At 33.8% G+C, this 72089-nt stretch overlaps 2 protein-coding genes, 1 long non-coding RNA gene and 1 pseudogene across 3 annotated transcripts; 2 read left to right on the top strand and 2 right to left on the bottom strand.

The window, feature by feature from the left end:
• Nucleotides 1-14124: 14124 nt before the first annotated feature.
• LOC120193174 lies at nt 14125-16305 on the top strand. Its single transcript, XM_039195750.1, has 3 exons — nt 14125-14268; nt 14527-14625; nt 15587-16305. The coding sequence occupies exons 1-3, from the start codon at nt 14142-14144 to the stop codon at nt 16264-16266; spliced, it is 906 nt and encodes a 301-aa protein (XP_039051681.1). The 5' UTR covers nt 14125-14141; the 3' UTR covers nt 16267-16305.
• Nucleotides 16306-47051: 30746 nt separating this feature from the next.
• On the bottom strand, nt 47052-48570 carry LOC120193181. The gene is made up of 3 exons (XR_005522843.1): nt 48399-48570; nt 48122-48204; nt 47052-47254 (listed from the first exon to the last, which is right to left on the bottom strand). It is a non-coding gene; the product is annotated as an uncharacterized LOC120193181 (long non-coding RNA).
• A 1092-nt stretch (nt 48571-49662) lies between these two features.
• LOC120193106 (long chain base biosynthesis protein 1-like) lies at nt 49663-70314 on the bottom strand. The gene is made up of 14 exons (XM_039195709.1): nt 70242-70314; nt 69399-69521; nt 69207-69301; nt 68215-68306; nt 67663-67756; nt 67275-67347; nt 67037-67169; nt 64416-64590; nt 62403-62543; nt 62233-62328; nt 61998-62139; nt 61071-61198; nt 60753-60965; nt 49663-49689 (listed from the first exon to the last, which is right to left on the bottom strand). Exons 2-13 carry the CDS (start codon nt 69502-69504, stop codon nt 60783-60785), a joined length of 1458 nt encoding a protein of 485 aa, XP_039051640.1. The 5' UTR covers nt 69505-69521; nt 70242-70314; the 3' UTR covers nt 49663-49689; nt 60753-60782.
• On the top strand, nt 54610-58641 carry LOC120193105 (annotated as a pseudogene).
• Nucleotides 70315-72089: the final 1775 nt, after the last annotated feature.

The raw sequence follows: 72089 nt of genomic DNA, 5'->3' as shown, positions 1-72089 counted from the left end.
GATTGAATATGTTTTTGAAAAGGTTCAACTAAGTTAGAAAACATTCAAAACATATTTTCAAGTTAATTTGGACTTTGAATTATTTTTGATAAATTTTTGACAAAATTGATTAAGTCCAAAATCAATTTTACACATTATTGTTATATCAAGATCATAATTCAACAAAGTTGGAAGTGAAAATCAAATAATCATTTAGTGAAAGGATAAGATATTAAGTAAAAAATCAAGAAGCTGGAGGAGAATCAAATAGTCAAAATAAAAACTACAAGAATCAATGAAATGATCAAGAAAAGTTTAGAGACAAGTGAGAGTTGTGAGAATATAAAGAAGCTTTTCCAATGTTTGAATAAGAACTAAAGAAATGAATTTTTTGTTAAAATATTAGTTAATTGAGAAATTTTCTGCTTTATTTTTTTTTCAAATTTCATTTACATTGAAATTTGAATCTGTGTTTTGTAAATGTGAAAGTTTCTTGAAACAAGAAAGAACTTTAAGATAAGCTAACGGATGGTGGAAGTGGACTAAAATGAAAGAAGATATTGAGGGCAAATTAGGCATGAAAAGATTGTTGAAGGACATAATTAGTGTTTTACCAATAATTTAGGGGGTAAACAATATATGAACCTTTTTATTAACGTGGAACGCCATCAATTTAACACTAACTAACGGTAGAGTGATCATTTTGTTATAAATAGATAATGTTAGTAACCAATTTGTTGGTTTTCAAACTTCAGGAGGAAAAATAGGAACTTACTCAAACATTAGTGACTATTGGTGTAGTTTACCCTAAAAAAATAACACATGTGATTTAAGGTATATTACCAAAAAAAACCAGCTAGTTAATTTTAAAACTAATTAAAATAATTAAAAGTAAGTTAATTTACATCACATATACACCCTGCAAAAGCAATTATTTAATCCCAGTTCCTTTAAATATACAGATTAATATATAATTGTTAATCGATATAATTGCTATATTTTATAAGTTAATTAATCAAACTATTAAGGTTAAATGATTCGGTTAAATCGGTGATGAATTATTATTTAATCATAAATATATTTTTTAAAAGAAAAATATAGGTATATTAGTTGTTTTATGTTTATTAAAGTATCTCTGAAACTTTAATGATATATCGGACTATTGTTATGCTGAAATTTGAGGTATAAGGAAAAATAACATTACATAGATACACCAATTACTATGTAGTATCAATATATATATATATATATATATATATTGAACTTAGTAAGGAGATTTTGTTTAGAATCTCTCTATTTAAATATTTATATGAATTTTAATATAATATTTATTGAAGTGGTAGTTTTATTTACTCATAAGAAATATTCAAAACATGAAAAAGAAATTTATAATAGGTTAAAATAACTTATAATTGATTCGTTAATAATGATTAACCATTAACATGTAATAGTAAAGTTGCAATTAACAGAATTTAGTAATCATTACAACAGTTAACTAAACTATTTACGATCAACAGTACGACTACAAACACTCTTATATCTTAAGTTTCTTTTAAGAAAATAACATTTTCTTTTATCACTTAGATAATTTAATAAATTCTAAAAAGGAGATTTTATAATGTGCTTTGTTGAACCTATATTTTAATATAACAAATTAGGGTATAATAACCATTTTTTAATATATTATTATTATATTAAAAATAAATAAAATAGAAAAATATTATTAAAAAATAAATGAGGCCCATGTTATAATTTCATACCTATCACAATATGGGCCCAACAACCAAAGAAACCCTAATGTCTCCTAACCCTAGTTGCTTCAGTCGGCGCATGCAGACACTTAGATATCAACAACCAAAGAAACCCCAATGTCTTGTAACCCTAGTTGCTTCAGTCGGCGCATGCAGACCCTTGGATCTGGACCCTATCAATGATCTAGATTAAGACTCCAAATCAGGGTTTAACTCTAATATCATTAGCCTCGCTACATCTATAGCCTGTCCACATATATCCGTGAGATTCACGCGCCAGAACCTGTGACTCTCTATCTCCCTAAGCTGCTGATGTCACCATCGCCACATTCTCCGTCAGTCACCACATATAAGGTACAAAAGGTCTTAGGGTAAAAGTATTTACCTCGTCTTTTTGATGAAATCATCGCCGCCTGCCCAAAATGTTGTCCCAAGCTTTGTCCCCTCCTCGATCATACCACAAAGTTGAAAAAAGAAAATAGAAAAAACCAAAAAAAAAGTCGGCTATTTGACATAACTGACACCTTTTTTTTTTAATTTTTCTTTTCTGACATCGTTTGACTAATATTTTTAGAAGTAGCACCCTTTCTGCTGAGTTGACAAAGACGCGTCCCCGGGGACGCGCTTTACCCGTGTTTTCGCTGAGTTGGATGCCACGTGTGGAAGGCGCATCCCCGGGGACGCGCCTTTGCCAACTCAGCAGACACATGTGGAAAGCGCATCCCCGGGGACGCGCCTTCCATTAAATGTCATAAATGCCCCAATCCGTTTTTCCTAACTACCCCTCCTCCACCCCTATATAAACCCCCTCAACCCTCCCTCATTCTTCACACCAAAATCATCTTCTCCTCTCTTATATAACTCAAATTCTCTAACTATTTGAGTTTTAAATTTGTTATTAGTGGTAAGAAATTTATTTTTATGTTAGTATTTTTTTAAATAGTTATTATTTTTATATTAATATATTTATGTAAATATTATATTTTTATTAAAATAATATTTATATAATTATTATTTATTTAGAATTATTAATTATTTTTTGCTAATTATATTGCTTTGTCTACAGTTATAATGGAAAACGAAATGCTGTTGCGATTGGATATTGATCATATCTCCAGACATTTTAGCGATATGGTAATATTTTTTATAATTAATGTTAATATTTAAATTTTTTTTATTTTAAAGTTATTATGAATTTATATTAATTTTATTTTTTATAATGTATTATTTAGGATGCTGATCGTATTTTAGAGACTTTTATTAAAAATCCACGTATACCGACACCGGAACGTATTTTGCCATATTTGGCTTCTGCCGGGTTCGGGTATATTGCAACAATTATAGGCAGTTGCAAACTCGAAACTGTCCTTATTTTTGCACTGATTGAGAGGTGGAGGCCCGAGACACACACTTTTCACCTTCCATGTGGAGAGGCGACAATTACATTGGAGGATGTCTCTATGCATCTGGGGCTTCCCGTCGACGGAAATATGATGTGTAGTATGGCGGATGGTGATTGGCAATCAATGTGCATTGATTATCTTGGAGCTGCTCCGCCAGAGTTTAATGGAGGTAGAATAGCTTTATCTTAGTTGAAAGCTAATTTTGAGGTTTTAAATGAAAATGCTTCAGAGGATCAAGCAAAGGCATGTGCTCGGGCATATATTCTACGAATAATTGGAGGAATATTGATGCCCGACAAATCTCGTAACCAGGTGCATTGTATGTGGTTGCGGCATCTGATCGATTTTGATGAAGCTGGAAGATATAGTTGGGGTGCTGCAGTTTTGGCATTTCTCTTTAGAGAAATGTGTCGGGCGACGAATTATAAAAAAACTGCTATCGGTGGATGTCTTCTGCTTCTACAATCATGGGCGTGGTTCCGCATGCCTTTCTTATGCCCGATCGTGAATGAACCATACGTATTCCCCTTATTGTTGAGGTAATTTTCGAACTAAATTTTGATTTAAATATTTTCAATTAAATAGGGTGATATTTAGTTTATATTATATTTCATAGGTGGTCGATGAAAAGAAAGGCGCGCCCCCGGGAACGCACCTTCATGTGAATAGTGAAATAATAGGTACTTATACATCAATATTTTCGTTAAATATTGATATGATATGACTAGATTGATTACATTTAAATAATTAACTGATAAAATTAATAGATCGATAATCAAAATCAAAAATAATAATATAACCATATGTGTAATATTATAATTTCATACATTTTTCCTATAACACACATTAACAAAATACATTTGATAATTCTTACATTATAATCGAAACATTTTACATAATATATTATTAATTTATAATAATAAAAATAAACTTTATTATTAAACAATACACGTGTCTGCTGAGTTGGCAAAGGCGCGTCCCCGGGGATGCGCCTTCCACACGTGGCATCCAACTCATCGAAAACACGGGTAAAGCGCGTCCCCGGGGACGCGCCTTTGCCAACTCAGCAGAAAGGTGCTACTTCTGGAAATATTGGTCAAACGGTGTCAGAAAGGGAAAATTAAAAAAAAAAGATGTCAGTTATGTCAAATAGCCGAAAAAGTCAGGGCCTTTTTTCTGTAACATGCGACCAAAAGTATAAAAAGAAGAGAGATGATCTTTAATATAAAATGAAGGAAGGAACCTTTTCGAAAAGGAGAAAAAAAACGAGAACTGATTTTAACTCAACATGGAGGAAAAAAAAGGAGGAGAGAGAAGAAGCTTACCTTCCCTCGTCTTTTAACTTAAAGCCCAAGCGTCACCGGAATGTTGTGTTTTCTAAAGATAAATCTCTAGGTCTTGAGCGATTTGCTCATTTTTAGAAAAAAGGAGACTTAGATCTTAGTTTAGGAAGGGGAAAGGGTCTTTTTTTAGTGTTATTTTGAGTGTCAACCACCGTAGATGATCATTGGCGATGTCAGTACACGGTGGCCAAAGATGGATGGTCCATCTCCCACAGCAAAAATAAGGAGAAGAGGGAAGAGATTTGAGAGAAAAAAACCTTTTTTTAGCAAAAAATAAGAGTAGGAACAAATAAGGGTTTTGGGCCATTTTTTCTTTGATTTTGGGTTTATACACACGTGTCAAACGATGTCGTTTAAAGGAGGGGAACTGTACATTTTGGGTGGATGGGTTAATATCAGTTTAGGTCCTCATACATTTGTAAACGTCTTGATTTGGTCCTTAATCGAAGTCCCATTGCTTTTATATGCTTTGGTCAATGTTTGATATGATAATTAAATTTTAGGTTCCATACTTTTTAATCCTCAGTTCGTTATATGTTAGAAAATGCTTTAGACCCTTCTAGGTTTATTGTGTATTTATTTTGATCATTATTTCAGCTTGGTTATATGAATAAAATAAAGTTTTTTTCTTATAGGTCCTCATAGTTTCACCTTTATTCTAATTTAGTCTATGGATTTGTTCACTTTGTATTAATATATTCTCTAGTTATTTTTAATCATATAAATATTAACTTATGACCCCATGTGTTTTAAACATTTTATTAAAATGGTAAAATACCCTTTAACTTCGATAAAAATGACCACTAAGTTTATTTCAAACTCGTATCAACTTTCAAGAACGTCTTTTGTAGAATGAACGTAAAAAGTGTGGCTTGTAACTTGTTAGAAGTAGAACGATTCAATACGACATTCAAACGAAAAACGAACTTGAAAATAATCGAGTATACTTTTAAAGTAATAAATAAATTATCATTTGGCTTTAATAATAACAATCTATTGGTTCTTGGTATGCTGCTAATTTTTCTTTTTTATATATTCATTACATGTTTAATTTGAGGTTATAAATAAATAATAAGAGATTATTCTCGTATAGGGAAGAGATAGATGAGATAGCCTTTCCATCGGAGGATGTGTGAATCTCGTGATCTCTTCTCAAAATGGGGAATATTCTTTTATAGTTCAAAACGAATTAATTGATGAGCAATAAAATAGGTCGAAAGATAATTTTTAATTTAAGCATTCTTTTAATTTCCATTTTCTACATAATGTATAAGTGATTAGGAAGCAATTTAGGGTGTTGTGGAGGGTGGGTACTTCTCTTTTCCCATGCGTAATCGACTCTCGGACCCTTAAAATGGATCTTTGGTAAAATCAATTTACCTAACCCAATGGTCGATGGCGACTTCAAATAAAATCGATTTCAAAAATTAATTTTTTTTGATAAAATAAAAAAAATTGTTTTAGAAAAAATGTTACAACATAGGGAAAAATGTTTTTTGGACTTGATTGAATTTATTCAAAAATTTTAAAAATAAATCAAAGTCCATAAACTAGAATTTTAACACAAAATGTTTTTCTAGGTATGTAGTATCGACATTGTTCTTACAATATCAATACTACATGAAGAATACCGAAAATATTCTTGCAATGTGATGCCAAAGATAAGAGAAGTATCGATACCTCCATGGTACTATCGATTTCAAAGTAGTTCAAGTTCTAGAATACAAAATTGGTATTAATACTCTATGAGTCACTAAACCCTAGTATCGATATTGGTAATTTCAACGTTCATTAACTGCTAGTTTATTTAAATATTATAAAGGAAGTACCAATACTCCAAAAGTAATTATCAATGCTCCATTTTCTGGGCAGTTTTATTTTGGAAAAAATGTCTCCATTGACTACAAATGGTCACAAACACATTCTAACTTATAAAAAAAGTCAAAGACACTTGAAGAAGGTTACAACACCTATCCAAACAATCAAGATCAAGAGAAATACTCTTTCACTCTTTATTTGTCTTTTTCTCTTGTACATAAATGTTTAAACTTATTGAATATCTTTTAATTTTTTTCTTATGAGCTTAAATCTTGTAAACAACTACGTTGTGAGGTTTTCTTGTTTACATCTTTTATTCATTTGTAAAAGGGGAGTGGTTTTATCTTATCCATTGAAAAGATAGGGTTTTGATGTAAGGTAAGGTTGTGCTCGCCTTGAATGTTGAAGATGGTAGCAGCCTTGATTGTTGGATATAGGAAGAAAGTAAGACCCTGTAAGCAATAGACTCAAATAGAAGGTTTTGGGCTGATAGATTTAAGGTGATTAAGGTGGGATAGAATAAGAATGAAATAAAGAAAATAATGAATGATGGATGGCTAGGAAGATGACGTGCATGGTGATGGGTGAAGAAAGAAAGATGGAAGGTGATAATAGTATTATCAAAACAAAAAATAACCTAGGCTATAGAAAGCCTAACCCCATACCTTATACGTTTTGATAGGGTAGTAGCAAAGGACTTGGACTCACTAACTATAAAGAGTTAGGAACCACAAGTATCAATGGAATAAAAGGGGTGACGTCACTAGAAAAGCTTGATAAGTCGATAAAGTTCAATTAAGAACTTGAAGAGAGAGACCTCACAAAGGTATTATATAAATATATGAAATGAGGTATAATATTCCTTACAAAGCCAAGGCATTGTCTATTTATAGAAATCAGAGGGTCTTGATCGAATAAACATGTAATGGTTTTACTATGGTAAGAATCCCTTTGAAATACATGATTTTAATGAATTTACATGCTCTTAGCCGAATGATAAGGTGTTGGTTCGATCTAAATGATGAATGCACATGTCCTTGTATGAATAATGAGGTGTTTGTTCTATTTTGGAGCCTTTTAAATACTTATGTCCTTCCTTGAATGCATACGACCCTCCTAGGCTGAATAGACTTATAATGGTTTAGCTTGGATAATGAATACTCATGTTTCCTTGTTTTGGCGCCATATTTGAATGTACATGACCCTTGGATGTGAATGCCCATGAATCTCATTATTTTGGTTCCATCCTTGAAAGCATATGATGCATGGTGAAAACACATGATGCTTAAAAGCAAGGTAAGTGCCTTAGGTAGCTAGCTAGGTGATTAGTAACTAGGTAGGTTCAAGCTAGGTACCTAGAGTCACTCTAGCTATTAGCTACCATTCTAGCTACCCTCCAGTTAGCTTTAGTCCACTGGTCAGCTACTTAGTCCTCAGCTCCTTCCCAACTAGGTTCAGCTTCCATTCAGCTAGCTCAACTACCCTTTTAGCTAGTTCAGTTGTCTTATCTTGATGTTGAGCTCTTTTAGTGTATAATGAGATTCCATTGAGCTTCCATAGCTTCTATCCTTTGCTTTTGAGCTTTCTTAGCTTCCTTAATCAAGCCTTGCACCTATGTAAACCATGAAAATAACTAAGTTATGAATAAGATAAGAACCCTAATTTAACATGATACATGCCTAAAATAAGGATGCTAATGATATGATAACATAAGTAAAAGATGTGTAATATGTCATATTCATGATTTAGCTAAGTATAAGCATAATATAAAGATGTGGACATAGGTTATGCATCAATATCATATAATATGAAAGTGGATGATAACATATGATAATTCAAGCATATCGCACTATGCAAAAGCATGATTATAACAACATATAATGTATAAATAAGTAAATGAAGATGAAGTCATGTAGAACTCCCTTAAAATTAGCCTTGATGAATGCCTATGTTGTGATCAAGTCATGGAGAAAATTGGTGTTGATTAGGATCACATCAGATTTGTAAAGGTTACTCTTGAGCCTAGAAAAAAAAAGAACAAATGAGTGATTTTGTTCTAAATCCTTAGTGTGGAGCTAAGGTAATGGATGTAGACTTTATTGAGGAAGTTAAACCACTCTAATCATTGTGACAATTTGTCTATCTTTTTACTTCCACATAAAAAATTTGAAAAATACCATTTTACCCCCTCTTGGCATATTTTTGGTTGATCATTAGAGCCTCGAAAGTTCCAATAATTGGTATCAAAGTGGGTCACAATCGATATTTTAACAACCTTGTAGAGATCCTAGAAGCGTTGTTTTCTCATGCTCTTACTATATCGAAGATTCTCAATTGATCAATAAGTCGTCATATTTCAATAGAGCAAATTATGCCTATTGGAAGAATATAATGATGCTCTTCATTCAAACAAACAATCTAGGTGCATGAAACTCTATCATGAAGGGTCACTATACTCCAACCAATGAGATGAAACATTGGAGTGAAGAATAAAAGAAGAAACTCCTACATAATGTGAAACCCATGCATATTTTATTTTTTGCACTAGGCTCGAATGATTATGAAAGTGTCTCTTCTTGTCCAAACACTAAGAAGATTTGAGATAAGCTCCAAGTCACTCATGAAGGAATCGACGAAGTGATGGAAACAAAAATTAGTCTTCTCAACCATAGCTATTAAATTTCAAGATAAAACTGGATGAATACATCAAATCTATGACAGATGGATTTTCCATGATTATCAATGGTCTCAAGGGATATGGAGAAATCATCTCTAATGAGAAGCTTGTTAGGAAGATGGTCTACTTTCTTCTAAAATCTTGGCACTCATCAAGGAGATTTGAGATAAGCTCTAAGTCACTCATGAAGGAATCGATGAAGTGATGGAAACAAAAATCGGTCTTTTCAACCATAACTATTAAAATTTCAAGATAAAAAAGGATGAAGACATCAAAGCTATGATAAATAGATTTTCCATGATTATCAATGGTCTCAAGCGATATGAAGAAATCATCTTTAATAAGAAGTTTATAAGGAAGAGGGTATACTTTCCTACAAATTCTTGGCAACCGAAGAAGATAATGATACTTAAAAAAAACCTAAAATCTCTCACCCTAATGAGCTTATTGATTCCATTCTCACTCATGAGTTGATGGTGAAGGAGAAAGAACAAGAAGAAGTTAAGAAATAGGAAAAGAAATAAAAATGTGTCAAATCCTCTAGTCAAAGTGAGAACACCTTAAGTGAATAAGAGAAAAAAGAAGAATACGAGATAGTCAAGTTCTTTAAAAGATTCAAACGATTCATGACATCAAAAGAGAAAGATGTGAATCATGAATCGAATAAAAAAAAGGTCCCCTAGTGTACTTCGAATGCCAAAGAACGGGACATGTCAAGTATGATAGCCCTCTTATAAAAAAAGGAATCAAGCAAAAAAAGAGCACTTTTGTGGCTACTTGAAGTGATGAAGATAACTCTAATGATGATGATGAAGTAGTCAACCTATATCTCACAGCCATCGAAGAAGATTCAATGGTAACTTCTAACTCTAGTGAATTAAATTGTTATTCTTTTAAAAAGTTACAAGATTTTTATGATGAATTGTATTTGGAATTTGAGACCATGAATTTCAAATATAATAAAATGATTTTTAAATTCAAAAATGAAAAAGAATTTTATTTTGAAAGCAAAATTGAATTTTGAAAAACAAAATGAAGTTTTAAGAAAAGATTTTTAGCTTTCAAAAATCAAATTTGGAAATTTGGAAAAAAATATTGATTTAAAGGTTTAGCTTGAATGTTTAACAAAAGAAAAAAAAATCATTTCAAGCAATTCATATGGTTTAATAATGACAAAATGCTCACATTGTCATTATCATGGTCATATTCTACATACTTGTCCTATTAAAAATATAAAACCTTTTAAAAATAGACAAATATGATTTTCAACGGAGCTAGAGATATTGGTGCTAACCCTCAAGGACCCAGAGCAATTTGGGTACCAAAATCCAAATAAATGTCTCTTGGAGGCAGTGATGGACTCATGATTTTATGTTAGGGATGACGAACTTGAACTTTTAAAGTTCTAGGGGCGAACTTGAACTTATAAAATTCCAGGGGCAAAATAAAAAATTTAAACAAAAAATACATAGAAAAAATCTAAAAAATATGGTAATTTTAAATTTTCAAGGGGCGACTGCCCTACCCGTCCCTCGTCGGTCCATCCTTGCTTGTATGTGTGTTGGAACAATGGTGATTAAAGTAAAGAAATTCAAATGCTCTAGTCACACAAAAAGAAAAGAAATTCAAATAACGATAAACACAACACGATCGAAGACATAAATGTAAACTGTAACTTAAAGCCCTGAGTAGGGGCCATTTTTTTTTGTTTGCCCGGGGCCCAAAAAATCTCATAAACGAACCTATTTATTGAATATCATGTGTTACTACCATGTTTGTTCATCTTTGTTGAAATTTAATATCATTTAAGTGTTAAAGTGTTTGTGTAAACTTTTTTCACATAATGCTTTTATGGTGGGGGATCTATGATTTTTGAAATTATTTTATGCTAAAAATTTTAACTTACTCTCCTTTTATTTTGAACCATAAAGTGAATTATTTTTATATAATAAAAAGGGGAGAATTTTAGATTTGAAAAATTCAAATTAAAAAATAAAACTTGAAATATTTTCTGTTTTTCAACAAATGTTTTTATTAAGGGAAGCTTAACGAAAAACCATTTTTCAAAGGTTTTTTATATCAAAAAGGGGAGATTGATGAACCTATATTTTGATATAATAAATTAGAGAAAAATGATTTTAGAATTGATTGAATTTGTTCAAAGTTTTCAAAAATATTTCAAAGTCAATAAAACTAGAATTTGAACAAAAAATGTTTTCCTGGGTACATAGTACGATATTGTTCTTACAGTATCGATACTACACGAATAGTACCAATATTGTTCTTGTAGTACCGATGCGAATGGTAAGAGAAGTATCGATACTCTCATAGTAGTATCCATATTATCTATTGATTTCAAAGTGTTTCAAATTCCAGATTGCAAAATTGAAAATGATATTATAGGGGTATCGATACTGGTCAAATCCAATGTTCATTAACACCTAGTTTATTTAAATATTATAAAGGAGTACCGATACTTCGAAAGGTAATATATATTCCCTATTCTATAAGTCCCCAACAGCTCCAAAATATCCTCAACGGCTAGAAAAATCCAAAAACATATTCCAACTTATAAAAACAAGTTAATGACACCTATCCAAACAATCAAAATCAAGAGAAAAGTCTTTCTCTCTTTATTTTCCTTTTTCTCTTGTACATTAGTGTTTGAGTTAATTGCATATCTTTTAATTGTTTTTCTTGTGAACTTAAATCTTATAACCTTGTGAGATTTTCTTGTTTATATATGTTATCGTTTTGTAAAAGGAGAATGATTTTATCTTAATCTTTGAAAAGATAAGGGTTTGTAAAGGTTATTTTTTAGCTTAGAAAAAAAGAATAAATTAGTGAATTTATTAGAAAAACGAAGAACAAAATTGAATGTGTGTATTTTTTTTATTTGCTTTTATATGATCACAAGGGTCATTATGTACAATACTTATGAGATTTAAGATAATTTTTGCACTCCAATTTTTATAATTATTTGATTTATTTATTAAATAATTGGGATTTTTTTGTAACTCACACACAAGAATAAATACTGTCATAAACATACATATCACGACATGGATTTAGTGATGAACGCCTATAGCTAATAAATCAAAAATTAATATTTGTTTAAATTATTGTGAATATTATTTTTTTAGATAGATTACAATAGTTAAAAATTAATATTATAATAGTATAACATCTTCCAAAACATCGTAAAACGCCTTTTAGAAAAAGTAATATATATAATAGTTAAAAAGTAATATATAATAGTAATATATATAATAGTTAAAAAGTAATATATATAATATTAATATATATAAAACTTAATATTATTATTTAAAAAAATAATATTAAGTTTTATGATAAATTATATTATTTATTGTATTTAATATGTGTAATAAATAATTTTTAAAAAATCTATCAACTAGTAAAAAAATGGTTTAAATAACATATTCCAAACATCATAAAACGTCTTTCGAAAAATATTTTTCAAAAAATGTAATTCATTTTACGAAAAATATTTTTCGAAAAACATTTTCAGTAAAACAATAGGACCCTTAATGAATTCTAGTTGAGGTTTATATATATATATATATATATATAAAAGTTTTTGAACAAGGCTTGCTATGCAGTGATTTGTGTGTAATTTCGTGATGTCCCGTAAACACCCTATGTACCTACCCACTAAGGATGGATAAAATGTGCGGTCGCATCATTTAAAAATTTTAAGTTATTTTATATTTTAGATATTTTTTTAATTTTTATGTAAATTATTTATTTTTGCACTTAAATTTTATAACCTTACACTCCTAAAATTTTAATATAATTTTTTTTTATATTTGTACATATGACATAAATTTCTACGTCTGTTCATGCTACAAGTATGGTTTTTAATATTCTCATTTAAATAATAGAACTTTGCCTAGATTTTTTTTTACAGTAGGATAAATATATTACGACCTTAACACGTTGGTACATGAGAAACAACGATGGAAGCGATCAGCTCTTAATTTAACCTTGATGAAATTCTCACTTTGTTGATTTCATTATTCTTTTGCTAATTTAATCACTAAACTCTCGTTTTATTTATCGTCGTAGTCTTTAACATTCTGAGTTAAAATTTCTTATAATGCGCGTCTGTCACACGGGCTACAAATCCATTATGCCATTTTATTTGAAAAGACATGACCATTGTTTTGAAACCAAACAAGATAATCTGGTTTGAATGGGTATTGGAACGGGATCTTTGCTTATAAATTTCATGTGATGGTGCAGATGGAACAAAATCTATAAACGGACTGAACGAACATTAACTCGAATATATTCATGTTTATAAATTCGTTTAATTTTAATTAAATAAACAAATGAATATAAATAACTAAACAAACACAAATTTTTATTCGTGTTCGTTAAAAAATATATTTTTTTCTTATTCATAATCAACTAAATAATGAAAAGTGGCAGCATGCTACATATTTATAAGTTTCAGCGCTTTGTAGACTCTCATCATGAGGGTGCTTAATGAATTGAGTAGTTCGTGAGTAGTTTGAACTCTGTTCGGTTAAAACTCGATAAAAATTTGATTTTGGTTGATTTGATCTTAGCTTGAGTTTGACTCAAGATCTTAACGAGACTCGATAAGTTCGTGAGCAGCTCGTTAAATTTTTTTTATCTATATTTTTTAATAATTATCATTAAAAAACTATTTTACACACTCAAAAATCAAACCTTATTTAATATTTTAATATATTTGTGAATTATTACTTTGATGTTTAGTTTTTAAAATTACTTCATATACTCTTTTGATAATTTTTTTATTAAATTTATTAATTTATGTTTATATTAAGTTTTTATAATATTAATAAATCTTATCTATAATTAATAAAATAAGATAAAAATTTTGATAAACTTAGCAAATAATGAGGTGAGCATGAGTTTAACGAGCACGATTGGATGTAGGATTGAACAAAGTTAAACTCGTGGATGTTTTACAAATAATGGGAGAGAAACAAGGGGCAACGTTAAAAGCGACTGCGTTTCCCTGAAATTCCTAACAGAATAACTAACATCCATTTTTCTTAGAAAGAAACAATCAGGATGTGAGAGAGAGGGAGAGGGAGAGAGAGAGAGGGAGAGGGAGAGGGAGAGGGAGAGGGAGAGGGAGAGGGAGAGGGAGAGAGAAATGGAAACGAGCAGTGAGAAAGAGGAGAGGAAAAGGAAAAATGCCGAGAAAGGGTTGAACCGGATGTCTCAGATCCGGTCGGCACGTCCACAATCCCAAGAACATCATCCCACTCCATCATCTACAGGTAACCTCTTTTGTTTGCTTAATGGCTTCTCATCTTTGGTGGATTTTCATTGGTACTTAGATCGATATTTGAGGTTTCTGTGAGTTTTGTAGTCTGGGTTCTTGTTTCTGATTCTTAGTTTTAGATTAATTGCATTGGAATCTTCACGTCAAAATTGTTCATGTATTATCTTAAATGCTAATCACTGAATCCTCAAGAACATGACATGAATACAGTGGGGGACCCTGCTTATAGGATTGGTAACATGTTTTCTGACAGATGTAAAGAAAGGAAGCTTCGATGCTCGAGATCGTAAGGTATTCTTCACAGACGATGATCATCAGTCACCGGAAACCAATCAATCTCATGATATTAGTGGTACGCAGTTTGTGCAATGCTTAATTCCTTCATGATGAAATTGACACCTTTGGTTTGGTCTAATATGTTTTGATGTTGCAAACGCCATATATATATATATAAGAGGTTGTTCTTGACTCTCTATACACCTACTTGTATATATTCTTCTTTGTTCAGATTCTGGTGATTGTTTCTCATTTTGATTCAAGTGTTGAACTGATGTGTTGAGTTATAGCTGTTTGTCGTTTCCTGTCCCTGGTCGTGTAGCTTTCCAAGAGCATAGCATTACTTTAACATGAACCGACTCATCGCTTGGTATCGATTACCACTGCAGGATTTGGTTTTATTATAACAGGTTTTTATTGCCAGTTTTAACTATTTCTGAAGACCTGTTTGAATTTTTTTTTTGGTTGCCAAGACTTGTTTGAAATTTTACAATTTTGAATGCTTCTGGTACAGTTTATGCCATGGTATATCTGTTGAAATTTTACAACTTAATACCAATTCCAATCATCTTTGGTTAGTTCATGGACTGAGGTTGAAACTTTTAATACATTTTCTTAGGTACACAACATTTTCATCAACCTTTCCCTAGTGAATCTTGTAGACCCTGGAATGACAACTCTGAAACGTTTTGCTTTGGAAAAAAAATCCATGAAAGTGACGAATTTCGAATTCGAAATATCAGTAGCATAATGGAACATTGATACCAATCCCAATCATCTTTAGTTAGTTCATGGACTGAGGTAGAAACTTTTAGTACATTCTCTTAGGTACAACATTGTCATCAACCTTTCCCCAATGAATCTTGAAGACCCTGGAATGACAACTCTGAAAAGTCCTGCTTTGGGGAAAAAGTTCCATGAAAGTGACGAATTTCAAATTCGAAATATCAATAGCATAAAAGGAATCTGTGATTTTTTTATGTTAACTGGAAGATGAATAACATCACACTTTCATTACTTTGATTTGAATTTTGCAGCTGCACCTGTGGGGCTGAGTGAAGCCTCTACTTCTAGTACACTTAAACAAGGTGGCATGCCTGAAATATCAAGTGCAAACACCCGAGATATTGGGAGCCAAGCTGAAATACTGAGCAAGGGGACCGACAAACACAAGACATCTGCACGTGCTGTAGGAGAATCACAGCCCGAGACATCATCGAAACGAAAAGCATCAACCAACACTGAATCAATCCAAAAAACAAGCAGGAATCAAGCTAACTTGTACTCTTCAAAACTACTGAATTCCTGCATTATAGCCTCTGTAACAACACGCGGTTTATGTGCCCTATTGATAGCATTTTGTGTACTTCTTTCTCATATTAATTTCCCCTTGCTTGGACTTAGTATAGGCACGGTCGATAGCAACGTATCCTCAAAGCCCTTTTACATAATCTTACTGACCGATTTCACCATTGTGCTCAGCCGACTGTTTCTCGGCAGGAAAGGAGTCTCTTTGGAGGTTGAGGAAGAGAAACCTGCAGCGTGTCAAGATGATAAAAAAAACTGGGATGCAACAGTTATGCTTTTGGAGAGAGGGTTGGTGGCCTATCGGACAATCCAAGCACTTTTCACAGATTTCAGCATTTATGCAGTGGTGGTCATTTGTGGCACTTCTCTACTGTTAACTTTTTCTTTTTTTTTTTGTTGTTGTTGCTAGAAGATACATTTTATTTCTTCTTCATTTTCAGCAAATGATGCTGAGAAAACAAATTTATTTATCGGAATTCAATGTTTTTTTTACAGCATTCAACTCAAGTTCATATTCTTCTTTCTGCTAATATCTTTGTCTCTCATTTGGCAGTCCTTGCATGGTACATTATAGAATCAGAAGGCTTCATTTTCACATCAGAGAACATCATTTAAGCTTTCTTCTCTTGAATCAAACGATCTCAGTGATTAAAGGAACAATTGTTATCCCTAGAAGGCTCAAGTTCGAGCACGACGCTTGTAGGAGTGTTTAAGCATTAATTGTCAAATGATTAAGAACCTTTCGAACAAATATTACACCTCGTAATCACTCCAGATTGAAAAAAAGCTTTCTTCTCTTTGTTTCAAAGTGTTTCGGAGAAAGAAAAGTTTCTGTGGCTGACCGTGAAAATGTATAAGATATCCTCTTTCTTCTCGTTGTAGCATATGATTGATTAAATTTTGTAGGTGGAATTTGTCAAAGACTATCATATAGGTTGGTTACAAGGTGACAATCCTGCAACCTACTGTGGCCAGTAATTAAGGATCAAGCCACTGCTCCGGTACTTGACAATTGAGTGTGCATTAAATGGAAGAAGGGGACCAAATGCAAGGATTTCTTCTGGACCACCTATTTATGGTATGATTGCTTTAAAGCTTTACAATTAGAAGGCAATGACTTAACATTTATTAGAATTGTGTGAATTTTGTGTTAATAAAGGGAAGGCAGAAAATTTTACACCAAGAGTGTGAAATTAAGAAGTTATTTTAAGAGGTGCGATGTTAAAATTGTGTGATGTAATATTAGAATATTGATAAAAAAAATATGAAGAAAATACTTAACTGTATAAAAATTTTAAAATTTTAAGAGGGTGAAACCTAATCTCATTCTCCAGTCAGCTGACATACATACACAACTGATGTAGTTAAAAGCTATGTTTCCAAATAAAATCTGTATTAGAAATTGAGGCTTTCAAGACAGTTTATTCACCTTTTGGTCAAGGGGGGTATCATGGTTTCAAGAATTCATAAATGCAGCCCTCAGATTTTGGTTGGATGAATTATGAACCTTAGAATCATGCATGTGTATATTTTCTTAGTGGATGTTTAGGCTCCACCGACAATTGTTCCATATATTATTGCATCAATTAATTTGACAAAAACCTGTTGCTCATATATCTAGGAATTCAGATTTCTGGTATGCACAGTAATTGCAGTAGACAATGATCTTATCTCTAAAACGGAAACCTGTTCCGGTGCTTTTTCCAAGATAGAAGGTGCATCACTGGGATTTGAATGTAAGTTTTACATAGTATAAGTATATATCCAACAAAATTCTGTTCAACTTTTTAAACATTTCTTTAAAAAAAAAAATAAACATTTTTATTGAAGCATCATATCCCATACAAAACAATTGGTATAATATAAAAAATACTCTTAATTTTCGATTAGATAGCATTTTGGTCCTTAATATTTTATTTTAGGGTAAAAGATCCCTAATGCTTAGTTAACTAGTAAATTTGACCCTTATTCTTTTTTAGCATGTTGCCCCCCTAATATTTCATTTGAAGAAAAAAAACCTTATTTGGGAGTGTTGACAGTTTATTAACTAATATTTTCATCTAAATAAGAGTCTTTTATGTAAAAAAAAAAAAACAGTTGGTCTAGAATGAGACACTAGATCCATTAAGCAAGGTCAGGGATTCGGATACCAATGGTTATACCAAAAAAATAATCTAAAAAAGAATAAATATAAAAAATAATTGTTTAATCAAATATTAAGATATTTTTCTTCATATCTCAAACAACAAATTAAACATCCAACTCAGACTGTCATAAAATTTTTTAATAGAAAAGAACGATTTTGGAACATAAGAAATTGTCATGTGACTATTTTGTATCTTTCAATAGCTGAGGACTTCAAAAAGCAACATCTTATAGTCGAAGGATCATTTTGTAACTTTTGATAATCAGAGGACTCAACAAACCAGTGTCCTATAGTCGAGGGACCATTTGTGTACTTTACCCTAAGAAAAATCAAAATATTTTATTTGAAATATTTATTGTGACATTTTTAATGTATTTCCAACTGTTTAATAAACCAATTTTAATATCGATCTCATTGTATATAATATTTCCACTTAAAACTAAGAGGTTGTTTGTTTACTTCAGAATGATTAAGCGCTGAATGATTCAAATATTAAATGATTCAGAGGCTTTGTATAAATTAGCTCTAAATGTGACATGTTGTTTGATAATGACTCTGAATCATTCAAAATGTATTCTGTGCTGAATCATTCAGCACTGTTTTGCTGAATCAGTCAACACTGAATCATTTAGAAGTACGAAACAAACGCGCTGAATGCTGAACGGTTCAGCATTCAACGCTAAATGATTCCATTAAGAGGTAAACAAACAGCCCTAAATAAAACAAAAAAGGAAATGCTCTTGAGATTCCTTTTGCTACAATGGGTTTGGTTCAACTTTTTCAAAGTTGAAAGTTTTCAGATAAAGATAAGGGGAAAAAACCATGGTTTTCAGAATCGGACGGTTAACGAACCGGTCATGCTATCGGTTTACTGGTTCAATCGGTCGATCGATCCGATCGGTCGGAAGAATCGGACGACGTCATAATTATTTAAAAAATTAAATAAAAATACCAAAAATATTTAATAAAAAATAATTTTTATATCACAAGTTATATTTAAAGCAAGTCATAACATATATAAGTTAAAAATCATAAAATCAAGTGAAACAAAATGATTCAAATTAACTACAACATAATATTTAAGGTAAAACATATTAAATAATAAATATAATTATATAACTATAATTAAAAAATAAATTTAGGGTTAAAAAAAGCATAACAAAATGATATTGTTTGGTTTAATTTTTTCTTTTAAAATAATCACACATGGCTAAGAAACATAGAAGAGCATCCCAAAAGTCTAAAGAGTAAAAATATTAGAACAAAACAATCTCACATTGCTAAGAAACATAGAAGCGCATCACAACTAACTTCTATAAATAATAGAAGTAATTTGACATTCAAAATCATGGAGCCTTTTAGTGAGCATTGAGTGAACTATTCTTTCACTTCAATCAAGCTCGAATTTTAGGCTTCAATCGAGCTTCTAAATTTTTTTTGAGTTTAAGCCTTTTTGAGTTCAAGTTTCAATATTATATTTTGAGTTTGAGTTGAACTTGATAATTTTTAGCTTGTGAGTTTGAGTTGAGTTGAGCTTACTTTTAAAGTTTTCAAGTTCGAGTCGAGCTCAGCAATACTCGAGTTCGACTTGGCTCGTTTAACAAACGACGTTGTTTGGTTTAATTTTTTTTAAAAACAAAAAAAAACAAAAATCCCGGTTTTTTCCCATTTTTTTCCGATTTTTAGCCGGTCCGGTTCGAACGGTTCAGCGGTTCTGGCCGGTTCACTAATAACGGTTCAACCGATTTAGATTGAACCGGACTAAACAATAGTTCCGATTGAACCGGCCGGTCCGGTCCGGTTTTCAAAACAGAGGAAAAAACCATTGTTATACGGGGAAAAAACAAGCAAAATATTGATGATGATTCTTTGCCTTTGGATATAACATACACATTTTATTAAAAAAAAAAGCAAAATAAAAGTCAAAGACACTCCATTTTCTCAGTTTTCTCAAACAGCCTTGAGGGAACAGCGAATCTAGCTAAAAAAGACCTTGCGAGATCATCAGGATCATTAGCAGACATCAAACCCTGATCAAAATTCTGTGCATAAGGATCGTAAGAGACATTACGTCGAGCACTTAATGAACTATCCAACAACTTATTTTCTCTCATCAACTTTCTCCATAGCATTCTCCGGTAAAAAGCCAGCTTTGATCTGATCACAAACATGTTGATCGAAAGCATCTTATTACACGGCCTTTTTGCATAGGCTGGGTTCAGCCTCTGGGTGCCCGAGTTGCACCATGCTCTGAGTTCCATGGTTCAGAAGAAAAGATAGATTTTTTGGCGGGGTTTTTGGATCTTGTTAAGGCAGAGGTGTAAACCGTAAAGCCAATGCGTCCATGCAGTAAGGTATTATATAACGGAACATGCTTCCAAAGTCAAATCATAGAATGTGCTAATTAGTGGTGGAGCTACAACATTGATATTCTAATTTTCTTTGATTTGTTACTTATTATAGTGATAGTATTCATCTTAAAATTTTTGTTGCCTACTCTTAAATCTGAGTTTTCTTCGATTAGTTACTTATTTTATGGATGGTATCTACCCTAAAATTTTGTTTGTACCAATCCCATTTAAAAATTTTATGTTATTAACATAAATATGCTCACTCTAAAAATTGTTTATGGATCCATCGGTGGTCCTATTGATGAATGTAAAGCGTGCGCTCTCCATGTATTGATTTTCTTTTTAAAATTGGGGATGGACATTTGATTTCAATTTAATTAATACAAGAGTCGGATTGAATTCAAGTTCAAGGTAAAAGATTTGGATTCAACTCAATCTAAGGTAATATTATAAATATCTATTATATATCTACAATTAACTGCAACAATACTCCACCCTTTATTAATTTTTCACAATTATATTCTTATTTATCCAAAAATTAATTGGATTTGGGAGTCAATTACAATCAAGGAAGGATGAGCACCCTTGCACTGCCCTTTCGGTACCAACTTGATTACCTGGTCATCTTAATTGCAAAAAGTGAAATTTAAATTTAAATGTTCGATCCAAATCACTTACCTTTGACGAATTTTGATATTTTAAAATTGCATAAAAATATACAATTAGTGTTAAATAGAAAGAAATAAATAATAAAAATACTGCAAAACAAAAAAATGGATTAGGGTACCAATTTTTAAAAATATAAAAGTAAATTAAAAGGGCTAAATTGATTTAATTCGAAATTCAAAGGCAAAATTACAATTAGTGACCAAAATGAACTACGCTTCAAAACTTCAGAGACTGCAAAAATAATTTAAAATTTTTATACAGAGATCCCCTTATAAATAGCCCAAAAATACAAATTTCATTCATTTTCAACCATTTCTCAAAACCAAACTCACCCAAAACTCTCTCTCAACTCTCCCAACTCTCTCCCCAATCAACAAAAAGTAGGTCACCTGCCGATGAAGCCCCACCGCCTGAACTGTCGTTCTGGCCACCGCCACCGGTGATCGGAATCCTAAAAGCTAGACTAAATCACTCCTCTCAACACCCTGAAGCTTAACCCAAACCCTAAATTTCTAAAACAAGCCAAAAACAGCATAGATCTAAAAAAAAGCACTCGGTTCTTACCTTTTTCGATGAGTCTCTTCAACTTCCGGCGACCTTTTCTCCTCCGAACAAAAATGAGACTAAATCTTGGTTTTTATGATTTTTCTTGCAGTTTGCGAAATGCTTTGCTCGATTTTGTTTGGTATTTCAATGCTTCTCATCTCTATCATTGTCTTATTTGATTTGCAGGTATATATAACCCCTCGACGGGGGTTATTTTCCTCATCCCCGATTTGCTCAGATTTGTTGCTGTTCATGTTGGCCAAGAATCACGGGAAAATATTTGTTCCCGGTTTTCTTTCGATTTTATTGTGCTTCCTGTTTTGTATTGTTGTTGCTTCGGTTAGTGTTTTGAGAAGTTTTCCCCTGAAATCGCAGTTGAAAAAATCTGGGAGTGATGTTATGGTCGGTGTGTGGTCTTCACACGCCATCTATTTTCTTGTTGGTGGTATTCTGTCTACTAGAATGTTATGGGGCTTTCCTGGTTGTTGGATTGGCTGTAGATCCAATGGCCCAGGATTGATTGCATAGATGTCTAATACTTAAGGGTTTAAAAACCCTAGCCACCTTTGATCTTGACCGTTCATTTCCTTTTAATCGTGTGGTTCCCCATTGTGCGACGCTTGACTTGAGTGTAAAACCCTAACAGGCTCCTCTGCTTGGTCAAGTAGGCAGGCCTATGTTTTGGACCTTGACTGGAGCTGGGCCATTGGACTTTTGGACTTTGGACATCATTTTGGATCTAGAAAATAAAAAATAATAAAAATTAAATAAAAAAGAAAAGAGGATAATATATATATTTTTTAAAACTATATATTTTAAAAATTATATAAGATATATTATATTTTCAAAACCCGTATGATTTCAAAATTATATATATTAAACATGTTTTTACAAACTATATGTTTTCAAAAATATATAATAAATAATATACAATATATTATACCATATATATTTTCAAAAAACCATATTTTCAAAAATATATTATAATATATATATATGTAAGTATGTATATGTTAAAACTCATAACAAAGTCTTGGACGAGAATGAGTGTCTACGACTCCCACTCTTTGTCTATTTTTATGTAACAATAATAAGATAAAGATAAAAAAAACACGAATTTTCGTCTGATTCTCAAAGCAAAAAGGTACTCCGAAGGCTAGCTTGCTCCTAGGATATCTAGTTTTTTTTTTCAGGAATCAGATCAATCTTTTTGTTTAGTTAGGATTTCTTCGAGCTCGATATCCTTCGTCATGAAATTGAATTCTTTCTCGAAGTTATAGATGATTGTTCCTCAAGTCGGATATCCTCCGTCATGGAGTTAGAATCTGACTTCGAAGAGGATTGTTTGGAAGATGGCTCATTGCTGCTGAGTTAAGCCAAATATAGTCGGTTCTGGGTGTGCTTCTAGGTCAATTATCATTTGTCGTGAAGTGGAAACCTGGCTTAAAAACTGGAAGCTAGCTCTTCGTTGTTGATTTAAGCTAGATTGACTTTTGAATCCAATATCCTCCGCCAAGGAGTTGAATTTGACTTTGAAAAGATTAACCAAAAAGTAGTCCATTGCTGCTGAGTTAAACCACGAAACAGTCCTTATGCTCTTAAGTTAAAATCGAACTCGGGAGATTTGACCGTAAACTAGTTCGTTGTTGTTACAATGCGGTCGGTGTGCTTTCAAGTTGAATGAAATTGAACTTGAAAGTCTTTTTCTTAGAAAATAGCTCTTCTTGCCTTGAGCTATGTTGTGAAAGGTTCTTCCAAGTGAAGGATGACTCCCCTTCGTGGGTCTAAGCCGAACAAGATGATCAAAAAGTAGTTCCTTGTTGCTACATTGGAGTCGATGTGTCAAGCTGAGCTATGTTGTAGATGATTCCTTCAGGTAGAGGATGGCTCCCCTTCGCCAAACAGGATATTCTTCAAGTGGTGTCCCTTCGTGGGTCTAAACCAGGTGAGATGCTTTTTGGATGACTCCCCTTTGTGGGTTTGAGTAAAATGAGATGACTTGAGCTTGATATCCTTCATCGTCAAGTTGAAATCTAGCCCGAAATCTAGACTGGGAAGTAGCTCCTCATTGTTGACTTAAGCTAAATTGCAGTTGATCTTGGGTATTCTTCTAGTCTAATATCCTTTACCGTGAAGTTGAAATTTGACTTGAAGACTTTGGTTTGAAAATAGCTCCTCATTGTTGAGTTGAGCATGTTGTGGATAACTCCTTCGTCATAAAGTTGAGTCAATATGTAAAATTGTCAAAATGTGTAATACTCATGAATGCAATGCATGACTAAAATGTATGTTTTGTTTTGAGATTTATTTTAAAGAAATTTTGATATTTTTCTACCAATCTTGATTTCCCATTTCTTCAATCAACGCTTCTATTTAATTCATTGGGTTTTGAAATGGTATACGTACCATTACTCTAAGTGTCATACAAGACCCTCATAAACTTTCAAGTACCTATACTTTTCAAAAAAAAATCTTTATACATGAATACACACTTATCTTTCTTAACTCAATGCAAGATGCTAAAGAAATCGGCCTCTCAAATAAAAGTGATCATTTATATTTATATGAGTGATAAGATTTTTTAAGTACATGACAAACATTTGAAGGAAAATTAACCCAAAGAAAACATAGAGGTGCCCTAAATATCAATGATGCGAACTTCATTTGAACTATCATGTTATTGAATGGATTGAGTGTAACTTTTATCATTCAAAGGTTGTGACAATGCCTGAAGAGTGCAAAATTCCTTCCAAACTATCAAGTCTCTGAATATTCTGGAAACCATGATTCATTTTTGATGTCTTTATTGCTCTAATTCAGGATTTCCCATATGTGAATCCTAAACTGCTTCCCAAGTTGCCTTTTCGGGTTTTCAACTCGAGATCCTCTTTGGTTTCAAGACGCCCTTTGCGGGTTTTCCTTTTGAACCCTTTTTTATATCTAGAGTGTTTTTTCGGTTTTCACTCTAAATACCCTTTTTTATACGAAATATCTTTTAACAACATCAGAATTCACCGGGTTAGGCAATTCTGGTCCATCCATTTCAGTGAAGATTAATGCTCCCAGAGAAGGCCTTTTTCACGACCTAAGGCCTTTCCCAATTCGACATCCACTTTCATGGAAGTCTTTGTGAATAGGCAAAAACTTTTTCAAAACAAGATCTCCTTCATGAAATAGTCTTGGGCGCACTTTCTTGTTGTGTGCTCGAATCATTCGTCTTTGATATATCTGACTGTGGTGAATGGCCTTCAAACTTTTCTCTTCTATCAAGTTAAACTAATCATATGCCTGTTCCAATTATGCATCGTCTAGCTTTACTTCCGACAGAACCCAGAGCGATGGAATTTCCACCTCAATGGGCAACACCGTCTCTATTCCATAAGCTAGTGAAAATAGGGTTGCCCCAGTTGAAGTCTGCACCAAAGTTTGATAGGCAAACAAAGCAAAAGGTAACTGTCCGCGTTTTGTGAGTACTAAATATGGACGCGAAATATGTGCAAGTACACACAATCGAACAATTAATACAGTGATGAGTGAGCATCGTATCCACAGGGATTGGAGAGATCTTGAGTAAAGTTTATGCACTATCCTAAAGTAACTACGTATAGCTATTGATATTCAAAAATGAGAATGCTATGGCAAATAAAATGGATGTTGGTGAGAATGGAATGATGGTAATATGGGAGCAAATGAAGATGTCGTGGAAAATTTATATTGTGTTCAATGCAAACAAATGAAAATGTAAAGGCAAAACAAAATGTAAATACTGGATTTGATTATCAGGACTTTAGACTTCCTTACACAACAAGCTACTATGGGAATGAATGATAGGAGTCACTTAGGAAATTTAAGTCTACCTCTCAGAACGGTCTTACTTCTATGCCTTATTTTCCCGACAAAGTTTACTAAGGGTGCCCTATGCTATCTCTAGTCAAGGGACTCAACAAGTTGAAGATGCCTTGGCAAACCGATTGGCGTTAGCTACTACAGGGATCCTGTTGGTCCAGATAACATGATATGTCACGGTAATACCTTTTTGTAGTATCATTAACATCTAACCTCTCGAACACGCACTACTCCTTTTAGTCGACTGAAATCCTAGCCTTATCTTTAAGGTAAATTATGCCTAGTTACTACCTAGAACCCCTTGCTTATATTGTTCCTCCCTAGTTTCTCTCGAATACTAAAGATGTGCTACTTAGACATTCTCTCGAACACTAAGTAATCTCCTAAGGAATGACTACTCTCATAGCTCCTACAACCTTAATGCAATAAACTCCATAAACAAAACAGATAATAACATACAAAAATAACCATTTATTAAAGTAAAACTTAAATATCCAAAATGAACTCCCACCAAATAAGTGGGGTTCGAATATTTCAAGCACAAAGCAAGAAGTTAATCCATTCGTTGCAACCCAAATGATAAAAGTGAAAGCAAAGAGCAAAGGGAATGAGAAAAAGCCTTCGACGTGCACTGCTGGAGCTTCCCTCGACCACCACGGACTGTCCCAGCAAACTAGCTCATCTCGGGACGCCTAGTTCGCCACTCCTTTTAGCTTGTCAATGGAGGAATGCCACAACAAATATGATTGGTGGAAAAAGGAGAGACCTTTTGCTCCGAATTTTTAGGCTCTTGGCGGCTTGTCAAAAAGTTATTTTTCATTGTGGCTTCATCTCCTATTTATAGGGGGAGAATAAACCTAGGGTTTTGTGTTAAAATTACCCTAGTACCCTTAAGTTCATTCTTTTTATGTGAGAGATGATGCAGAGGTGGTAGTGGGCCCCTCATATGTGGTTGATTAGAAATCACGTATAGTCAATGACAGTTGGCTCTTACTAAAAATATATTCTTTTATCTTTTCTGCCCAAAAATGTCGTCCGAGTTATCGCGGCAATCACATTTCGCTCAGTAATCTCATCATGTCGTGGAAATTCCATTTTTCTTATCCTTGCTCCCAAATCTTGCACATCACCAAACAAAACACATTCCCCATAATGCAACACAGTTTACAAAATAAAATGTCACGACAAACATATTTTCACCACATGCAACTATATGCTCCTAAATGCATCTATATGATCTTATATGAGCTCTTAGACAATCAATAACTTAATTGAAAAGACCCTAAATATAACCTTTTTACAGAGTTAGCACACCCCAAACTTAAGCTATTACATGTCCTCAAGCAATGTATAGTATTAAGCAAAATAAAATACCGTGGCAAGTTCAGAAGCAAATAATTATATAGGATAAAGTTTCAGCCCTCAGAACATTTGGCTTCAACACGCTAGACTAGTTTGAGAAATCAAATATTGTCCCCTAGGGCAAGATCCTTTGTGTGAGTGTGTGCATGTGATTTATCAAGTCCATGCTTAACAAACCTAAAATTTTCTAGCAAGCTTTCTTGTTTTGCCACGACATTTACAAATTTTACTCCCACATTATTTTATTTCCTTTTATTAATTCTGGTACGAGGGGAGTCAGCCTATCACACTTACCATCCAACACTCTAGGTGAAAGGAAGCATACCTTCCACCCTGAGCTAGCCAAATAGGGTCATCCCGTGACTACTTTCATTCACTCATATACCATAGCTGCCATTTATTTATATGCAGTTTCCAGGCAATGCCATGGCATAGCGGAGTGTCCCTCTACAGATATGCCGAATCATATATTCACAATTTCATTCTTTTTTTTCTTTTTTTTGCGGTGTGGGGTTTTCATCATTCATTATCAAAGTTTTATGCCATGACATTCAAGAATTCTCTTATAAAAAATTTCTAAGTTCCTTCAGTATGGAAAACATACAATCGTGTAATCAATGGGTTCAAAGAAGCAAGTCCTAGAGTTGGTTCTATCATCCTCAACAGTCATGTACATTCAATCCTAGCCATAAAAGAGTTCATCATCATCGGGCATCCTTAAGTTATTCCAGAAAACTAGTTCAAACACTTACTAATGTCATTGCATATTCATTATACTAATACTATCATGCAATGACTTGGGAACCCCACCTCCCCCAAACTTGAGAGAAGCATTGCCCTCAATGCTTACTAAGAACTAAGGTAAAACTAAACTACATGCTATGAAATACAATGCAATGCAAGGTACCTCGACTTCATGTGGTGGTGGCGCGACTGTCGTGCGACGTGTGCGCTTGCGTAATTGTATGGGGCTGATTGTGCTGCATCGTATGACTCTGTGGGCTGTGGTGGTGCTTTCAGGGTTAGTAGTTGGGGCTCAATCTCATGTTGTTCGGTTATGGGCACGGTGTAGATTCGATCAACATCTTCTGACTCCTCCTCATTAGTTGGCTGAGAAGCATTTGTTGATGCCATGGCATCCGTAGAGGCACGCAACAGTGTATCAGGTAAGATTGAGAGATCAAGAGATACGTGCGGAATGAGCTCCATGAAGGTCGTTGTCACAACCTCGTCCCTTGGCTTGACATAGGGAATGAAGTTTGTCAGGTTGCTGGTTAGATTCGCCACTTGGTCCTGGGTCTACTTGGCCAGAAGTGTTTCCATTTATCGTGACATTTGTGCAGATGGGTGGATATCATCAACAATGTCATCAGTTGTGCCAACACCAATTGAGTCTTCTTTCTAAGTGGGTGCACCTTCTGTAGGGGTTTACACTTGTTCACATGTTTGGGAGTCTGTTCTTTCCAAAACATATTAAATTGTTATGGAAGTTTTATCACGTTCGATCAGAGCACCAGTGTAGACCAAAATGCCCCACACATATATTAATTCTTCCTTCAAAATAGTTTGCCCTGGCATTTCAGGTCTTTCACATCTGAATTGTAAGACCTTTGCAATAGTCCTCTCTTATTCAAAGTATTCTCTGTGTGAAGCTGAATGGTAGTGGAATGAGATTTCTTTTCGCTTCTTTTTTATGTGGCAACTTGAAATCATTTAGGCAGCAAATTTGTTGAAGAAGTTGGGGTCATCCTTATGACAGTAGTCATCATCGTGTATGATCTTGTTCTTTCCTAGGCTATTCAAGTAAAGAAGCAAAACAACACTAATGAGAAAATTGACAATGTTAGCATACCACAAAATTATCACAGCAAATAATAATTTCTCATTAGGGAATTTTTCCTTAATCTTCATTTCATTCCTTAATTCTTTTATAATTTCTAGCCTAGACAGATAGGCAGTTACTTGGGGTTTATGATGAGTAAATTCAATAGAATCTAAAGGTTCAAATTTCATACCTAATCTAGCTATGGGTGAGCTAGACTGACTCATCTCATTTGGAATATCCTCGAGCTCCTCTTCGTCTTCTTCATCAAGCTTCAAGTGATTATCAGTGCATAAATATTTGTTGCGGCAAAATTCTGCAACTTCCCTTTGGTCATCAACTCCTACTGATGGGGGCTTTTCTTTTACCGTGGTAAAATTTTTCTTATCTTCATTGGTTGTACTCTTCGAACCCTCATCATTGTTTTCCAGCGAATGTGAATATTATTGTGTCTCCAAATCTTCGTGCACAATCTCTTGACCGGGCTCTCAGAGTGCCCCCCCGAACTTAGCATCTTTGTAGATTTTGATGCCACTCCTTAAGGTGAATATACCACAATGCTCCTTGTCTTGAGCCTTAGTGACTTTAGTATCACTAGGAAGGCTGCTATGTGGGCGAAAATGTAATGCCATGGCAATTTGACCAACCTGGCCCTCCAAGGCCCTCAAAGATTAGATATGGCTTTGACACAAAGTTTCTTGGCTTTTTATAGAGGTCGCATGGTCATGCAACATGGTCTTCATTGTTACGATAAAATCTTGCATTATAGCCTCCAAAAAACTTGTGTTGGATAAAGATGACTCTCCCTCGTTAGAATTATGCCATGTCATATTCGTTTGAAAACCCTAGGAGTCACTGAAGTTCTGCTGCCTAGCGGGTTGACTAGCATTGTTGGTTCCTTGATTTCCCCGAGAGAATTTTGGATGCTGATATCATCCAAGATTATTAGAATAGGGGTTGTTGCCTTGATTGTAGTTCTTTAAATAGTTGATGGACTCCAGATTGGTCGAATACTCGCTCTCATGGTGATTGTCATGGCATAATAGACATGCTGAGTTGGATGTCTTCATTTCTTTCACCTCACTTGATTGTTACAAATTCTTAAACATATTGATGATGGCAGAAAGTTGGGTGGATACAGAATTCGTAATATCCAACTCAAATGTCCCAGGCACTTTTCGCCCGACCAAAAGCCTTGAAGATGAAAACTGGTAATTATTGTTGGCAATCCTATCCATAATGTTGAATGCCTCTACAGGTGATTTATCGAGCAATGTCCCATTTTTCAAGGCATCTAGCATCATTCTCGTGGGTGAATTGACTCCATTGTAGAATATCACAACTTGAGTCCAGTCGTGAAATCTATGATTGGGGCACTTGCGAAGCAAACTTTTGTATCGGTCCCAACACTCAAACATGGACTCTTCATCGCCTTGGTGAAAAGATGCTATGGAATTTCTAAGTTGGTTGTTCATATTGGGTTGATTATGCCGTAGCAATTTTTTTTTTGCACAAAATCAGCCCAAGACCTTATCGAGCCGGAAGGTAATCCATTGAGCCATGCCCTGGCGTGATCTTTCAAACAATATAGAAATAACTTCAATTTTAGCACATCTTCATGCACAACTTGTCGTCGAAAGGAGTCACAGACCACAAAAAATGCTCGAACATGTTATCTTGCATCTAGGGATGGCAACTCAACCCGAATCCGACGGGTTCCGACCCGACCCGACCCGATCGGGTCGGGTTTTTTTAAAAAAATTTCGGGTTCGGGTCGGGTCGGGTCGGGTTTTTTTAAAATGTATTGTTCGGGTCGGGTCGGGTCGGGTTTAGGGTGAAAAAAATCCGACCCGACCTGAAAAATATATATAATTTTATCCTATATATTTAGGGATAATTACAATAATGTCCCTCCATATATAATTTTTTCAATTAAGTCACTGTTTTCATTGAATAAAATTTTTTTTATTATTATTTCAGGTCGGGTCGGGTCGGGTTTCTAAGTCATATATTCGGGTCGGGTCGGGTCGGGTGAAACCTTAATTTCGTCGGGTCGGGTCGGGTCACGGGTGAAAAACCCTTTCTTCTCGGGTCGGGTCGGGTGGCCCAAAAACCCGACCCGACCTGACCCATTGCCATCCCTACTTGCATCCTCATGAGGAGCACCACCAAACTGTTCAATCAAGTCCAACATGTCGAACATAACCGGTTTGAGCTCAAATTAGGTTTCCTGAATCTTGGGAGCTATAATAGCAGGTTTTAGGTCATCTAAGTTGGGAGCTAAGTGATCTCTAATAGTTCATGGTCGAGCAGTATTCCCAGCATTTGGATTTGTCGTGCCATTTAGAACTGCAGGATCCTTCACCTCATTTTGAACAACATGAGCCTCAGGTTCAATATGAAATAATGGTTCTTTGGGTCTATTACGGGTCATGCGACAACATAACACCTGAGAAAGGTAAACAAAAAAACAAGTAACTATGTACAAAGTGAAGAAATAAAATGGTGCAACAACTAAACTCAACATCGTCATTTGCCAATCCCCAACAACGGTGCCAAAAACTTGTCCGCATTTTGTGAGTACTAAATATGGACGTGAAATATGTGCAAGTATACACAATCGAACAAATAATATAGTGATGAGTGAGTATCATATCCACAAGGATTGGAGAGATCTTGAGTAAAGTTTATGCACTATTCTAAAGTAACTACGTATAGCTATTGATATTCACAAATAAGAATGCTATGGAAAAATAAAATAGATGTTGGTGAGAATGGAATGATGGTAATATGGGAGAAAATGGAGATGTCATGGAAAATTATATTGTGTTCAGTGCAAACAAATGAAAATGTAAAGGCAAAACAAAATGTAAATACTGGATTTGATTATCAGGACTTTAGACTTCCTCACACGACAAGCTACTATGGGAATGAATGAATGATAGGAGTCACTTAGGAAATTTAAGTCTACCTCTCAAAACGGTCTTACTTCTATGCCTTATCTGACAGATAGAGTTTACTAAGGGTGCCTTATGCTATCTCTAGTCAAGGGACTTGACAAGTTGAAGATGTCTCGGCAAACCGATTGGTATTAGCTACTGCAGTGATTTTGTTGGTCCAGATAACAAGATATGTCACAACAATACCTTTTTGCGGCAGTATTAACATCTATCCTCTCGATAATGCACTACTCGTTTTAGTCGACTAAAATCCTAGCCTTATCTCTAAGGTGGATTAGGCCTAGTTACTACCTAGAACCCCTTGCTTATGTTGTTCCTCCCTAGTTCCTCTCGAATACTAAATATGTTCTACTTAGACATTCTCTCGAACACTAAGTAATCTCCTAAGGAATGGCTACTCTCATAGCTCCTACAACCTTAAGTCATTAAACTCCATAAACAAAACAGATAATAACATACAAAACCAACCATTTATTAAAGTAAAACTTAAATATCCAAAATGAACTCCCACCAAATAAGGCTATTGGTGGGGTTCGAATATTTCAAGCACAAAGCAAGAAGTTAATCCGTTCCTTACAACCCAAATGATAAAATTGAGAGCAAAAAGCAAAGGGAAGGAGGAAAAGCCTTCGACGTGCACTACCGGAGCTTCCCTCGACCACCACGGACTGTCCTAGCGAACTAGCTCTTTTCGGACGCCTAGTTTGCCACTCTCTCTAGCTTGTCAACGTAGGAATGTCACGACAAATAGGATTGGTGGAAAAATGAGAGACCTTTTTCTCTGAATTTTTAGGCTCTTGGTGGCTTGTCAAAAATTTATTTTTATTGTAGCTTCATCTCCTATTTATAGGGGGAGAATAAACCTAGGGTTGTGTTAAAATTACCCTAGTACCCTAAAGTTTATTCCTTTTATGTGAGAGATGATGTAGAGGTGGTAGTGGGCCTCTCCTATGTGGCTGATTGTAGAAATCACGTATAGTCAATGACAACTGACTCTTACTAAAGATATCTTCTTTTATTTTTCCTTCCTAGAAATGTCGTCTGAGTTGTCGCGGCAATCACATTTTGCTCAATAATCTCATCATGTCGTGGCAATTCCATTTTTCTTATCTTTGCTCCCAAATCCTGCACATTACCAAACAAAACACCTTCCCCATAATGCAATACAATTTACAAAATAAAATGTCACGACAAACATATTTCCACCACATGCAACTATATGCTCGTAAATGCATCTATATGATCCTATATGAGCTCTTAGACAATCAATAACTTAAGTGAAAAGACCCTAAATATGACATTTTTACAGAGTTATCAGTAACTTTCGTTTCAGTATTTGTACGTCTCAGTTATTTTCTCCACTATTCTCTTGATATTCTTGATTGATACTTCTGCCGCTCCATTCATCTTTGGTCGGTAAGCAGTAGAGTTGTGATACTTTATGTTGAATTATTCACATGCCGCCTTCATCATTCTGTTGTTTAAATTGGATGCATTATTGGTAATGATCCTCTTTGATAAACCATACCGACATATGATCTATTTTTTCCAAGAATTTACAAATAGTGGACTGAGTGACATTAGCATATGATGCAGCTTCCACCCACTTGGTAAAGTAGTCGATTGCCACAAGGATGAATCGTGATTGTTTGAAGATTTTGGATAGATTTACCTGATAGCATTCATGCCCCACATAGAAAAAGATCATGGAAATATCATTACATGATGAGGACAAGGCGGAATATTTATTTTATTTCCATAGACCTGGCGCTTATGACATTTCTGGCGTAGTTGATGCAATCACTTTCCAATGTGGACCAATAGTATCTGCATCTCATGACTTTTCTTTCCATCATATGCCCGTTTGCATGAGTTCCTCACACTCCGTCATGTATTTCTTCCAAGATTATTTTTGCCTCTTCTATATCCACACATCTTAACAAGACTTTATCGTGACTTTTCTTATATAAGATTTCTCCATCAAAAATGTATCATGCCGCCATTCTTCTAATTGTTCTCTTGTCATTTTCAATAGCTTCTTCTGGATACCTTTGATTTTTAATGTACAGCAGAATGTCATGGTACCATGGGTTTTCATTTTTTCCCTCAATGTGATAACAATGAGATGGGTATGATTTCATTTCAATTGGCATCATGTCAGACTCTCCACCAACCTTGAGTGCTGTCGCAAGGTAGCTAAAGCATCCTCCATCTGATTCTCCTTTCTAGTCAAGTAATGGAATGTGACTTCATCAAACTCTTCAATTAAATCAAAGATACACTTTATGTATTCCACCAGTTTGGAATCTTTCGTTTCTCATTCTCCTTGGAGTTGATAAATCACTAAAGCAGAATCCCCATATACCCTCAATGTCTTTATATTCTATCCAATAGCAGCTCAGATCCCTAAGACACAAGCTTCATATTCTTCCATGTTGTTGGTAGAATCGAAATTCAGTCTGCTGGTGAATGGGTAATGGTTTCCTTTGGGCAAGACCAGGATAGCCCCAATACCGTGCCCTAACACATTCGATGCACCATCGAAATGCATTTTCTAGGAATCACATGTGGAAGTGCTAGCTTCTTCTAAAGATATGGTCATCAAGTCTTCAATTGGGAAGTCGAAATCCATTGGTTCATAATTTTCAGAAGCTCTGCTTACGAGTAAGTCAGATATGGCGCTTCCCTTCATAGTCTTTTGAATTAGTATTGAACGTCAAATTTTGATGATAGCATTTGCCATCGGGCCAACCTTCCAAAGAGAGTGGGTACACCTATCATGAACTTTAATAGATCCAACTTGGAAATTAACCAAGTGGTATGGTATAACATGTATTGTCTAAGTCTTCGTATACCCCAGACTAAAGCAAAACAAACCTTCTCAATTGGTGGATATTTGACCTTGCAATTAGTAAACTTCTTGCTAAGGTAGGAAATGACTCTTTCCATTTTCCAGATTTATCATATTGTCCCAGGACACATCCCATTGATTTCTCAAAGATTGATAGATATAGAAAAATGGTTTAATTGGAATATGAGACATTAAAACAGGGGTGCGAGATAAATACTCCTTTGTTTTCTCGAATACGAGTTGGAAATCATCATCTCATGCCCTAGAATTATTATTTTGAATGAGACGAAAAATCAGATCACACTTATATGTCAATTGAGATATGAACCGAGAATTGTGATTTACCCTACCGGAAAACCTTGAACTTCTTTTTGTGTACATGAGGGAGGTAAATTCTGAATGGCTTTGACTTTGTATGGATCAATCTCGATGCCTTTTTTGCTAACAACGAATCCTAACAGCTTTTCATATGTTACACCGAAGGTATATTTGTTTGGGTTCAACTAAAACTGAAACTTTCTCAGTCTTTGGAAGAGTTTTCTCAGATTCTCGATATATTCATCTTCAGTTTGTGCTTTGACAATCATATCATCAACATAAACTTCAATCTCTTTAAGCATCATGTCGTCACCATGACTTTGTTATGTTGCCCCAACATTCTTTAGTCCGAAGGGCATCACCTTGTAGAAAAATGTCCACCACATTGTGACGAATATGGTCTTTCCATGTTATCAAGATGCATCTTTATCTGGTTATATCCTGAGAAACCATCCATGAACGAAAAAAAGAATTTTAAGTCGTGTTATCCACCAGAGTATCTATGTGCAACAACGTGAAATTATCTTTAGGGCTTGCTCTGTTGAGGTATCTTTAGGGCTTCCCGTATTTCTTTGATACCGACACTATGTTGCCTACCCACTCTGGATATTTGGCTACTTCGAGAAAACTAACATCAAACTACTTCTTAATTTCTTCTCTTATTTTAAAGAGCATTTAAGGTCTCATCCTCCACAGTTTTTGATGTAAGAATTTGCAGTCTGGCTTAATTGGTAGTTTATGGACTACCATATCCGTGTCCAATCCAGGCATATGTAGTTATGACTATGCAAACACGTCTTTGTACTCCTAAAGTAAGTTTATCAAACTTTTTCTTGCTTCATATGAGAGTGTTGAACTGATTTTAACTTTTTTATTGTCTTCCTATGTTCCCAAATTCAAAACTTTGATCTTTTCTTCGTGTGAAACAATTTGTTTTTCTTTCCTTTCTACCATTCTTAATAATTCAGATGGTAGGTTGCATTCTTCCTCATTATCGTACTCACTGATTTCCCCAAGATAGATGGGCTGCTCAAAATCAACCTTCGGGTCAGAGTCATTGTCATCCACATCATTGACATATAAAGACCTTAAAGGAAAAGAACGGAGAAATATATACATGCGAGGGAGAAAAACCCCACATAGAACGTAGAAACAAATGTATGAAAAGATGTGAAAGGAAAAGATGTTTACCATAAAAGAAATTTCATCTTTTATTGAAATATAAATAAAAACAGTTTATCTACCCTTACAAAAGATCACATATTACCCTGGGTATAGGCAAATAGGGAAAGTTTGATTATTACTTTGAAAGAGATTTGAAAACTATAGGTAGTTCTTTAGCAATTCAGCTGTTAAGCACGAACCCTGGCGGTAACAGACGGATTCCAACTCTATCAACCTCCTTAGCACCACCTGTTGTTATAATATTGATATTCAAATCCTTTAGAGCTTCTTCTGACTCATATAAGGCCATCATTGTTTTTCCCTCAAACACATAACCACTAGATCTGAATGTATTGTAAAGAGGAGGAAAAAGCATTGGATCCAATTGAATCTCTTCTCCAGTCAACCTCGCCATTTTTCTTTCCTGGCACTTCTGGATTTCCTTCCTTCTTTGTTGGTGACTGGGTTGGAATCCAAGTCCAAACTGATCCAATTTAGCAATTGGTTGAATAGGGCTAATTCTTTCGTGCAAAGAGCTTCAAACCCTCTTCCTATCATTGCACCTCTTCAGGTTTACTTGATCTCTATCTTGGTGCATTTTGAAAGTTTGGGATTGGAAAACTTACCCTATTCAACCATAAATATGGCATTGACAAACTCTAATGAGTGAAATGAACATATCAGAGCTTCCTCGTCCACCTCAATACACGGGGCATCGGTGGTCACGCTTGCCACTATGTCTCTTCAATTTTGATGATTATAAGAGTCCTGTTAATAATGAACTTGACTTTCTGGTGGAGTATTGACGCTACTGCCCCAACTTAATAAATCCATGGCCTTCCTAAAAGGCAGTTATTCGAAGGCATAATATCCATCACTAGGAACTCTATATTGTAAGTGGAAACCCAATAGTTAATGGTGCTTCAATTTTGCCAAGCACCTCCCTTTTCATCCCATCAAAGGCCTGAACTACACTTTGGCATGTTCTCATATGGGATCCATACATTGTAGCCTTTTAAGAGTGAGCAAAGACATTACATTAAGGGCGAAACCGTTTTCAATTAGTACACTTGGTAAAGCATGCCCCTTGCAATGAGTAATAATGTGTAATTCTTTAGCCCGATCCCTTTCCCGGACAAAATCTCATAATCAGAAAACGAGATAAGATTATCAACTTGGATGTTGTTAAACAATCGCTTAGTTTATTGACTGACATGTCCTTTGGCACAAATGTTTGATTTAGGACCTTCAGTAGTGCCTCCCTGTGTGCCTCCGAACTCAACAGTGATGCCAACATTGATATACGAGCTGACAAGCTATGTAGATGTTCCACAGTGTTGTATTCACTATGTTTTAGAAACTTTAAGAACTTCACAGCTTCTTCTTTCTTTATTGGCTCGTTAACTAATGTTTTATCTCATTCAAATGGCTCAACCGTTCTCTGAGGTAAGTTAGGCTTTTGAGAGTTGCACCTCCCACTTCTAATAGAATGTCCCACTTCATTGACATCTTATTTTATAGAACTCACTTGGCATTCATATTTTCAAGGCACTTGTTTACTGTCCTTATAAGGGAAAGGTCTTGGTGCTACTATCACCACTTTTGCTGGTACCTTATCCACCATATTTGCCTTGGGGATAATTATCAAAGTGTGGCCCGTGCCATATCTTTTTTAGATGAATCTCCAATTGCACAAACTTCCGCTTCCTTGCTTTCCTCTTAGAAATCCAACTATTTCTGGTACATCATTAGCTAGATCAAAGCTCTAAACTCGGAACATTCTTGTACGTCATGTCATTCCTTATTGTGATAACAACAATGATTACCACCTTTATATTTTGATGTACTATGATGTGGTGCAAGAAGCCCTACATTTACCATTTGTTTCCATACCCAAGCTAGATGAGACTTCACTTCAGAAACATTGGTCTTGACCTTATTGCCTTTCTCCTCAGTAATTGCATTAACCCAGTCTCTTGGTGATTAGGAAGAGGATTCTGTGCAACATTGGGTGATTTTGAATTATTGAAATGAATATATTTCTTATTATGTATCCTTTGAATAATCCTCTTAAAGGGGAGGCAGTTTTCAATAACATGTCCCGGGACACCACCATGATATTCACAATGTGCATTTTCATTATACCACCTGGGTATATGGGGCTTTAGAGATTCCATTGGGTATGGTGACACTACGTGTGTATTGAAAAACTACTGATAAAGTTCTTTATATGTCATCGGAATAAGATCCAAATGCTCATTTTTTATTTCTCTCCTTGGTTCATTCAAATCTTGTTTAGAACTACATGACGATAAAGATGCAGTTGGTTTTGATTTAGATATCGTAACACTTTTGTTGGTGTTGAAAGTTTTGACTTTGTTGATCTCTCATTCTATTTTCTTCATGGGAGATCATCTACTTGACTCACCCCATCTATCTTCCCTTTCTTAATGGTCGTCTCTACCATCTTTCTGGCCATAACCAAATTAGAAAAATTCCTGGATGTGATTGTGACCAGATGCCCCAAGAAATGAGCCTTCAAATTATGTACGAAGAGTATCTATGTTTATTTTTCATCCAAAGGTGGATGAATCTGCACGGCTAAATCCCTCCATCTCTGTGCATATTGCCTGAAACTTTAGTTATGCTTTTTCTCCATACTTTGCAGCATAACACGATATGGTCTCATGTCATTTATATGCTTGTATTGTTCCAAGAATGATTTGGCAAGATCTTTTCATGTCCAGATGTGTGAACTATTCAGCTGATTGTACCATCGGATGGTTGAACCCACCAGACTCTCTTGTAAACAGTGAATCAAGAGTTGGTTATTCCCAACATATCCTGTCATCTTTCGACAGAACATGGTAATGTGAGCTGAGGAGAAACTGTTCCCATTAAAACTTCTCAAAATCAGAATTTTTAAACTTGAGGAAAGAATCAAATTCGGAACCATATTTAACTCTAGAGAATCGACTCCATAATAGTTGTCTTATCCTTTAAATGTTTTCATTTGGTCTTCCAAATGCTTGATCTTTTCTTCCATCTTTTTTGCTTTGTAATCCCCATCCAAATCTGGAAAGAAGTAATCTTTCGGATTATTCTGAGGGATAGTTACAGAAGCTTGTGCTTTTGCAGAGCGTCCCCTTGAAGTCCTGGTAAGATTCCAGGTGAAATAACCATCTGCAGAGTAGGCGATACAACTACCCTTTCAGATGCTCATGCCTTAGGAGCATTCATCTAATTCAATCCAGACAACCTTGCAACGATATGATCAACCAATGAATCTTGGTTCTTAGTGATAAAACCCAGAGTATTTTGATGATTCTGACTTATTTTATCCTCAATTTTTCTTTTCAGTTTCAACATGTTTTCCTCAGATTGAGCGATCTTAGCTTCCATCTTCTTATTTTTTGAGCGGGTATTATGAGAATAAGGTGTGTCCAATGCTTGTTCTTTTTCGATAAGACATTTTTTGTTAGTTAATTTTGAATATAAAAAAATGAAAATGTAAAATATGTAAAAAAAATGCAAGATGCATCAAACTTTAGAGGCATTGATCCAAAATGTGTTTGTTATTATAAATAACCCTCATTTAAACAAAAGTGTTAATACTAAGAGACCAAAAACAATTTAGAGGTATATCATAACAAGATCTTCTAGATCCCGAACGACTTCTAGTAGGTTGATAAATCTTCTTGCTTCACCTTATCGAACCACCCCAGTTTCTCTTGCCAAATCATACAAGTGACTGGCTGCTTTCTAGACATGCTGTAAGAAATCCTGAATGACTGCATCCCTTGCCTTCACCCTTTGCCTAGCCTGTTCCCAACGGAAACACCACCGGTTCCCTCCATCAAAAGGAACAATTTGGAGCTCATTTTTTTGCTTCTTGTACTTGTCCACGATGCTCTCCAGTTCGGTTATACATTTTTTCATAGCTTTATTATCCTGTTCCTGTTAAAAAGACCTCTCTAGATCAGTTACTTTGGTCTTCAGTCGCTTGTTCTGGTGTTGACTTTCTGATAATTGTCCTTGGGAAGTCCTTAATTGATTTTTCAGCGCTTCCTGTCATCGTGCACTTTAAATTTCATCTTCAAACTGTCGACTTCATCTTTCCAATACTCTGAAGATTTTTTCAAACTAGTATTTTTCTGGACCTGTTCTTTATACCTTTTTCTTAGATCTTCCAACTTATAGTAGATTTTATTCTATTTCTTTTCTAACCTATCTACTCGGTCTTTTTGAGTATCGACGTCCAGCTTACACTGGAACTTTTCAGCCTCTAACTTTTAAATCTTTGCCCAGTTTCTGTTTTTCAGCTTCAAACTCCTTACTTTCTATCTCTAGCCCAGAGGGAAATGGTTTAAAATGTTCCTCAATAGTCTGAGTGTCTTCATGATCTAGTATGGTAATGGTATCATTTTTCCTTAACTTCCTCCATTCCATATAGTTTGGAGTAAGCATGTATTTGGCAGCTAAAACATCAGTACGAAATATTTTTCCATGACTCAACTATATCTTTGACTTTCCTCTTATAATTGTCCTCATGATATGCAAACTTAGATCCATATATCTCATGTGTGACTAGGATAAATTGACGTAACCCATACTGCCGAAGCACTAAGAGCGGAGTGTATCCAATTCCTCCCCATAGCCTAAGTAACATTATTACTCCAGAATCCCCACACCAGTAAAGAATGTCACTATGAGTCAACTAAGGGGGCTCTTCATACGATGTCTTTGTCCTATAGGTGCATAAATACCTTTTCCACTTTTTCCTTCATAATTCCTTCTTACCATTTTTGTGTAAGGAATTCCTCCAAAGGAGAATATGTCGTACTAAGCCGATGATAGGAAATCCTATCAGTTTTCCAAAAATGACTATGAATCCAAACCTAAAATAGTTGTGTGCATCCTATAAAGCGTCTTCCACCTGCCCTTCTATAGTGTTTTAGTGAACGGAAAGTCTCAACCAGAATTGTTGGAGTAGTGTTCACTCTCTTAGCTAATTGTTCGAATAGTTCTACCACATCTACCTCAATGTATCCCAAAGTTTTTGGGAATATAACCAATCCATAGATACCCAATACGAAAAGATCGATCACCTTTCATTCATCAGGGTGATTCTTCATTAACTGCTTAATGTGAACCCAAGCAATTCCTTCTCATTTCCCTTTGTGTTGGATTCAGTTAGTTACCCGCTTTCATCAACCCCTACAACATTTTCTAATCCATTTTTGAAGGGTTGATTTTTGTTGTATTTGATGAAGACTCGGTCTATTCTGATTCTTTCGCAATGTAACAAGGTAGTGTATTCTTTAATTGTGGGCACCATGTCTTCTTGGTTGAAGGTAAAGCAACTATACTTTGTATTCCAAAATTGCACTAGGGCTCGAATTAGAGGTTCGTCTATCTTGACATAGAGTAGGTGTTCGATATCGCCATATCGCTTGTAAAACCTCTATTTCTTGTCATTTCTTCAACTGTCCCAAATGTTTCGCAACTCCTGAATATCATTCTATTTGAGGCTGATGGAAGTGTAGCCATCCGGGTCTGACACATAGTGATATTGCATATTGTCTCCCTTTTCCTTCTGAGTCTTTTCTGACCACAATCATACTTCTTTATTTTTTTATCTCTTGTATTACAACTCCTTTTTCCATTAATGCAAACTATTCGAGTTTAACGAACACTTTGTGAATCAACACCTCTTTAAATAATGCAAATGATAAAAAGGAAATAAAACAAATGAAAGGAAACAAGTTAGTAAGATAAAAACCATAATTAAAATAATAATGAAAATAGAAGTTCCTACCCCTCATGATGTTTACCCTATATGCTTTTTGTTCCTACCTGGACATGATTTCTATCTCGCATGTTATTTTCTTAAACAGATCATAATCGCATATATTTTAATTTGCATGCTTTGAACATTAAAAATAAAGCAAGAAATAAATCAAGCATCCTAAGTATAGAATGAAGTTTTGGATGGTCTCTAATTTCTTGCAACATAACATTTGGTTTAAAAAATAGTACTCGAGTTCTCCTTGTTGATGCCCCCTTGGGCCTGCTAGACCCCCAGTCCAAAGCCCATCACAGGCTCATGTGGACCAAGCTAAACTTGAGAAGATGCATTCCCTTATGTCTGTATGGAGAATAAATTCACACAAAGACATAAGATATATGAATCTCGAAGGTTACTTGCTAGGCTTATACCAAGAATAAATTCCCACGAAGTCGTAGTTTTTCCCCCAACTTAAAAATGGTTTGGAGCTCGGGTATAGAGCTTGAGATGAGAGATGTCTTTTTAAAACAGGTTGAAATCATTAGAAAACTCTTAGTCAAACTATTTATTTGAAAAATAACAATCAAAGGTAAATAATAATAATAAAAAAGATAAATTATAATCCAAACATACAACTTTCTCTTATGAAGAAAATCGGGAATCATTGACTCTCTTACTGTCCATAGCAGAGTCGCAAAGTTGTCGTAATCGTCCTTCGAGTGGTCTCGGGAATCATTGACTCTCTTACTGTCCATAGCAGAGTCACAAAGTTGTCGTAATCGTCCTTCGAGTGGTCTCGAAATTACGTTTTGACTTAAATTAGTGTGATAGAGCTGCCACCGATCATTTCAAGTTAGGTTGACTGGACACCTAAAATTTGTTATTTATCTTATCTACAAGTTACCAAAAATTAAACGGATTTGGGAATCGATTACAGTCAAGGAAGAATGACCACCCTTGCACTGCCCTTTTGGTACCAACATGATTGCCCGGTAATCTTAATCATGAAAATTGAAATTTAAAATAAATTTAAATGGTCGATCCAAATTACTTACCTTTGACAATTTTTTATGTTTTAAAATTGCCTAAAAATATACAATTAGTGTTAAATAGAAATAAATAAATAATAAAAATACTGCAAAACAAAAAATAATGGATTAGGGTACCAATTTATAAAAAATATAATAGTAAATTAAAAGGGCTAAATTGATTTAATTCAAAATTCAAAGGCAAAATGAACTACGCATCAAAACTTCCGGAACTGTGGAAATAATTTAATATTTTAGTAATTACATAGAGGTCCCCTATAAATAGCACAAAAATAACAAATTTCATTCATTTTCAACCATTTCTCAAAACCAAACTGACCCAAAACACTATCTTAACTATCTCAACTCTCTCCCCAACCGACCAAAAGCCGGCCACCCACCGACGAAGCCCTGCCGCCCGGACCGTCCCTCCGGCCACCGCAACCAGTGGTCGAAATCTTAAAAGCTAGACTAAATCACTCCTCTCAATACCCCGAAGCCAAACATGAACCCTAAATTTCTAAAACAAACCCCAAACAACGTTGATCTAAAAATAGACACTCGATTCTTATATTTTTTATGAGTCTCTTCAACTTACATTTCTTCATCCAAACAAAAAAGAGACTAAATCTTGTTATGATTTTTCCTTGTGGTTTGCGAGATGCTTTGTTCGATTTTGTTTAGTATTTCGATGCTTCTCCTCTCTATCTTTCTCTTATTCGATTTGCAGGTATATATAGCCCCTCGACGGGGGTGTTTCCCTCATCCTTGATTTGCTCGGGTTTGTTGTTGTTCATGTTGGCCCGGAATCACGGGAAAATATTTATTCCTGATTTTTTTCAATTTGATTCTGCTTCTTGTCTGTGTTGATTGTTGCTTCGGTCAGTGTTTTGGGAAGTTTTCCCCTTAAATCGCGATTGAGAAAATGTGGGAGTGATGTTCTGGTCGGCGCGTTGTCTTCACACGCCATCATTTTTCTTACTGGTGGTATTATGTCTTCTAGAATGTTTTGGGACTTTCCTGGCTGTTGGATTGGCTACATATCCAATGGCCCAAGATTGGTTGCGTAGATGTCTTATACTTTAGGGTTTAAAAACCCTAGCCACCTTTGATCTTGACCATTCATTTCCTTTTAATCGTGTGGTTCTATGTTATGCGACGCTTGACTTGAGTATGAAACCCTAACAGGCTCCTCTGCTGGGTCAGACAGGCGGGCATGTGTTTTGGACCTTGATTGGAGTTGGGCCACTGGAATTTTGGACTTTGGACATCATTTTGGATTTTTGGACCTTGATTGGAGTTGGGCCACTGGAATTTTGGACTTTGGACATCATTTTGGATTTGGAAAATAAATAATAATGTAAATTAAATAAAAGAAAAGAAAAAAGGGTAATATATATATTAAAATATATTTTTTAATATATATTATATTTTCAAAACCTGTATAATTTTAAAATTTATATATATTAAACATGTTTTTAAAAACTATATGTTTTAAAAAATATATATTAAATAATATACTATATATTATACCATATATATTTTCGAATAACCATATTTTCAAATATATGTGTGGTGTGTTAAAACTCAGAACAAAGTCTCGAGCGAGAATAAGTGTCTACAAAAATCAATAATTAATTGGTATAGAGGGATAAGACACTAGATTTTTTAAGCAACTTTAGAGGTTTGAATATTGATATTGTGAATGATGTAAATTTGGTTAGGACAATCATTCTCATAATAGGTCTCTACAGTACCCAATTTAGATTAATTGAATATTAGATCAAAAATTGGTGATTAAAAATATATATTCATATAATTTTTTATAAATTAATTGTTTATATTATTTTAGATATTAACATTTTGATGTACTTATCATGGTGTGTCTCTTCGTGTAGTGTTATACTCAGAGTTTTTTTTCATGTGGTGTTTATGATAGTGTGTAGGGTTAAATAAAATCCCCATGTTTGTTTTTCTTAAAATGATAGATTCTAAATAAATATTTGTTTTTTTTATATAATCCAAGGAAAATGTTAGCTTAAAGAAGAAATAATAAACTTCAAATTTAAAGTCAAGTTTTAGGTTAGAATTGGAAGCCCTATTGGTGTAGGAAAGATCATTGTCAATAAAGTCCATGCGTGCTTAAAAAGACCGGTCAGTGCCCTTCTTTTTCCAAACCTTATCACAACACTATGTCGAAAGAAACATATCATAGAGGATGACTATGATGAAATCCTCCCAGACTTGAAGGGAATCACAATAGACAATCTGTTAGTGTTGTTAGGGTTTGATGAGGATAAGCCTGAAGCCACTACTAGAACTATTGCAAGGGAAAATGTCGTAGCAAAATTGGTTGTTGTTGATGAGTCCTCAAGCCAGACGAGAGAACAATTGAATGCTTTATCGAGTGATCTCTGCATCTTCTTTGCTTATGTAAAGCAAAAATATGATGTCATTCAGCGTACTTCAAGGAATTGTTCCCCTATTGTTCCAAGATCTACCTTTTTTCCCTGAGTCCATCTTGACAGAATATGAAAATGCTTCAGCATTTCCTAATGCCTCGACGCCTAAACCACAAGATCGTATGATCAGACCAACCTGGAGTCTGAGGAAGAAGAGCCAAAATAAGACCCCCATCCACCAACTCAAGAGGAACCATAACAATCTCTGCCGACACTCACTACCACCGAGGAGCCCCATAGAGAGATGTCCGTGCAGCCCGAAATGCCACAACAATCCCCGGTGCGTCAAACCAAACGTAGCCTGAAGAGGTCCGTAGAACGTATGGAGAGCCCAAACTCTAAGGAACCCGCCCGAGTTCAAATCCCGTCTGTTGAGCCTGTTTCAGACTTGGAACTGAGGCTGTCCCCATTGAAGCGACGTACCACGCGCAGCACCGCACCACAGCACTACCACCACCACCATAGTAGTTAAGTCGTGATACCTTCCATTGCATTTCATACCATGTAGTTTAGTTTTTTACTTTACTTTATTTTGTTGCATTGAGGTCAATGCGCCCCTCAAGTTTTGGGGAGGTATTGTTTTTATTAGGTCATTTGCATGATAGAGTTAGCTGAATTATTTTACCATATCATTAGTAGGATTTAGCAGAGTTTGTTGGAATAAGTTGATGATTCCCGATGATGATATTTTAATTATGGCTAATGTGAACTGAATGTAAATGACTATGACTATGGAGTTGGATAGGATTTACTTTAGGACTTGGTTGTTTGTGCTCTTAATTGTTACACGACTTTATGTTCTCTATACTTAAGAATTTTAGAAAATTTTTATGGAACGAAAGCTTGAATGCCTTAGTTTGTATTAATGTGAATAAAATTATTTGTTTAAATTAAACTACCTTATGTTTGTGAATTATGTTTAATTGCGAATAAATGTTTTGGCATAATTATATAGGGACACTCCTCTTTGTCATGACATTGCCTAGATACTCAATTTTGATAAATGGCAGTCATAGGCATATGAGTGAATGAAAGTAGTTACGGGGTGACTCTGCCTGACTAGCTCGGGGATGTAATATATGCCCTCATTCATCTAGAGTGTGCGATGGTAGTTGTAACAAGCTAACTCCCCTCGTAGCAGTGTTTAAAAAATTAATTAATTAAGTGTTAAGTAAATGGGAATAATGAACTTGTGCTTAAATGTGAAAACATGCTATTGCAGAGTAGTAGACTTTCCTTAGAATTTTTCTAACTTGACTAAGCATAAATATACAGTCATCATGCACACACCCTCGCAAAAGACCTTGACCTAGGGCATTATTCTTGAAATCTCCACTTGTTTATCTTGTTGATGCCAAGACATTTCTAAAAGCTAAAACTCTAGTACACCTGACTGTCCTAAAACCGAACTCTGCCATGACTTTTTTCTTCTGTTAACTACAATCCATTGCTTGAGGAAAAGTAATAGCTTAGGTTTGGGGGTGTGATAACTACGTAAAAAAGACTATATTTAGGACATTTTCACTTAAGTTATTAGTCGTCTTAGAGCTCATATAGATTTATTTATGAGCATTTAATTGCATTGAGTGGTTTGGCTTTATTGTGGCATTTTTATTTGTAAATGGTGCTATATTACGGGGAAGGTTGTGCTCTTGCTGGTGATGTGCAGGTCGATGAAGTAGAGGGAGAACATGGAGGATTGTCGCAACATTCTAGATGGCGAGCGAGTAGAATTACCGAGGCAAAATGGGACAACCATTGTATGTAAAAAAAAGACAAAAGCAAAGAAGATATTTTCATGGGAGCTACCAGCTGTACACACTCATGTGTTCTTCCATTTTCGGATGAGGTGACAGAGGAGAGAGAGACATAAGGTGATGATACATCAAATGAACTCCATTCTCAATGTTTCTCAAGCAATTATTGATTGAGGACATTCAAGCACTTAAGTTTTCAAAATTTTGAATCAGATAGTCATACATGATCTTCCTAGTAATCTCCTCTTGATGTAGTGGCACGAGAGGTTCTTCCATTTTGTTGCCTTCTTCCGCAACGTCGTTCAAATGTTGTCTTTTGATAAGAACCTATTCACAATATTTGTCAACAAAATTTAATTCATAATTTATAAAAACAAGTATTTAAATATTTTAACATATAAAAAATATTTAATTTTAATTGATATAAACCTAATTTAAAATTTAAAATTTAAAAGTAAATGTTAACCTAATAAAATTTAATAATAGAATATGAGTAAATGTATCACGATATATTGTAAATGAAAAAAATGATGATGTTTTGTAAAAAAAAATTTATAAAATATATAATTATTTATTTGATTTTAAGTATAACTTAAATATTCTCATAAAATATCTCTTAAAAATTATTCTTTAATCCCAAATAAAAAACATATATATATATAATATATATATATATAATATATATATAAGCTAACACCTCATAGAGCCAAGAATTATTAAATTATGTCTTTGATTCCTATAATTTTCTTTTAAATTTGCTAAAAACGTATTTTGTTAAATGCACTATGCCACGTGTTCAAAAAGAACTTTTGAAAAATATGCTTCCAACATAAAGCACTTTTGACTTTCGTTGTAAAAACGGGTGCTAAATCGTAAATAATAGCCATTTTTAGAAGATTTTTGGATAAAATTGCGTTAACAGAGTATTCTAATTCATAATTAAAGAATTATCTCTCATTTTATTTTTTTTAGTCAGAATTAATACAAGAATCATAAACTTATATCACTAATTCATTACTTTGCAGACCACCAATCAAATCATTAGATAGAATTAGAATTCGACTATAACACACAAATACTTATCGCAACCATAGTCATCACGCACAAAACAGAGTTAAAAAAAGGCTCGCAGTAGACAACAAACCTAAAAATATAGCACCACTTTACCAAACGGGGTTTCAAATAGGCACGTACCGTTTGATCGTTTTTGCCAAGCCTTCACTCAAACGGTGCTTTCCTTCGGTCCAGGCCGGTACAAACACCAGCGTGATCCGTACCTTCAGATCAACATGACACCCTCGTCATCATCATTAAATCAGCGACTTAAAAAGGAACTTACCGAATGATTAGTCTTTCAAACCCATGAAATAAAACAAAAATCCGTCGTTAAAACCTTTCGTGTAAAACGTTTGAAACCGAGTTTAATCAAAAGACAAAGGGATGAAAACTGAAGAAGGGGATCCAAACCTACCTTGTGCAAGGCGAACAAAACTCAGAATCGGTTTAGATGGAGGAGATGTCGATTTTGATTCAGAGAAAAAAAAATAGAAGAGTTTACTGAGTTTGATTCTTGGGTTCTTCGAGAATGATGCGGAAATAATGGCTGAAAGGCTTCGGTAGATGATATTTTAGGTGTGGAAGAGTGCTATAAAGGTTTTGTGAGAGTAAAAACCTTGAGGGACAGAATTTTGGGGCCAAATTGGCGCAAAAAATTTAGCTTATTACCAAACATTTAAATTGGGATATACGGTAAATTAAACAGTCTTCATGGAACTCATCACGAATGAGATATAATTTTTTTAATGAATCATGTCAATTGGGATTCATAACATGATGAGTTTCATGAAATATAATTTTTTAATGGGTCGTGTCAGGTAAGCCTCACAATCTGATTAAAAAGGAAATTCTTAAAAGACTCATCACGTCGGCATAGATCTCTGTCGAAACCGTTTTTCGGTTGGGCCTCGGAATTGGGCTTCGACTTGAAATAATTGGGTTGGGAGTTTTCACCGACCATTTTAAAACAAGTTTAGGTGGGCCGGACACCATCTTACATGATCTGCGCTTTACTAGAAATATGTCGGGTTAGGGAGTCGGTTACAGCCAAGGAAGGATTAGCACCCTTGTATTGCCCTTTCATTTGTCGATTGTCTTTAATTGCGAAAATTAAAATTAAAATTTAAATTTAGAACGTTCGATTCAAATTAATTACCTTTGAATAGTTGTGGGCCTCGGAATTGGGCTTCGACTTAAATAATTGGGTTGGGAGTTCTCACCGACCATTTTAAAACAAGTTTAGGTGGGCCGGACACCATACATGATCTGCGCTTTACTAGAAATGTGTCGGGTTAGGGAGTCGGTTACAGCCAAGGAAGGATTAGCACCCTTGTATTGCCCTTTCATTTGTCGGTTGTCTTTAATTGCGAAAATTAAAATTAAAATTAAAATTTAGAACGTTCGATTCAAATTAATTACCTTTGATTAGTTGTAATTATTCTAAAAAAGATCGAAAATGTTTAAAAAAATAAATAAATCAAAAAAAATAAATAAAAATCAATGGTAAAATATAAATAAAAATCAAAGGAAAAAATATTAAATTTAAAAAATAATAAAGGGAAAAAATGAAATAGGACAAAAAATAAATAGAATAAAAGAAACGAAAAATATTAAATAAAAAAATAGTAACTTTTTAAAGTGGCAAAATGAAAAAATAACAGTAATAATAAATTTAAAACATAATAATAGAAAAAAAATGAAAATTTAAGGGACCAATTGAAACGATCACACTAATAGATAAAATGAAAAGCAAGAAAAAATAAAAGATATAAAATCTTTTCATGGGGATAAGCCTGTAACCAATTACTAGAAACTAAGACATCATAAAACCTTAAAAATATAAAAGTTTACAGAATTATAAAATTCCACAAACTTACACAACAAAAATATCAAGCATGGGCATGCCATCATGGAATCAACATTCTTAATTGCATGACACGAGTAACATATATTACAACAGAGAATGCAAGTATGCAACACTGTTACTAAAATAAATACGTGGAAGCAGACCAACTCCTACAAATTTAAAAGAGAAAGCAGAGCAGAATAAATGGAACTTTCAACATCAGTCTCATGCTTATAATTTGCTAGCAATGAAATATCATCAAATCCAAATCAGATGGACACCTCTCCCTTTTCACAAAACGACGACGTTCCTTTGTTGGTGCCCCCTTGAACGATTCGCATGTAAGCTTCTTTCTTCTCTGTTTCGTTACTGGAGATCTGGTTCGTTTTTTGGAATTGGGTTTCCGAGGATAATGAGGAAACCAACCAAGGAATCTGAGCTGAGCACCAAGCTAATCGGACAGAACCTGATAAAACTGATAAGCAATGTGTGTTTCCCCCGTCGTATATATTTTTCGTGTTCTCTCCCCCTGTTCGTGTGTGCGTGTTCATCTCTTTATAATACAAGAAAATGCCCTATTTTTAGCATTTGATTCCGAGTGAAACTCGGCTTGTTTGTTGATGAGAGTCCCGCTTGAACTGAAATTCGTTCCTTGGTTGTTTTTGTATCCCACATGCTCACGATGTTGTGGCTATTACCGAAGAAAACGGAGGTTGCGCGAGGATCGACAGTTTGACCAATCTGGGATGAAGGCATGCGGCGCTAGGGTTCTAGTCTTACACGTGTGGGGCTTGTTGGGTAGCCTTCTAGTTGGGTCTGCACACAAAACCGAACCCAAATAGAAGCATTATTATACCAATAATAATATTATACGGTTTAAGTAAAAAATGTATGTTATATAATAAAATGTTTATATTATATAATATACATAACATATTGTAATGGGGTCAGACGAAAATATGTGGCTACAATCTCAAATTAAATGTTTGCCCTAATGTGCTAAATTTTTTGACCGGCTGTCGTAATGGGCCAATTTGGTCGAATTTTGGGTTAAAATCAGGGATAGGAATCTGAGTTGAAACTCATTTTTAAAATTAAAAGGGTTAATTGCATGGATGATAACTTATCTTTATGTTTTAATCATTTTTTTATCACCGATTTCAAAAAACATAAGATACGATCAATTTTATTTTTATTTAATTAAGATATGGTCACCACCGAGCTAACTGTCGTTAACAACAGTTAAATATTTTGATATATTCATACATTTAGTCTATGTTATTTACATATTCTCTCAATTTAATCATATTTTTATAAATTAAAATAAATTATATATATTTTTAAATGAAAATGAAAATAACATATCTTTAAATTAAGTTAATAATAAAATATATTTAATAAGTTGATATAAAAATATTTTAAGTTAATATATATATAATTATATTATATATAACTCTGGTCAATGGTACACGATTCATAATTTTTTTTATTTTTTCTTTAAATTATATTATTTTAAAAAAATTATATAAAAATTCTAAAATTTAAAAGTCTATAATATATATAATTCACACATAAAGTTTAACATTATTGAAATAAAATTTATTAAAATTTAAAATAAAGAAATATAATTAAATTTCAAATGTTTTGTAGTTAAAATAAATATTTTAAAAATAATTTAGAACGTTAATGTGAAATAATTTAAGAAAATTTAGAATTTAGAATGCTATTGTGTCAAAATTTAAGAAATTAGGATTTTAGAATGTTAGAGTGAAATAATTTGAGGATTATGAATAAAAATGTAATATAAAATAAAAATAAAAAAAGTATATAATAAATCGAGCACCGTGACGGAGGGTACCAGGTTAACCAACGTTTTGGTACTCATGCTCGACCCAAAAACCAGGCCAAGTACCCGACTTGAAAAATCAGTATTTTTATTATATATACCCGATATTTTTAATAAGGTCAGCGGGTCGACGGGTCAGCTCAATCGAGTCGGGTATTTTTTAATAACCTTACTGGCATGACATGTGGCATCGTTCGATTGGAGGATTAAATTTATTTTAATTTATTAAAAGTATTACTAAATTGAGAGAATATGCAAATAATATAGACCAAATATGTGATTATATCCAAAATATTGAACTGTTATTAACGACAGTTAACTCGAGGTGACCACATCTTAATTAAATAAAAATAGAAGTGGTCATATCTTAATTAAATAAAAACAAAAGTGACTATATCTTATGTTTTTTGAAATCAATGATCAAAAGGTGACAAAACACAGATAAGTTACTATCCATGTAGTTAACCCAAATTTAAAAAAAAATTATACTTAAAAACCCTGCAATTTCAATCATTTTGAACTAAATCTCTTTCCATTAAAAATATGGATATTTGAGATTCAACCACAAAATTTGTGTTTTATTTTAGTTTGATCTGAGGATCAAAATTCTTTTACACACATGATTATTTATTTCTTTTAAAAGTCGAATTGATTTCAAAGATAGATTAATTCTTCACGGTAATCTATTTTATAGATTAATTCTTCACAGTAATCTATTTTAACTCATACATTTAATCTATAATTGGTGGTGTGAAAAACATAATTCTAAAATTAAATGTTTAATAGTAGTTTTTATCTTTTTCAGGTATATTCATAGATTATGTAAAATATATATATATATATATATATATATTATTTAGTAGATTGCAGTCAATGGTTAATTAGATAATAGATTAGGAAATAAATATTAAATTAGCGATGTAATGAAGGAAGTTTTAATAAGACCATAGGATTCAAAGATGGAGATTAGCGATATAATCCAATAAGTAGTTTATGGAGTTAGGGGGGAAGCTTTGAAATTAGAGGGAAAAAAATGCTCACCTACTTGTGAGATGAAAGGGTGGAATTTTGAAGTAACCCATTTTGCTTGGCGATTCCTAAATGAAATTGAAAAGAGCAATTTACTCGTTTCGATTGATGATGCAAAGGTCGTGATGGTGGTTTGGTCCTTTAATATATTCAAAGCCTCGGGCCTTGATAGATTACAACCTTTATTTATTTTATTTGCCCTCCCGATTCCAAAGTTTTATCTTGAGTAATTCATACTGACACGCGTTGCACACTTAATTTTGGTAGGTGAGTCTTCCAACAAATATTTTCTGCATATACAAGGACTCGAACTCGAGATCATACTTAAACGATATCAAATTGCTTATCACTTAAAACCAACACTATTGGTTAATTTTTTTAATTAGATGATTTATCACTTTTGTTTAAGCTTTGTATACGTTTTCTTATTGAATTTAAAAAACATAATACGTGGTTACATTCGTTTTTATTTAATTAAGATTTGGTCATTAAAGGTTAACTATTGTGACCTTTTAAAGATTGCTGACCTGAATTTATAAAGTTAAAATGGGTAAATTACACAAATAATCACTAATTTTTTAGTAAGTTTTATTTTTCTCAATTAAAGTTTCAAAAATAACAAATTGATCACTAAAACATAAAATAAGTCTTTGAACGATGAGTTTGTATCTAATCTATTCCAGAAGTTCTCTAATTTTTTTTCATCATTCGAAACATTTGACTATTACATGTCTAAAAAGGTTAATTTCTAAGTTTTACTTTTAAATTTAAAAAGTATATATATTAGAAAAATTAGAAAGCTTTTGGGGGTAAATTATATATAAAATCACTGCTCAAGGACCTATTAGATGTTCTAGCAACCAATTTGTTACTTTCAAACTTTATTGGGGGAAACGAAAACTTACTCAAACATTAGTGACCATTTGTGTAATTTATCCTTTTTGAATTTTATAAATTCACTGTGTCACGTCAACAATCCGTTAAATGTCTAACAACAGTTACCTCTATGTGACTACATCTTAATTGAATAAAAACAAAAATGATCAAATATTATACATTTTAAATTCAATGAGGAAAAGTGTATAAAACTTAAATGGAAGTTACCAATCACGTAGTTTATCCTTATTATTTTATATGTAGAATATTGGCCCAAGGCTAAAGAGAAAGTTTACCACATGGTTAAAGAAACGTTTTGGTCTTTGAAACTTCTAGAGAGTGGTTTTATCATGGGATGACAAATAGCGGACAATGCCATTAGAATGCAAGAATCAATATTCTTAGAATACACACATGCATCTACCACCATTAATAATAAGAATATTAGGGACAGTCTTACGAAATTCCATGTACCATATACATGCATCTCCATCATTTTTAGGCTTTTTATATGAAAATTATTTTTTTAATTATTCTCACTTATATTTTAGTTTGACTATGGGACCTTTTCGATTTTTTCTTGTTCGAATCTTTTTACTATTATTATTTTAAAGAACATCACTTAACTATAATTTTAAAAAATACATTTGATTTTTTTTTTTAAAAACATTGTTTGAAATTGTTGTTTATAATATTTAAAAATATCATTTTAATTATAATTAAAGGAAAAAAGATATATTAATTATTACTCATTGACTATTTATAATAGTTCAAAAAGTAATGATCATTTTATAATTTTTGAAAGTTAATATGCTAAAATGATTATTTTAACAAAAATTCAGTGACCTTTATTTTATCCTCTCTTTTTTCCTCCGAGACGTGGTGGTGAGATTGAGATTGAAATTCAAATCTTCCAACTTTCTTGTGTTAAGCATTTCAAAATAAAATACAATGAAATCTCAGCTTTTCTATGAGAATGTAGTATTCCTTCAACTATCTTGAAATATCTCTTCTTTTTCATTCTCAAGTATGAGAGGAGAAAACTCATTAGAGAACAGAGCCAAAGCATCATCGAAATTCGGTGATCAAAACCAAGCACCAAAATCTCTGCACACGAAGACCATTTCCAACTCTCATGAGGTTCACACACTGTGAAGGGCTTCACAGGCACGGCCGACAAGAAAACCAAGGTTCAAACCATCTCCATTTGCATTCTAGAGTTAAAAGGTCCCTCATCACCGATTTATCTTGCTCAGTTAATGCAACTCAAGTCCACCCTCAGCTCTACCAAACGCACCGGTGACAGTCCTCCGGTTCTCACGATTTGTTCATCGAATTAGACCACGTTAGGAGCCTTCTTCATGAGTTTAAAGAGAGGGAGCTTAAGCTGCAAGCTGAGCTTACCGAGTGGAAGACAAATGCTAAGGTTTCGGCCCTCGAAAAGCAGCTTGAAACAAGGAACATTGAAGCGGATAATCTTTCACACCGAGTTGGGTTATTGGAATCCGACAGAGCAGCTTATGTGACCAACTGGCAACTTTGACTTCCATTTAGGAGAGGAATGGGGAGAATTTGGAGATTTCAAAGGAACCCCAATCGAATAGGGATCTTGAAATGGAAGTGGTGGAGTTGAGGAGGTTGAACAAGGAGTTGCAGATGCAAAAGAGGAATCTTGCTTGCAAGCTTTCTTCTTTGGAATCCCAGTTAGCTTCTCTTGCCAAATCAAACGAGGTAGTTTCACTAACCCTTTCTTCATATTTTTTTTGAGTTAATAGCGTAATATGTCCTCAAAATATGGCCATCATTATCCCTAATTTATTTATGACTTTCATTCTAAATTAGTACTCGAACTTTTGAACATTTATGTTTTGTCTCCAAACTATGACCTTCATTCTAAATTGGTCCCTATGTTTTTTAAATATTCCAATTTCATCCTAAACTAGACATATATACTAATCACACCTCTTGTTGATATAATTGTTAGACCAAGTTATATTAATTATATGTTTGAGAAAAACAAAATTTAGGTTAAAATATGGTTGAAATTAATTATATATATTGATGAATTTGGGGATGAAATTAGAATATTCAAAACTTTGGGACTAATTTTAAAAGAAGGTCATAGTTTAGGGATAAAATTAATGTTCAAAAGTTTAAGGATGAATTTAGAATGAGAGAATTACTTTAAGCATGAAATTGAAATATTCAAAAGTTGAAGGGCCAATTTAAAATGAGAGTTATAGTTTGGGAACATATGATTAGGGATTCAAATCGCGTATTCGGTCATTTCGGATTTACCGTGATTGTGGCCATCGCGAGCGTTATTGTGGCTATCGCGGGCACTACTAGGCGCTATTGTGGGTGTCGCGAACAACTCGGACAGCGGCGAAACCGCTATTTCGCGGGTGTAGCGGGTAACTCTATTTTTTTCCTTTTTAGTTGATGAATCAAGAAGATTATTGACTCTTTTTGCATCAACTAACTGCTTTTTCTATTTTCCTTCTGTTTTCCATATCTTGGTTGGATCAGAGTGATGTTGCTGCAAAAGCTAAAGTCATCAATGTTAAGACATACAAATGAAAACCTGAGCAAACAAGTGGAAGGTCTGCAAATGAGCCGATTGAATGAAGTCGAGAAGCTTGCATACTTGAGGTGGGTTAATTCATGTTTACGAGATGAACTACGGAATTCGTACTCGACGACGAATTCCGATAAGCCCATAAGTCCAGTTCAAAGCAAGGTTGAGTATGTCGGCTCACCGAATTCAGCAAGCAGTAAGAGCTCAGAACACAATTTTATCAAAAAGATGAAGAAATGGTCTATAACTAGCCAAGAATTTTCAAGTACAGAGTATGCAGAAAATGTAGTGGACAAGGAATGGGTGCATATAGAGGAGCTCAGAAGCTCTGGAAGAAGACATTCTATAAGTGGATCAAAATGTTACATACAAGCGTTAATACCTAATAGAAAAGACAATCTGATGGTTTTATGTTTACCAAAGAAATGGAGGCTGAGCCATTAACTTCTCAAAAGCCTGCTGCTGTTGCTCCTTCAGCTTCCTTGGATTTTGAGAAAAGGGCTTTGAGGATTCCTAATCCTCCTCCCAGACCTTCCTGTTCCATTCCATTTGGACCTAAAGATGAAAGTTGTACACAAATTCCACCACCGCCCCCTCCAAAGTTTTCAGTGAGAATTAGTGCTGGTGTCGTGAAACGTGCTCCTCAAGTAGTCGAGTTTTATCACACTCATGAAAAGGGGTTCTAGAAATGATTCCACAAATGGAGGGATATGTGATGTGCCTGACGTTGCTAATGTTCGTAGCGGCATGATCGGTGAAATCGAGAATAGATCATCACATTTGCTGGCTGTAAGTGCTTGTCTAGTTCACTGAAACTCAACATTTGTATGAGCATCTTATTATAAAATATCAAACTTAGTTCTAGACATTTTTGGTTCATTGTTTATGCAGATAAAGGCGGATGTTGAAACTCAAGGAGAATTCGTGAATTCGTTGATAAGAGAAGTAAATAATGCAATTTATCAGAACATCGAAGATGTTGTAGCGTTTGTGAAATGCCTTGATGATGAGCTTTGCTATCTAGTAAGTTGCTGATTATTAAAGTTTTAGTGATTGTCTATCTTGTATGGTACATGTGAACTATGCATAACTGTGTTGCTCTTATTCATCATTTTCGATACATAAATGAAAAACGAAAATCATCATACCGGGATACATACACGACGGAACTTACACTTGAGTCTAAGTAACATATGATTTAGCCAGTTTTTGAGTGTTGCTAGTAATGATTATATATAGTATGCTTAAAATGATATATTGCACGCTCATCATTGAAATGATGTATTAAAATTAACTGGAATTCATGCAGTGTTCTAACTCTGCTATGGTTTTCGAAAAATCTAAAAATCTTTTGAAGGTTGATGAAAGGGCAGTTTTGAAGAACTTTGCTTGGACTGAGAAAAAAGCCAACACACCGAGATCTCAAGAAATTGGAGTCTGAGGTATTATACTACAAGGATGATTCCAGAGTGCCTGGTTGCCTTGTCTGAGAAAGAATACTGAACATTTTTCCCATTTCTCCAAATCATTAAAGCTGAAAACCTCTGAAAAATTCTTCTGAACTAAGTATTCCCAGGACGGAATGTACTGTTTATAACCTCCTACGTACAATAGAGTCGTTGATGCGCAACTGCAGGGAATTCCAAATTCCCACAGACTGGATGCTAGACAATGGGATTATAAGCAAGGTACTTCGAGTTTTACTTTATTAATCGAAAAACAACCAAACTGGACATGCCTTCATACAACTTTTATATGCTTCTATGTATAATCATCATCTCAATAGACTAGGATAGAAGGCTTAATGAGTGTTCTGTTCACTGCAGATTAAGCTTGGATAGCTGAAACTGGCGAAGAGGCACATGAAAAGGGTAGCCATGGAACTGCAGTCCAAGGCAACTCTGGAAAAGGTTCCGTCGTTGTACGATTAGTAGATAATGTTTTAGGGTGGGTATATGAATGGATGGGTTTAAAAGGACTAGAGTGACCCTTGTGGTGGTTGTATGGGTGCAGTTCGCAGGAGGATTCAACTCTGAAACTATGCATGCGTTTGAGGAACTCCGGAACCTTGCCAACCTCCTTAACAAAAAGTAGTAGTAAAGGGGTAGCCATGGAACTGCATTCCAAGGCAAGTCTGGAAAAGGATCTGTCGATGGACTATATGCTCCTCCAAGGAGTTAGATTTGTTTTCAGAATACACCAGGTTCGTTCTTCGTTGTACGATTAGTAGATAATGTTTTAGGGTAGGTATATGAATGGATGGGTTTAAAAGGACTAGAGTAGTGACCTTGTGGTGGTTGTATGGGTGCAGTTTGCAGGAGGATTCAACTCCGAAACTATGCTTGCGTTTGAGGAACTCCGGAACCTTGCCAACCTCCTTAACAAGAAGTAGTAGTAAAGGGAGATTTTTTTTTTGTTCCCTTGTGTGTTTGGGGGCATAGAGTTATGTGGCTGCTCACCATCTCGGTGAGGATTTTTCTTATATATTATTAGAAGTGCGAGGAAAAAAGTGTTTTGATTTCAATGCTTATGGCAAGGCAGCAGCATGGTTTGTGCATTTGGAGAGTTGTTGCTGTTGTTCCAGAGCAAAAAGTCTTAGAAAAAGTGAAGAAAACTTGGTTAGAAGACGATGATGCTAATTGATCGGATAGCTGAACATGCTTCTTCGGCAAGTGCAAGTGCAAGTGCATGTGCATGTGTAAAGAAATTACAAGTTCACTTCAACCTGAATCACAATATTATCATGTCTAAAAATGAACTTTTTTACTAGAGAAGAACAAAAGAAGAAACATCTACAATGCTTTAAGCATGTGATGTTTTTAGTTTTCGTGCCAGAAGGAACCATTTCAACCGCATCCAATAGGGAATCGATCACTTCATCTACCGATGCATCAGTCACATCTTTAAATAGAACTTGCTGTAGTCCGTTAAATTTGAAATAAAAAACTGACTGCAACAAGTTCCATTTGAATGTATGGTGCATTGGTAGATGAAGCAATTGGATGTGGTTGCCCTGGGACAAAAACTAAAAAATGGCAAGCAGAAGGCATTGTGGAAGACTCCAATAAGGACATGGGTAATCATACTAATTGTTACACTGACAAAGGAAAACGAAAACTTCTCTTCTCCTCTAGTAAAAAAGTTCGTTTTTCCCTTATGTAATGCTATGTATGATTAAGTAATTCAAACAAAAGTGGCTTATTTGGTTAACAATCTTCAAGAAATTCTCAGCAGAAAAGGAAGAAACAACAACAGTGATGAACAAAGCATTGGTGGCCTTCAAGAAGAGGCACAAATTCTAAAAACCAGAGCATTGCTACTCAAAGCATTATGGCATCCTATTACACTTGGAAGATTAAAAAAAAGTTACCGTGCAGTACAAAGAATTGTTGGACCAGTAGTAGTTCAATGACTACCTCTAATTGTTTTAACCTATGTTCTTATCATGAATTTTGTTGACATGATATGCTGGAGATTTACCTTACACTAAAACTTCAGTTCCTGTTGAGTTGAGTATCTTGATGATATAAACAATGATAGAAAAAAATAATATTATTGTAAAATAATATTGTTAGCATTGATTAATAAAATAATAAATAAAATAAAACAATTTCTTATGATAAAAATAATTGTTTTAGAAATATTTTCATATGAATTGATATAATCATTATAACAGACGTGTCTCTAAGATCAACATAAACTTTTAAACTCTGCATATCCGAAGTAAATCAAAACTTGTTTATGTTACTCTCTTCAACGAATTTTTTTTCCAAAAAAGAATATAATCATCAAATTACGTGCACAAATAAATAATGAAAATAGACCATACCTTTTATAAGAATAATAAAAAGGTAAAATTATCACATAACTACCCACTTCAATAAAAAAATACATATACATAATTGTACAAATAATCCACTCTCATTATTTGCATTATTCACAATGATAAACAACAAAGGTATGTTTTTTCTCTCTAAAAAACTATGTTTATTTCTTGTTCTTCGTTGGCCATGCATTTTCTCTTTCATATGTGTGTATATATTTGGATACGTAACTGCATACATAAAATTTCTAATTGGATTACTTTCCCGTTGTCCCATGTTCGATTCACTCTAGTATCATTTTAATATGATTTTGAATTAATGATATAATTTAACTTAAATACAAATTTTGATAAATTTTATCTAACTTCTTAACTTAATGGCTAAATACTAAACTCTTATGTAAAGGATCCTGTGTACAATTCCACTCAATGCAACAAAATGAATTCCACTAATAAGATAGTGACTAATAATATCAAAAAAAAAAAAAAAACAAAAAGACAAAAATATGTAAACATTGTCATTAATTCTTTTTCAAAAAAAAAAAAAATAGATTGATAACTAAAGTGAAAAATATAATAGTTTGATGACTAGTGGTATAATTTAACCAAGATAATTTTATCATTAACACTACAACAGTTAAAACAGATTGGGGGAAAATATCAAACTAAGCTCTATCTCTAATTAAATTATAGTTGCACATAAGAATATATATTTTTTCTTATAAACTGAAAATTCTTAAGGAAAGAAAAGGATTCCATGAGAAAACCTTCCAAGAATGATTAGACATACCCAGGAAGTAATCATGGACGAATATGATCCTTGAGCACCACAGATGTAACTTTCTTCAATGAAGAGCATGCCTTGAGCAGGTCAGATTCTGAGTGGGCAGCTGAAACAAACATCTTAATTCCCACAGGTAGTGGGCATTTATCCAGAGTTGATCTTTTTGAAACCACTACAAATACGGACTCTTCTTTCAATGCCTGTAATTTGTAAGTTATTCGAATCACACGGGTGATGGAACTCAAATACAAGCATCAAACATAGAGGACTCTATAACGATGAAGCAAAGTCGGCGGTTCACTTACATGATTAGCAAGGTCTTCTAGGAGCTGGAGGTCACCTTTCATTGAACCCATTGATTTTTCGAGTCTAAGGAAAACAATGGGTGATTCTGGATGGCTCGCTAGTGACAGCCCTTGCACATCAGAGAGTCCTGTAATTGCAATAAGTTCAGAACCAGAAATGGTTTGATCAGTTGCACAACAATCACAAAAATCATGTTTGTGTTCTAAGTTCTGGGCACTATCTGCTATTATCTACCGCCGAAGGAAGACTTCTACTACAAAATGTTTGATTCTCACAAAATTTAGAACATTTTAAACGACCATTCCTTCAAGTAAATTACAGAGGTGCTTCTGATGTTGGATAAGTTGATGAGAAAATATTAGGAATTTTCAAGTACTGAAAATGCTCGATTTTTATAGGGAAAAAATTACATTTTTTATCTAATACCCCAAAAAGAAAATGACCAAAGCATTTTCCAATCTGATTTTGTTGAGTTACATAATTAAGTACGAAGACACTAAAAGCCCATTTGCTTGATACTTTTTGGCATTTGTATTTTGCTCAAGGTGCCAGAAGAACTCTAGGCGCTAAGACTTACAAAGGAATAGACGCAGGATTTTATGTTAAGAGGGTGAACTTCTAAAATTTTAGAAGGGAAAAAATTTATAAAATTCTAGAGGAACAGAAACAGATTATCAATAGAAAATACAAAGAAAAAATCTAAAATATATGATAATTTAAAATTTTCAGAGGGAGGGGGCAGTCCATCCCTGCCTCCATATAGCTTTAGGAGAAAATTAGTACGTCTTCATGTCATATTTTGTTTTTAAATTAGCTTTTAGCAGACAGTTATTGGCCATATAGCATTGACTGGTTGAAACAAGAACACATCGTCACAGAAACAAAGGAAACTCTTACAACCGTATAAAAATTTGTTCAAAACTAACCTTTCCACAAAATTGCAATGTTTTCCTTCAGCTTTGATGTCAAATCAGGATTTTTCTCTAGGACATCAATAGCAGTAATTGCAGCACTAGCCAAATATGGGGGCAAGGATGCAGAAAAGACGTATCCAGAACTGCTCAAACGCTGACAAAGATAACTAAAATTAGCCTTTTAAAAGAGAATGAGGGTGTCTGTTCACGTTCAATAATACTAGTTTATAGTGTAAAATCTACGTACTTGATGATCAATGACTCTAGCACTTCCAGTGCAAAATCCTCCTTCGGTCGCCAATGCATGCCCCATAGAAGCAGTAACAATGTCTATCTTCTCTATCTGAGATACATATAACTATTAATCACCAAGTGAAAGCAAAAGCATAAATGTAACTAGAAAAGTTATGAACAGACCGGAACCCTGCAGTATTCAGCGAGTCCCCTTCCTGAATAGCCAAGTACACCAATTGAGTTACTCTCATCCAATAAAACACGGAAGCGATACTTCTCTTTCAGTTTGATGATCTTGTCCAAAGGAGCTATTTGACCAGAATTCTGCACATTTAACCATAAGTCTTAGCTACACAGCAAGTGAAATATTAAATTTATGAAAGAAAGAATTCTAAAGACTTGAACCAACCATTAAAAGGTACCACAAAATTAGACCCCTTTTGATGCAAGTGCATCTACTAAGATGCTAACAGCTATAACCCAAGCCCCAATGATTCCCTATCACATTGGCTCTTATAGGTTTTCCCTCAAAAGAAGCCTCACAAGGTTGGTCCCAAGTGTCTTCCTATAAACTAAAGTCTTTTTGCAAACTTTCCTTAAGACAGGTGTGACAAAGTAGATGCGTGTCAAGATAACAATTAACAAAATATATAACTGTTCTTATACCTTGAACATGTTAAGTAACTTTTCTATAGATTGAAGATCGCTGCTTTTCAGCAATTCTATTAAGGGAAATAGCCAACTGAAAAACAAATAAGTCATTGCAACAGAAAAAATGGCCATGGCTTAATGAAGTTATGCAATTACTAATCATGTGAGAAAACCATTCTATAACTACAAAAGTGAGACGTGATGAGGTGTTCTCATGTGTTGTTGTGACATACAAAATATTATGAATTAGTTTAGCAAGATATTAAGGATTCACTTAATCGTATGTATTCACCGTAATATTCATCTTTCTATATTTGGATACACAATTGATAGTATAAAATCAAACTTTAGCTTTTGAGTCAAACAAGCTGAATTATTCATAAACAAATCTCTCTTTTCCTTTTTTTCTTCTTCTTTCTTTTCTCCCAACCTTCAAATCTTTCTTAATTTCATAGAACCACAATTTCAAATACATCAACAGTTGCCAAATTTGGCAGCTAAGGAGCTCCCAATCAGGGAAAAAGAAACTTCCTTAGGAGTTAATAATTTTATGATAAGTGTATGTACATGTGGCATGAAGCCATGAAGAAAAAAGGACACTAAAGGTTAAGTGAAGAATAAGAAAGCAAACACTCAAACTTCTATAATTAAAGATTATGGCTTCCCAGCAATTTTATTGAAGGAAAATAATCAACCCAACACATAAAAGTAAACCATTGCCACAGCAAAACAGGTTATTGCTATTGATTGTTTAGGCAAATAATGAACCTCTAGTGAGAAAATGGTTTATGACTATAAAACTGAAACATGAAACTAAAACATCCCCTTTAATTGATTCATCTTTCACACAGAATGTCAATTTCCATGAATTCAATAGCAGAAAATGTTGACAGCTAAAGTAATCCTTAACAGGAAAGGAAACTTCATAATAAAGATGACTACGTGCAAATGACTCCATAAGAGGATCAAGGACTAGGTTTTCTTTTTGCAAGGATGTAAGCATAAGAAATATTGTTAAGCAAATTCTTCACATCACTAATAATTTAGGGAAGCACTCTCGAGCAATATCCTATTTTGTTCAGAATTTGGTATACCAAAACAAAAGATGAAATTGTTCAAATGAGAATTTTGTGAAGGATTTGTAATTATGTAAGGAAGACTATGTGGGAAACGAATGTTCAAAGTACACCACAATCACATGAAAATAAACAATGCAGACTAGCACTACACATGTTTATTGTCAGAAACATTTTAGAGATAGTCCAAACTACTCTAATGCTGCCACCATATAAAATTTGACCATTTCAGAGGTAAAGTGTATCATTGTTGTTTACTGAAGAGGAACATGAGTGAATGTTCTTCCAACTTCCAAATACCACTAGACTTATTTACTATACCAATAACTCATGAGAAGTCATTTGAGACAGACTGCTATAAATTTGACACTGTATATGTCAATCTTACAGACTGCTATAAATTTGACACTGAGGGACTGACCAGAAAAACAAATCATTAAAGCTTATACATACAACCGAAATAACATACCTGATACACAGCTTCAACCACAATGTAGCGCCTCAATTTCTTAGCTCGCTGATTCTTAGAAGTAATTTTCTCTAGAGTCTTTTCTAGAGATTCCATATCATTGTGCTTAAAATATACAATGGTGCTTCTAGAGAGGTACATACCATTTTGTATTCCCCAATGGACTCCCTCATCCCTAGATAACCACACACAAACATAATAGACAATAATGAGATAGAACCCCACACCAGAACATTTCTAAATAAAAATATCAAAAGAAAAGATAAAATTATGCTAATGCAAGGAAATCATGAAAATAGAAAATCCAAGTCCTAGAAAGGTTACAAACATCATATGTAGTCCCTAAAAAAAAAAATTAAGGATGGAACAAACAACTCAAAAAAACAATTTAGACCTCTGAATACAAGTAAATATAAAAATAAAACAAAAGGAACTAAACTTCAATCTTCATATGATTTTCTCCAAAACTCCTTTCCAAGCAAACAACAACCAGAAATCAACATACAACACACCAAAAATAGATGATATTAATACCACAACTTCCAGGCAACCAAATAATAAAGCAAAAAATGATCCTCTGTCTAAGCATTATTCATGCATATATGGTACCAAGCTCTCTCTGAGGCTATCCATATATGAACTTTCAAACAAAACTGCAGTATAAACATTTACAAAAATTTGCCCAAAAATGAAAAAAGAGAAACAACCATAAGGGATTCTCGGAAAAACTCTCAACATTCCGATAAAAAAAAACCCAACAACAACACCCCCTCTTCTAGTTGGTTTTCAAAGGAAATAAAAAACCACCACTTTATAATGGAAGGAAACTAATTAATATAAGGGACAAGGTCCAAGTTTACATTCTAGTCAAGGTGATAGATTAAATTTAGGACTAGTTTTTAATTTGGTTCAAAAATGGTGAATTGTTAACGGTTGAAGAATATTTAGTGAGAAATTAAAAGAATAACTCACAATATTCTAAGATTTTAACATCAGTAACCAATTTTTTTTTTTTGATAGGAATAGGAGGTCTCATTAAAAACCTCCCCCTTAGTGGACCTTACCCGTAAGGTAAGGCCCAACTAACGTAAGGAGGAAAAGAGTACCTCAATTTATTAATGAAAGCCAAGTTACATAAGACTTAAAAACACTTTTACATACAACATAAGACCTCACACACTCCTCTAGCTTCTAAGCTCAGAAACAGACACCAACTGAAACAAACAAAATAATCACCCGATCCCCTCTTTTGCTAGCTTGTCAGCCTCGCAATTACAAGACCTTGGAATCCACCTGACAATAAAATTTCTAAAAGAAACAATAGATACAATTTCCTTAACAAAATTTGAAAGGGAAAGAGGAACCAAAGTTTGATCTTTGATCCAATCCACGACAAGCTTGCAATCACATTCAATAATGAGTCTGCCCTTGAACAACCATTCTGAAGAAACAAAGATATAAATGCCTCTTTTTACAGCTTTCAATTATGCTAAATAGGGATGAGAAGGACCAACATTTTCTGAAAAAGAGATAAGTGTAACCCGATTCCAATCCCTGAGAAGACCCCCTATTCCAGCAACTCTCCCAACTCTACTAAAAGCCCCATCCACATTCAATTTAAAAAAATCTACTGGAGGAGGAATCCACCAACACCCAGATCTGAGTAGTTCCTTAGAAGCAGAGATACTATCTGCCAAGGAAGGATCACCAATTAAAGAATCCACCTTAATATAGGAAAGAGGATATTTTGCTAGAAACCATCTTGCTAGCCTTAAACGAACAGTGAAAGCTTGTCTAGTTTACCATTATCAGTAACCAAATTAGAATGATCAATAGTATAAAGAAAGGGAACATATTATAGAAGATTTTAACTTCTTTCCATTTTTTAACCAAATATAGTGGTAAAGTGCATATGCTAGGAGACAAGAGATAAATATGGACCTTCTACCTTAAAAGATAAAAAATTATCAAAGTTAACAGTTAAAGAATATTTAGTGAGAACTTAAAAGAAAAATCGACATGATAGTCTATCCTTTTAACATTTTTAACCAAATTAAAAGGGCCAACAGTATAAACAAAAGAACATTTCACAAAATATTCTAACTTCTGTCTTATATAGTTATATTGAACATCATGACTCAAAACTATGCCAATCAGAGCATTGAACAGAAGATAACATAAAGAACATGTGTGTAAGCACATGCAAGAGGATGCATTCAAAGATGAGATTAAAATTCACAAAGTTTGAACTAGTAACAATTTTAAAATACTTATACAATCCAAATTTAAATAAATTAGTTTAGTTTTAAAACATGGAAAACAGCAGCAGGCTCACTGCAAAACAAATTCTAATTCAGTTTGTGAAAACCATCAATTAATATGACAAAAAGTTGTTATTCATAAAAAAAGCCGCAGTAGGACACAAGAAAAAATGTCTATTTTCCTTGCTTAGGAATTCCAAGTTCGTTAATAAATCAATTTTAACTTTTGATGCAAACATTGACAGTGTGGAAGCTTAAAATGTAAGGAGAAAGATTCTGCTCATACCATAACTTGCCACGTCAAGCTCTAGCCAGTAGACATATGAAACCATTTAAAGCAATGAAAAGTCTTGTACTTACACAACAATTATGTCGCCTTTTTTACAAAAACATGGGATTGCACTGAACATGGTGGAAAGCCCATAAGAATAGAGGATGGAATCAGTCGTTCCCAAAAAGTTTGCTATTCTGGCCTCACAATCAAGGTGGACATCTGAACAATGTAAGTTTGTCAGAGTCTGAATGTGGTTCCTATAGAAGATTCATAAAGAAACCTCTGAAAGTATGCCAGTTAGGTAGCTCCAGAATTGATGCTTACCAATTGTTCCATAGAATCCACGAGGACCACAAGAACCGACACCATATTTCTCCAGTGCAAAGGTACAAGAATCCTGAAATAACAGATTTACTTCATAGCTTAGTTTAAAAAAAAAAATCTTAAAAGCATTGTCTACTTAACCCCAAGGCTTTTTTATAGAAAATATACACTTCTTGAGAAGCAATTTTTAAAATAATACCTCAAACTCTTCATAAACACAATTTGGTTTAGGTAAATTCTGAGGAAATATATAGAGGGAAGTATATGTTTTGAGGAAAATTTGGAAAGGATTTAATTCTGCCATCTAGCTATAGGTTTTTTCCAGTTTGTTATCTGTTCCATAATCTTCTAAGAAAAGAGAAGTAAATTACAACAAAAGATTACTCACAAGCAGCTTTTCATGCCCTACAAATCCAAGATAATTTGCAGAAGCAAAGTTCACAACTTCTTTTCCGTTGACTATAGCATGAGGCCCTGCAGCACTGTATAAAAGGTGACTCATAAGCTAGTTTACCTACGAAAAGCTTTTTTTCCCCTTGAAATTACAACTTTCTACAATATCAACAGTTATAATATATATCAGAATCAATTATTACAAGTACTGAACTGAATAACAAACACAACCAAGGCAACACTAACTAACTCAAACTCTAGAGAACCCACAAATGGTTTATACAGGGTGGGGTCTCAAACCTGCGACATAATGAATCCCAGGGTCTCAACCTTGCCAACTCTGCTAAGGATAGAAATGGTAAAAGCCACATTGGAGATATGGCCATTCAGATTGGGAGAGAACAAAAAATGAAAACCGTATTTCACTGAAATTAATAATCTCCCAGATCTTCAAAATTGAGGATGAAAGGAATACATGTAAGAGGAATCATAATTTTTGAAGAGTTGAATGCAATTCATATTATGCAAAAACGAAAATCATATTCACCTTTCCAGCACCGGGGGTTCACTCTGCATCTCTTCTGTAATAGGAGGAATAAGAGATTCCGGGACCCATTCATCACAGAGCTCATCTATTTCCTATAGACATTCCAGAGGATTCTCAGATTGTTAGGCTGACACAATATCATCAACATGAAAATAAATGGTATTGTAAATTGACACAAGAAGAATGCAGAAAGCATATCAATCATAGTATAATACAAGGCTAAAATATGACACAAATGCATCATTTAATTAAGTTATTATAGATGTAAAATACATCAATAGACAGCGCACTTGGTTCAACACCTTATCAAACGCATCAGTAGAAAATTTTAGCCCAGACATAAAATTATAAGAGTATATATGGCTAGCCTTGTGATAATAGTATGATGATTGAAACAACATGCAAGCTTAGAAATTCGTTATTTGATCAGATAATTCTATGGCAGAATGTAAGAACAATTTGATTCAAGAAAGAAGAACAAAAATAAGTGAAACTGAAATGCAGATTACACATGTTTAAGGAGTAAATAATGGCTTGCCACTGTTAGACCTTTAAATATAGTCCTTAATCAAATGAGATTAAAAAAAAAGGTGTGTTGAAAAACTATCAAATAAACTTCGATAGCAGTAAGGTTTTGCAAAAGGCAGCAAAAACAAGACTCCAGCTAAAAAGAAAAATCTTGAATCATTAAGGCTATGTTTTCTTGATGCTTTGGCATTTTACTATTTTTCCCTTATGAACAGTTTATTTTTTTTTTCTTTTTTTAATTTTCGCATGCTATTGGTAAATGCAAAAGGCAAAAGCACCAACCATGCAGAGCCTAAATATTCTAATCCAAATACAAGAAGAGTCAAATCCTGGATATGAACTATTGAATAGAAACATAACATGTTAATGAATTCTAATAATTATAACATCAACATCCAATAAACTTGAGACAGTATTAGTCCAGGGTAAACAACATTAAATGAAAGTTGAATTTCAGCACAAACCTTCTTAGTTAATGGCCGCTTAGGAGGCTTGTAACTTTTTTGCGAAAGCAGAAAAAAAATGACCACCAAAAGAAGAACCTCAACGAATAAATGCCCTACAATCAAAGCTCAAAAAATTTGAAGTTAATAAACATGTAAAGCACGAATGTGGAGAAAAGATAGCATCTTGTAAATTGGACTTAGAGATGGTACCGCCTATATGGACTCCAAACACTACAGCTCGTGCAGAGGGGGCATCCAAAGCCAAAGTGACCCAATTTAAAGTAGCATTAACGAAGTTTAAAGCAGCAGCTTCCATTGCTACTTGTAAGTCCACTACACAAATAATAGGATCTGATGAAGAATTTAATTTGTGCTAAAGTAGCTAGTAATTTAGTTCACTCACCTCAACTTTGCAGCCATTAGTTAACATCTTAACTTTGAATTATTTTATACTTGTCCCCCCCCCCAAACACACATACACAAAAAAAAAAAGCAAATCATACAAAGTAAAATCATAATTTAATTTATAAGAAATAACTACAAATCAAAATTAAATCCAACTTAATAATTTTACATAAAAATAAAAATCCAAAGGCAAAAGAAAACACTTTGAACGTTAAATTCTTCAAAAATGTCATCAACTTTGATAAGCAAATACACTTTTTCAATAAAAATATACCTGGTAAAAGTAACAAATAAACCAAAAAGTACCGAAAATTATCCAAAAGTAGACAAAAATTTTAACAAAAAAATAGCACCACTACAAAAAGACAACTGAAGCAAATATAGAAGGAATACTAAACGATGAATACAAAGTTTTATATCTTTAAATGCTAATTACAGAAGAACAAGTAATTTATGTTTAGCCAGAAGAAGAAGCTAAGTAGATCAACCAGATTTGATTGAATATATATATATATATATATATATATATATAACGATCTTCAAATATTTGTATGTAAATTTAATGGGAGAATCAAAATCAAAGTCGCAAAAATAAAATATATAAAAATAAAAGGTGAATTCTGGGAAAAGGGAGAAGCGAGAGCGAACCTGATACGGAAACCGGAAAAGCGCCAACATCTTGATTTTAGTTCGTATGGATTTTATTTATATTTATTATTATTAATAATAAAATATAAACGTTTTTTTTTGCAGCCTGGCTTTGACATGGGAAGGAACATGATGGTAGATCGACGATTGGTCAACTCAGTCAAGCCCACCGTTTTTTTCCTTTTTATTTATTTTATGTGAATAATGAAAAGGATAAATTACACTCATGACTACTAAATTATGGGGGATTTTAGTTTGATAACTAATAAAATCGATATAATTACATTTTTCATCTCTTTATACATAATCCTAATTTTAATTTAATAAATTTAATTTTTCTAATCAGATGATGACAGGTGAGATTCGAACCAATGTTAAACATAGAACTTTTAAACATATAAATCACTAAAACAAAATATACTATTTGATTAATAATTGAATATTATATATATTAAACTCCAATTAGTACAATATTAAAATAAAAAGATGAATTTAAAATGTTTATATTTAAAAACTAAATTTAAGTTTTTTCCTTTTTCATGATTATATATAAAATATATATTAAAAATTAAATAAAAACACTCAAACTCAATTTTTTATTGGTATATGGTAACTATAAGATGATATCTATTCAGAATTTTCTTAATTAAATGAGAATACAAATAAATCTTACATATATAATTGTTTGAACAGAGATCTTCTAGCAAGAATATTATTCTCTTTTACTATTGAATTCACTTGATGATAAAATCAAACCCAATATACCTTTAAACCTATGAGGAAGCCCAAATTTAAGTCCAAAACTAACTTACTAGGACTAGACTCGAATGACCCAAGTTAATATCTCCCTTAATTTATCTGTCAAACCTACGTTCTCTGTCCCATATCCTATCGTCATCTTTCCTTGAGTAAATCGAATAGATAAAATAGCTAAGAGGGGCAAATTGGTAATTTAAATTTTTTTTGGAAACTTAAGAAAATAATTAAAAGGATGAACACAATAATTTTTATTGGTTCGATTTTACAATTAAGTCTAAATTCATTAAGTTAGTTGCTCACCCTAAAGATTTTCGTAAATTCACCATTTTGTAGTAATATTTGAGGATAAAGTGTAATTTTATAACTCACTCAAAAGTTATACCCCAAATTCTTAAAAGACTCTATTAAAAAAATACAAATTACAAACTTATAATAAAAAATCTCACTAAAGATGTGTTTACATAATTCTAGAAAAATAAAAACACTTAAAACAACAAATACAAAGAACGTACACAAGTGTCCTATAAAAGCAAAAAGAAAATTTGAGAATTGACTTCAAGTTTTGGCTCTATTTTATTGCTCTAGCTTTCTTGTTTATTCCTGGTCTTCACATATAACTTGAATTCTTGTTTTATACTTTATCATTCAATTCTAATTGTTTTGGTAGTTGTGGGAGTTAACATTGGGAGAAGTTTTACTGCAATAAATATTGCCCAGAAGCTTCTAGTACCAGTAATAAGTCTTGGATTATCAGTACTACACGCATTAATAACAAAATATAATCGTTGAAAAAATAGGAGTATAGGTAATAATCAAGGGAGTATAGATATTATTGTTATAAGTAGTATCGATACTGGAAGAGTACCGGTACAAAAAAAAGTATTGAAATTTATTATTTTAAAAAACAAAAGGGTAGTATTGATACTGTAATTTGGAGTATCGGTATTACAGTTATAAATAGTGTGGGTACTGACATGGTATCGATATCAAATTTGCTATTGTTTCTGTAAAATCAAAGGGAGTATCAATATTGTCTTTAGCAATATCGGTAGTAGAATGAATTTTTAAGGCCTTAGCATCGATATGCAT

Source organism: Hibiscus syriacus, unplaced genomic scaffold (assembly GCF_006381635.1).
Source record: "Hibiscus syriacus cultivar Baekdansim isolate YM2019G1 unplaced genomic scaffold, ASM638163v2 tig00116989_pilon, whole genome shotgun sequence".
Classification (NCBI taxonomy): domain Eukaryota; kingdom Viridiplantae; phylum Streptophyta; class Magnoliopsida; order Malvales; family Malvaceae; genus Hibiscus; species Hibiscus syriacus.
Note: the sequence above shows the minus strand (reverse complement) of the source record. Positions and strands in the feature narration are given on the sequence as shown.

What these genes read in the sequence shown, in the direction of transcription:
- LOC120193174 (XM_039195750.1), top strand. Translation starts at nt 14,142, where the DNA reads ATGGAAACGAGCAGTGAGAAAGAGGAGAGGAAAAGGAAAAATGCCGAG. An exon ending in TCCCACTCCATCATCTACAG is followed by an intron (nt 14,269 to 14,526) that starts GTAACCTCTTTT and finishes GTTTTCTGACAG; the next exon opens with ATGTAAAGAAAGGAAGCTTC. An exon ending in TCAATCTCATGATATTAGTG is followed by an intron (nt 14,626 to 15,586) that starts GTACGCAGTTTG and finishes TGAATTTTGCAG; the next exon opens with CTGCACCTGTGGGGCTGAGT.
- LOC120193106 (XM_039195709.1), bottom strand. Translation starts at nt 69,504, where the DNA reads ATGGAAGCTGCTGCTTTAAACTTCGTTAATGCTACTTTAAATTGGGTC. An exon ending in AAAGGCGACATAATTGTTGT is followed by an intron (nt 64,591 to 67,036) that starts GTAAGTACAAGA and finishes GTGGTTATCTAG; the next exon opens with GGATGAGGGAGTCCATTGGG. An exon ending in CTGAATACTGCAGGGTTCCG is followed by an intron (nt 62,329 to 62,402) that starts GTCTGTTCATAA and finishes TATGTATCTCAG; the next exon opens with ATAGAGAAGATAGACATTGT.